This window comes from Adiantum capillus-veneris, chromosome 22 (assembly GCF_014529385.1).
Source record: "Adiantum capillus-veneris isolate H3 chromosome 22, ASM1452938v2, whole genome shotgun sequence".
Lineage (NCBI taxonomy): Eukaryota > Viridiplantae > Streptophyta > Polypodiopsida > Polypodiales > Pteridaceae > Adiantum > Adiantum capillus-veneris.
The window spans coordinates 22283334-22355422 of NC_140952.1; the positions used below are offsets into that span (position 1 = coordinate 22283334).

General features: G+C 43.0%; 1 protein-coding gene across 3 annotated transcripts; it reads right to left on the reverse strand.

Moving 5' to 3' along the window:
• Nucleotides 1-3976: 3976 nt before the first annotated feature.
• LOC147429021 (phosphoinositide phosphatase SAC8-like) lies at nucleotides 3977-54598 on the reverse strand. 3 transcript variants are annotated; one of them, XM_086494891.1, is made up of 21 exons: nucleotides 54321-54598; nucleotides 53946-54119; nucleotides 53733-53816; nucleotides 46631-46758; nucleotides 46442-46533; nucleotides 46005-46053; nucleotides 43106-43162; nucleotides 42934-42967; nucleotides 42560-42640; nucleotides 42361-42467; nucleotides 42196-42282; nucleotides 8922-8999; nucleotides 8740-8816; nucleotides 8556-8654; nucleotides 8297-8396; nucleotides 6888-6996; nucleotides 5596-5668; nucleotides 5393-5486; nucleotides 5180-5266; nucleotides 4477-4543; nucleotides 3977-4391 (listed from the first exon to the last, which is right to left on the reverse strand). In XM_086494891.1, the coding sequence occupies exons 2-21, from the start codon at nucleotides 54091-54093 to the stop codon at nucleotides 4264-4266; spliced, it is 1779 nt and encodes a 592-aa protein (XP_086351017.1). In that variant the 5' UTR covers nucleotides 54094-54119; nucleotides 54321-54598; the 3' UTR covers nucleotides 3977-4263. The 3 variants fall into 3 exon arrangements, with proteins under 3 accessions (XP_086351017.1, XP_086351018.1, XP_086351019.1); XM_086494892.1 differs by lacking the exons at nucleotides 53946-54119; nucleotides 54321-54598 and having other exon boundaries at nucleotides 53677-53816; XM_086494893.1 differs by lacking the exons at nucleotides 53733-53816; nucleotides 53946-54119; nucleotides 54321-54598 and having other exon boundaries at nucleotides 46442-46550.
• Between the last annotated feature and the right edge of the window lie 17491 nt (nucleotides 54599-72089).

A 72089-nucleotide genomic window follows, 5' to 3' on the forward strand; every position in this document is an offset into this window, starting at 1 on the left:
AATTTTGGTAGAAAATTTCATTAACTATAAGTTGGTGAAAAAGCTCAATTTGCCCTAGACTCCTAGTTCCCGCCACTACAAGGTAGCTATGACATGCTAGTGTATGGTGTATCTAAGGAAGAGCACTTACAACATCTTAAGCAGGTGTTTGATTTACTATGGAAAAAAAAATTATATGTCAAGGAATCCAAGTGTAATTTTCTCAAGGAGGAAATTCACTTTTTTGGGCATGCAATTTCAGCTGTCGGACTTTATATGGATAAATCCAAAGTGGATGCCTTTCAAAGGTGGCTTTCTCCCAAAAATCTGGAAGAGCTTCGGATTTTCTTGGGATTTTCATATTTTTATCGGTGACGCTCGTATTGATGCTCCTGTGTGACAGGACCAACTGAAAGCCAAGGGAAAAACTTTTCAATGGGAAGAAGCTCAACAACAAAGTTTCAATGCTCTTAAGGTCACATTAGCTACAACTCCTATTTTAGTTATTGCGAATTCTATGAAACCATTTGGACAAAGAAACAGATGCTAGTAATCGTGCTATTAGAGTTGTAGGAGAGAAGGCCAATTGCATTTGAAAGTAAGAACTGCAGAACATGATTATTCTGCTTACGAAAGAAAATTCTATGTAATAGTGTCGACTTTGAAAACGTGGCAGTATTATTTGTATGGGACTCAATTTGAGATTGTGTTTGACCGTGAAATTATAAAATGGTCTACCCAACAAACCGATTTGAAGGGTCGAAAAGCTAGGTAACCTGAGATTCTTCAGGAGTACAATGCTAAGCTCCAATATGGTAGACTATACAATATGGTTGCTGATGCCCTTAGCCGTACGCTTCAGATAAACTCTCTTCTCTTTATGGAGCTTCAAACTAAGTTTTTGGAATCCTTAAAGGAAAAATTAGAGCATGATGAAATATACTCCAAAGCATGGAGCCATGTGAAAATGAGGAATCCTTCTCACTCCAATGGTGGTGTGTGTCTTTTTCCTCCACACCCAGTTCCCCTTTTTTGAGTAATGAGCTGCAGAAATGAAAGAATTTTTCCATAGATGATGGTTCCTACTCGAGATTTTGTACGACGGAGGCAGACATTTGACACCAAATTCTTTTTTAATGTCATGAAAGTCCCAGTGCACGGTACCCAAGTATAAAGAGAACTTACGCACTCGTACGATGATAGTTTTACATGCCAGGTTTATATGAATATGTTCCAAGACAATGTCTCTTGCATTGCCAAAAATATCAAGTTAATAAATCGGAGCCCCTGAAAGTAGGAGGTCTCTTGCATTCGATTCCCAATGGTGAATAAGAAAGTATCTCTATTTTATTGTGGGTGTACCAACCACTATACAAGGTCATGAATTGATATGGGTGGTAGTAGATCGGTTGACTAAACTTTGCAAATTTATTGCAATCAAATCTGCAATTAAAACTAAAGAGTTAGCATTTATTTTTTGACAATCTATATAGACTGTAGGGGTTGTCTAACAATACTGTGAGTGATCAAGATCTCAAGTTTAATAGTCATTTTTGGAGGGTTGTGTTTAAACGATTGGGTATACAACTCAACATCAGTACTACAGATCATCTAGAAATGGATAGTAAGCCTAAATGTGTTAATCAAGTACTAGAGGATATGCTAAGGGCATACGCTAGCAAAAAGCAATCTAATTGGGAAGATTATCTCCCTATTCTAGAGTTTTCTTAAATAGTGCAAAGCATGTGACAACTGATTTTAGTTCTTTTATGTTTATGTAAGGTTTTCAACCTAAATCGTCAATTACTATGGGATTGGCAACTGAGAAACTTTATCAAGTCAAGGATTTTCTCCAAGATCACATGGATATGCTGAAAGTTTTTTTGTCAAAATGTTTGATAAGCACAAGATAGATACAAAGAGTATGTTGATGAGAAATGTCGGCAAGTAGCCTTCATAAAAGGGGGAGGTATTTTATGTGTATCGCCAAAACATTCGGAAATTCTGAAAACTGGTCGACACCTAAATTATTTCCAAGATATTGTGGGCCTTTTAAGATAAGCGAGTTGGAGATATGTCTTATAAACTCTTTTTACGTGCACACTCTTGTATTCATCTAGTTTTTTATGTAAATCGTTTACGTAAAGACGACAATGTCATTGACCAACAGATTTTGGTTGATTTTATTGAATCTCCAACTAGCCCCACAAACCTGAGCGCAATCTCGACTATCATGATTTACGTACTCGTCATCATGTGCATCATCAAGCATTAGTTAAGTGGAAAGATGTCTGAGGAAGGTGCCACTTAGGAAAACATTAGTATTCTTAAGAAGAAATTTCTCACTTTTGTTTTCAAAAACAAAAACACTTCTCCAAGGGGAGAGTAATGTCAGACCAAGGGCCTAGAGGCCATGGGGCAATTTGAACGAAGCTCAGGGGTTGCCTATAAAAGGGTAAGAGGCCGGGAGGAGAGACAAGTTACAGACACCTAGACCTCACACATCGCGTATTGTTCATGTTTTCTCATTTAATTTACATTTAGGTGAGCATGTAGAGTCAATGTTTTAACTTCGAATTTATTTGGACAAATCATAAAATCCGGGCAAATACTAGTATTATGAAGTCTCAATAGAGAAAGAGATGAATGTGGTATATTGATTATTACACCAAATTTGTACTCATCGAGATACAGAGTCTCATAGGATGCAAAGGTCCACATTTATGCAAGCAAATGAAAACACAAAGTTAGCTTATAGTTGTTGTTTTTTTTGGGCTACATTCCACCTTTAACCTTGTGCTTACGAAGGAGTTTTTGACCTAAACCATATCAAAAAGTGCATACTACTTCTGTCTATTTCATAATATTTACAAATAACCATCCCAAACCTCATCTTAGTTAGGTTTAGAGTGCTATGAAACTTATAATAGTAGTCTTTAACATGTTTCCATGCTACTAACGAATAGGATACGTTTATTACTAGTTATGGCTTATTTGTGAAAAATTACACCCGTTGGTTTATTGACAAATTTTGCACCTTGATTAATTTTCAACATCTTAGATACAATACATACACAAGTATGATCACACATATCGATTCCATATCATTAAGACATTCTTGAGTTTCAAGGCACCTAATACCCCATAGGGCTAACAATGGAACCTTGGGGTTGTATGTCGTTTTTGCTGGAATCAAGATCATTTTCAAACACAATTATAATTAATTCAATTTTGTCCAAATGACAAGGAAAACATGGTAATGTGTGCACTTGCATAAAAATTTCAATGAAATTATTCATTTTAGCCATGTGTTGACAAATTCCCAATTGACTGTTTTGGAAGCGAATTGTAGTTTTAGTACTTCATAATTGTGTCCAATATCATTCTAGGATGGAATGTTTTAAAGCATTTCACACTTTCTATGGGTAGCACACAGAAAAAGTGAAAATAATGAGCGTTTTGTACAAACATGAGAAAAATGTCGTATTTTCATACCACATTCTATCTATAAAATTATAGGGTCTCAACAACCACAAATTCAACTTATGGAAGCTCGGAGGAAAAATAGGTTGGTGGTCTAGAAAAGTCCATGACATCCTTAATACCGGATTGACCTGAAGAATTTGTTGTTTTTTATAAAATGCAAGTAGATCAACTTTAGAAGCCTACCATGACCAAATAGTGAAGAAGTTTGAAGGCTACTTATTTTTACCATTAGGAGTTGTATTGTAGCTTCAAGTTCAAGTAACGAGTCCCAAAAAATGGCACATTAACTAGGAGTATTGGATTTATTTCAAAAACCCTAAAAGGACACTTTCATGTCCTGTCAGACCAAACTAGTGTTAATTTGTCCCATCCAATAAAGCAAAGTAGTTTAAGCAAGCTAAGGAAAAAACTTATTTAAACCTGGAAGTGCATTTGTGAAATGCAAATTGGGACACTATTCCTACCTCTACCTTCATCTACTTGCACACGAACAATTTTTGCGCAACCCACCAAAAATAATAGCAGCATAGCCAATGGGATCTTATGTCAAGGGTCAAAGCATTTGATTAAGTGCATACAAATTCTATTGGCTAAATCCCAACAGCATCAGTTTCAAGTCCCAAGATAAAAAGAGAACATCTTGATGAGGGACATCGTGAAAATCAGGTCATACCAATCAAGCAATTATTGCACTGAACCTTCTCTCCACACAACCACTGACAGCCAATTAAGTAAAGCATTTTGTTATGCTACTGTATATTCCCAAAATCCGAATGGCAAATCATGAGAAATGACTTGTCAATTCAACTTGCAAAGATATGGCCGGCTCGTAAAGCGACGCCCATTGCTTCGAACCAAGGCCGTAATAACTATAGTCAAGGTACCCCAAATAAATGCATACAAGAGCTGGTAACCATCTTGTTGTGCTGCAAAGAAACTCGAATCCATAAATGATTGGCTTAATATATGAGCTAGTTGCATGTTCACAATACAGAGTGGCCGCAAGCTTACCATTTCTAAGTGACTTTGTAGTGAACACAAGCCCAGCAAATACAACAGCTGCTACAAGTGGGAGATACTGCATCGCATAAAATGGCATAGTTAGAATAGTAACAACTATGCATCAACCCCTGAAGGTACAATTTCCAGTGCCAAATTATTGAAAGCCTCCTTGTTCTTGCCATTAGTACAACCAATGTAATGAGGCATATTGTCCTTACTACGATGCATGATAGACTGAACAAAGGACCCAAACAGTATTTGAATCTCATCTGATTACGTTTTTCAAGTGATTCATGTTCATAGGGTAGAGGAGCTAATTGTGAGACATGCCCCGGTAGGGAAACAGATACAATTCTTATTTAGAAACAAAATTATGGAATATGCTTAGAATCTTGCTTATTTGTCCTCTTGTCATTTGCTGAAGAGTGTACCATTACTAGGGCTTGAGTGTCTCTAGATGCCTCAAAAATTGATCTGAACTACTAAGATAAAACCTGAAACATGTCCATCTTGGCATCATCTAACTCACCTTTTCATGAGGAATGCGATGCAATTTCCAAATTGCAAAAATAATCAGATATGCAAAATCCCCCCCAAACTATTACTTTTCAGCTTGGCGTCTCTAATATGGCTCCTTTACCCTATATACAATTATTCATTTCAAAAGGACTAAAAGCACCAAAGAAATCTCTATACAGTTATTATAACTTACCGTTAATATTTTCATTGAAGTTCTGTCTTCTCTGAAGGAAAACCCCCTTGATGCTGTGTAGTGTCCAGCTGCAAGGTCAAGAGCATCCTACAGACCATGCTAAAAATTAACAGATGTACAGACTACCACCTATTGGCTGTTCACATTGACCTCAGAGGACCTCAGAGGACAGCTGCAAGAAACAAGTTAGATATGGCACCAGAGACCACGCACCTGTCTCTTACCATCATGCAGGTTGTTATAATAATACCGTGCAAGACCACTGTAGCCGTCTTTCAATATACCATGAACTGTTCTTTTGCCAAACCTGTGAAGTTGATTTCTTGCCAATCAGTTTCCTTTTACAAAGAGCCTTTAGTTACATGTAGTCCTTCCGATTTCAACGTTAAAATTTTTTCTTGTGATTAATGGAGCACCTGACGAAGTCCCCTTTCAAAGCAGACGTTCCAGAGTACTGCAAGCTTACATTATCTCCATGATCAGCCCATACTGAAAATAGGAAGACCCATGCATCAATACAATCGGCAGCTGAAAACATATGCTAGAGACTAAGTTCAGAGGCCACAGTGCAGCCCAAATTACTACATTCCAACCAGTTGAGCACAAAACAAAAAAGATTGGATCAATCTGAAAGATCCAAGACAACAACCTATGCCATACAAGCATGATGCCCTCAAGAATGTATAAAAATCCATAAATCTCTTGCACTAGGGATTCAGATTTCATTTTACCCTGAGAAATCGAAAACTTCCAAAGATGCTGAGCTAAGATGTAGCACCTTCTGAACCCCATGAACTAGAAAGAACAAAAGATTGAAGCTACTGCCTTCAGAGATATTTGTAGTGGTGTTTATCTAGTGACAGTCATTATTAGGTCGTGACTCTGTATTTTGACATCCATATCCCCCTATTATATGATCCAGCAGTATTGCTGTATCAAAAACCAACCAAAAATAAATCATCGATGCCACATGATTCATTATTCCTCTCGGTTGTAGGATTTCTAAGAAATGCCCCAGATAGAAATTGACGGCCATACTCCGTCTCCTTTGACAGCTATAATCCACAGTGGGTTTCGATGTTTTCTCCACAAAACAGCTTTCAACTTTCAAGTTTTGGAAAAGCTATGTTTCCAACAATATATGTTGTGCTCTACGCATGAGGGGATGAAAATAGTCAAGGTTGCAAACAACTGTGAAAAAAGAAGAGCACATTCTCTGCCCATTGATCATGATACAGCTGCTTGTCTAAACTAGCTGTAGTGCATTCTCATCTCACGATTTAGAGATCTGGCCCTTTCACAAAGGGGTTAACCATTAGGGCTTATTATTACCCGTCATCCCCTCCCAATGATGTCATATCACCCAACTACAAGCCGAGACATCGTTCACATTTGACCTCATGCAAAAAAGATCCCAAACAAAAGAGTGCAGGGCACCCTCAGAAAGTTCACTTATGGCCACTCATACACATGAAAACCTGGCATGCCTCACATTGTACCCCCTCTTACATGTTCATCATTTCTAATAGCTATAAACACCCAAAAGTCTGTTGATGAAACTGTTCACAAACTGTAGTGTGCATTTATCTTCAGTATAAGAAATATAACGTTGGGCAAGAGTCTAAGATCAGCTCATCTGACCACGCCATATGAGAAAATTGTTAGTATACTTGTTAAGTGACACTGAACATGGGTCAAAGCAGCTTACATGTTTTGAGTTTGACATCAAGGTTTGGAAACTTGTCGATGGTATCTGACTGCTCAAAAATGTTCAACCTTTGCAGTTGAACCTCTAGAGATTTTCTGCCTAGCAAGCTCTGATTTCAGAAAACAATAAGGAAACTGGTGGTAAATGGAAGTAGGACGCAAAACGTGACTTGATGCCTTCTAAAAACAGACAAGGGCTAGAAAAATCGTCAAGGCAAACAAAAATTCCAAAATAAAACAAGCTTTTATTTACTACCACACAGCATCTAAAGCAAGCACATACTTCACAGCTAAAGATAGAATGAATCACAAATCCCTATCCAGCACGTCTCCAAGAGAAATATTACCATATTAGAAGATTTAAAAGCACAACCCATTGCAATGAGAGATTTGTAATAGCATGTACTAAAGACCAATTACTACAATCTCCTCATGTTAAAGTTATTGCGTTAACCTGCTAATATGATAAACTGGATGCACATGAGAACTTATTGACAATCAAGTTTCTAGGCATTTTTTTACCTTACATATCCTAGCTTCATAGGATCTTTGAGGAACAATCTTGTATATCTTGTATCTTCCCTCTTACCTTCTCTTTTAGTTCTACGGCTAAGAAGGGACACCATTGTATACACGTCATAGAGACTATGCTCTCAGTAACTACCACATGGTACCCAATACATCATAACTCATCATTGACCATTAGAGTACAATTGTCTTCAGAAACATTGCATGGAAGAACAAATATTAAAGGTTACCCTCCAAAAGTACATTGATCTCTATTTTATTTGCCACACTTATGGGTAGGCCGTATAGCATGTGGAGATGTCCAATGAAAGTCTTGCACCACTACAAATAAAGATTTTTACACCACTACGGATGTTTAGATGAGTTAAGAAAGATATTTTAATGTGTTTTCCCCTCTCTTTCAAGAAGGGTCGTTGTCCTCAAAAACATATATCCTTGGCAATCTACACACTAGTGCCGCATGTCCAAGATTAAAATCTTAGACAAAGCTATGCATAATAGCATGTCCATTTCTTGTGTCCTTTCAAAAAACTTGATATATCTCACAATGAGATGGTACTAGTATCTATGCACTATTTTTTCTAGATATGCATAAATGGTTTATGCATTATGTATGTGGTTTTGCATCCTTACGCAGTTACAAATGCCTTCGCCTCCTCTATGGAGCTCCTAAATGGGAAGAAACGACAACTTCGAAGCAATCCTTGCCCTATTTGTAGCCCTACAATTTGTCACAAGAATTTTTTTACTTCTCATCATGCACCTCAATCTTTAGCAAACTCTCTCTGACTTTTTGTGAAGCTGGACAAAATATATGAATTGGACCAACTCAATTATTTCAAAAGACATCACATCGAAATAAGACAAATCATGGTCACATACTTGTGTAACATTTGTTCGATCCAAACAGTCTATACAATTTGTTCTAACAACCCCAATCTGTTTCTCCACTATATCACAGCCGTCCATCATCAAGAAGTACCTGCACTATGCAAACAATGTGGTTTGAACACTTTGATTGTAGATCTTGGTGCTTCAGTTCACAAAAATGGAGACACAACAAAGACAAAATCACAAGCTGCACAACACCGATGGCCTGATATGTCTTAAGTACAAAACAAAGCCCCTAACACAAACATACCCTTGCTTGCTTAATTTATCCTTGATATCTTCGTACAAAGAGGCTAATTTTTCAAATTTTACTTGACCGCATATCTGGTGGAAATCAAATGGAACATAGCTGCAAAATACAAGAGCCGATATGACTACTACGTTGCTAGAACAATATTAGTGTGTAGATATTTGAAAAAAAGGTACTAGAGTACTGTATATTTGCATTGACTGTTGTAAGAGTTTGCATGGCATTTGCATACGCCATTCCCAAAACTGCTTCACTTCCATGCTGCGTAAAAGAAATTATTGCATCCAGGAGAACTTTGGGACAAAAGCAAAACTCATTAAGCTCAATAGTATATCCTCACAAAGGACTTGTTGAGCAAGTTCTCACCTGATTAACAAGATCAACAGCAACAACAAATCCATATCTTTCAGTAAGTTCACGAAAGTGACGCTCCACCACCCTGGGCTGCACACAGATTAAAAGTCAAATCATTGCCTCAACTAACATTAACAAAGACAACAAATAGGCAAATCGGTACTCTTTCAGTCAATCTAACAAAATTAAGCACTCACCAACAGCTTGATCATTTCCTGTTTGCTCCCTTTTAGCAAGTAGCCCCTTTTCCTCTCAACAATGTCAAAGTGCGCAATCTGGAAGCGCGCGCATGCGCGCGCGCGCGTGTGTGTGTGTACGACGTCAAATTACTGATAACCTCGCGAATGTCATCATTGGTATGGAATATGCAAAATATACTCGACAGGATGTCTAATCATGCAGGTCGACATCAAAAAGGCATTTGATACTGTTCTTTGGGATTACATTGCGGATACCATGAGACATTTGGGCTTTGGGCCTAGGCTATCCCGTGTCGGGCTTTTCTTGTATGCATACAGTACTTCTACAGGCTTGCTGGATGGTTTTCTCACAGAATCTTGGACTTTGGGACGGTTGGTAAGGCAAGGCTGCTCTCTAAGTGCTTTGCTTTATGCGATCGCTACTCATCCCTTGTTTATGTATTTGGATTCCTTGACCTCCACTGGTAGGCTACATGGCCTGACTTTACCTTCTGGTCCACAGTTTGCTGGTCAGGCTCATGCGGATGACTCTTTGTTCATGCCTCGTAATAACTATGATGATGTACAGCAGATTATGCATACTCTTCACTTGTTTGGATTGGCAGCAGGTCTCAAAGTTAACTTTTGCAAATCCAAGCTATTGCCTCTGAAAGAGTGTGACTGGCATAAGATATTGTGGCCTAGGGAGATTGTTCCTCCACATGTTCTGGTTCGCCATTTGGGTTATCCATTGGGTTGGAATGTATCGGCTATGCAGAAACTGGATTGGGTGATCCAACGTCTGCATTCCAAGTTGAATTATTGGAAATTGTCCACGTGGCCACTTCATGTGCGTCTCAGGATTGTCCAATGCATCCTTGTGGCTTATGTGCAGTTTTACTTGCCTTTGTTATCCTAGCCTCGGTTGCGCTTGCAATCCCTCATGTCCAATATTTTAGAGCATTTTTGGCGGACCTCGTCTAGCAAGAGGGGCCTTCGGCTTCTATCTATGGACAAGCTGTGTTCTCCCAAGCGGCTAGGAGGGTTGAATATTTTGGACTTGAGACGTCATCTTCTGGCTCGGAAAGCTATGTTGTTGCCAGTTTTGGTGGAGCAGCAGCAATCTTGGGCTCTCATGGTCACACATTTGTGTGCGCACATTGTCACCCCTTCTTTTGGTCGTTGGAAACCGACTTATTGGGATGTTGTTTTTGGGAAGCTTGAAGGACACATTCTTGGATGTCCATTTACTTCTTCTCTAATTGTCGATTGAAAGGTTGTCACTTCGCATTTGGCTTGGGATGGTCGACAATCCTTTGGGGCTAGCTCTCTTCGCCCGGAGAGTTTGCATTGGAGCAGGGTTTTTGCTTCGACTTTGGTTCAACGGTCTCCTCACCCAAGCATATTTTCTTTCCCAAAAAGGAATCTGTCAGGTGCATCAGGTGGTTGATGACTCGGGTTATGTCCTTTCTTTCGCTGATGCCGTCTCCCGCTTTCGGTTGGGCCTTCGCTATTCTCCTCTCTAACGGGAGATTCAAAGGATGCTTGCTGCTCATTCACCCATTCCTCCTCTGGATGTGGACTCTTGCTTTTTTGATTGGAATCTAGCTACTACTAGATTGGATTGCATCTCAGCTGCCAATGTATATGAAATCCTTCAGTCTGATGTATGGATTGTGCATCGGGGTAATCAGCTGTGGTCGCTTTCCGAGTCATCCTTGTGGTGGCAACACATTGTCTCGCATTTGGCAGAGTCATCTGCCTTTGAAGGAACATGTTTTCTTGTGGCGGTGCTTGGTGGGAGCTCTACCTATTGGCAGTGTGTTGCATGCTCGGCATATTGCGCCTTCCCGCTGCCCCAGATGCCTTGAAGCTGAGGAGACTGTGCCACACTTACTATGGTGTTGTCGTCGCTCCAGAGCCTTCATTCGGCAAGTGTCGACTGCTCTTCGACTGCATTTTCCTTCCGGCTCTTTTCACAGACGATTTTGGCTTTTTGGGGTGCTTTGGTCACCACAATCTTAGTTTGCGGTCTTCTTCACTTGGGTCGGATTTTGGACTATGTGGGCCATCTGGCATCATAGGAACTCCTTAATGTTCCAGGGCACTTTTGTTGACCCCTTTCCCTATTTAAATTATCTCTTGGTCAAGCTCTGCATTTTGCCTATGACGATGGAGACATCACTCTTGATACCTACAGGATTTACTTTGACTGTTTCTAGCCTTCGGAGCCTCATAGTGCTCCGTGTTTTGTATCCCTTTCTTTTCGTGGGTTTTCCTCGCTTTGAGGTTTCCCACTTGTAAATTAGGAAGCTGAGGAGACCGTGCCACACTTACTATGGGGTTGTCTCCACTCCAGAGCCTTCATTTGGCAAGTGTCAGTTGCTCTTCGGATGCGTTTTCCTTCCGGCACTTTTTAGAGACGCTTTTGGCTGTTTGGGGTGCTCCAGTCACCGCAATCTCAGTTTGCGGTGTTATTTACCGGGGTCAGATTTTGGATTTTGTGGGCCATCTGGCACCATAGGAACTGCTTAATGTTCCAAGGCACTTATGTTGAACCCTTTCCCTATTTCAAATTATCTCTTGGTCAGCCGTTGCATTTCGCTCATGATGCTGGAGACATCACTCTTGATGCCTACAAAATTTACTTTGATTGTTTCTAGCCTTCGGAGCCTCATAGAGCTCCGCTTTTTGTATCCCTTTCTTTCTATGGGTTTTCCTCGCTTTGTGGTTTCCCACCTGTAAATTCTATCAAATAAGATTTACAAAAAAAAAGTGTGTGAGTGTGTGTGTGGAGTGGAGAGCGTCAAATTTCTGCTCTGTCGCGAGCTTCTCCTGCGCGCTGCGGCGCTCACTGTGCCTGCACCAGCGGGGGTGTGTGAGTGTGTGTGCGTGTGTGCCTTCGCTGTCAGGCCCTGCGCGATCCCTCCAGTGGACTCTCAGCAGCCCTGCGCACGTTCTTCAGTGTTGTACTGCCCCTATTCTGCTGCGCGACTCACTGGTCTGCTCTGCACCCATTGCTGCGAGTAGCCCTCCTCCTTCGCCAGACAGTCTTCAGCGCCCCTAGCCTCCTTCAATTTCTGTGCAAGCTGATGTTCAAGCCCTGCCTCGACAGTCAGCCTCCTACGCAGATTCTGTAAAATTGTCGGGTGATGCTATCAGGTTGAAGGGCAGTGTTCAGTCGATGTACTGGTGTTGTGGTTTGGGATGTATTTTTCTGCGAAATTTGTACAAAGCTTTGTTTTCTAGACAGTTGGTTTTGTTTGGCGAAGATTTTTTATTTATGTTCGACTCTCTGTGCGTCTTCAAGCGTCGGAAAGCAATGGAACCCACGTCGGAGGCCGCTTCCGAGATCAAAGCATGCCTATATGAGGACTTTGAGGAGGCTCCATAAGCATGGAATGGCCAGGCGCCTGCTCTTGAGGTTCGCATTCCGGTGCAAGACCTCATGGACCTAGTTGTTCAGTACGCTATGAATGTAGTTATCCTCTTTTTCCCAGGGAAAATGCCTACTGTGCACGATGTCGGGCAATGGGTTGATTTTCTACTTAAAAGACAAGTTGTTCTGGTGTATATTTCGGGGCGCGTGGATTTTATGAAGTTTTGCTCGTAGATATGGAAGCTAGGAATCTTTTGCTTGAGATGTCTCTCCTCTTCTTTAATACGCAAATGATGCATGTTCTCCCGTGGGCACTCACTAAAGACTACCAGAGTCTTATTCGTCACAAATGCCCGGTGTGGGTGGAAATTGTTGATTTCCCTCGCACGTGGAGACATCTTCTGCCTTTGTTGGCCGTGCAGCTTGGTAAAGTCATTTGTCCCCCAAAATTGGATGCAAATACAAACAGGTTTTGCATTCTTTGGGACACTGACAAGATTACCCCTGAAGGAATTATGGTTGATTCAGGAGATCCATGGGTAGGCAAGCGCCCCTTTAAACTTAAATGGGGTAAATTTGCAAATTCTTGCTTTCGATGTGGCAAATTTGGCCATATGCAATCTGAATGTCCAGAGCCAGTCTTGCAACCCCCTCCTACTGCTGTTCCTTCCTCCACCTTTATCCCTGCAGGAAAACCCACAAGCGAAATCAAGCAGAGTGGAGCCTCTACTATTAAGGTTGCTTTGAATGTGGACAAAGGGAAAGGCAAGGCACAACAATTCGCTAATCCTGGGAATGGAGCTGCTGCAAAAGGCAAAAATGTCGGACCTGCTAATGTCAATTCATGGGTGGTGTCAAAAAAATCAGTGAAGATTCGTACACCACTTTCTTCTCGTAATTACGTTCCTTCTGTTAATGCCAACAAGAATGCATCGTTTAAGCAACTTCCATGTAATGACAACCGCATGCTGATTGATGCATGGGACAAAGCGATGCACTCTTACAAAGATGTACTCGTCGGTGAGACTTCCACCTCGCATGTGAACCCTGTGGACACGTTTCCTGCTTTGTCTCCGAGGCCAGGTCCTCGTATGGATGTAGTGGATGGAGATGTGTCTATGGGCACCTCCACTTGATCACCATGTTTCTTGCCTCTTGTACATAGGTTTCCGAACACAAAGTCACATTAAATGCATCTCATACAATGTGCAGGGTTTATGTAACCTGGACAAATGGCCTCTGACCTGGCACTATGTACATACATGTAGAGCAGACATAGTTGTATTGCAAGAGCATAATCAGCACGAGTTTGCTGGTCAATGTTCCTATTTTGCCGGTTATTGGATTGCGTATGCAGGTTTACATGATTTCTCGGGTTTATTGATGCTGGTTCGCCATGAGCTTCAGCCCGTTCTGCTATACAATGATCCACATGGCCGGTGGATGGTTGTACAATGTTTGTTGAATGATTGAGTTCACGAATTTGCAGGTACTTATGCATACACGGCCTCTGGGCAAAGAGCTGCTTTATGGTGAGAAATTTCATCTCACCCTTGGACTTCTAATGCATTTTTTTGTGGAGATTTCAATAATACCCCTAATTTAAATGACAGCACCACAGGAAATTTGCATATGTTGCTTGCGGAGAAACATGAATGGGATCTTCTTTTTGCCTCTGCTCAAATGATTGATATATGGCGCTGTTTGCATCCTGATGCTTCTGGTTTCACCTTCCAGCATGCCGCTATTCATCTTATAGAGCATGATTGGATCGCTGGTACTTGCTTAATGGGCAACAGTATGAAGAATTTGTATGCGCCATGAGGATAGATTATGCCCTACAGCTATCAGACCATTATCCTCTTCTGCTGTCTCTGTCTTTTGGACAGTCTCTTTGTGATCGGCCTCTTTACAGGAAACGCTTGTTGCATGTTAACAATGCCTACCTTACTCATGAAGCTTTCCGACACATGATTGCCGATATAATTCCCCCGCTGTTGGCCCATATGCATATTGATTTGGATGCTGCCTGGTATCGTTTTATCATGAGAGTACAAAGTGTTATTTGTGACTATGGTACGTAGTATATGCAGCTCATTCGGGGGAATGTCAATGATGCGAAACAAGTTAGTCAACGCCTACAACAGTTAGCTGATTCTCGGCCCTTGTCTGACTCTGAAATGATGGAGCTATGTGAAGCTAATCTATGTATTCAACAAAATGATAAGCGGAAAATTGCTAAATGGCAGACGCGTGCACGTCAACAGGCTTTTATGGATAAAGGTTGTGCTTCGAAGAAATTTTTTAAGCATCTGCATCATTCAATGGTCTCGCAATCAATTAAGCGGGTTATGCTTCCCTCGGGTGCTTGGACTTCTTCGAAGCGGGAACTTGTTGAGGTTATGGTTTCACATTATCGTCAGGTGTTTGTAGCCTCATCTCAGCCATCTTCGGCAGCTTGTCGAGCGCGTCAATTGTTGCTTTCTTATGTTCGTCCGATCATGTCTTCGCGGGAGGCACAATGCCTTGAGGATCCTTACTCTGCTTCTGAATTGCATGGTGCCCTGCTTGCATTGGGCCGTTGGAGATCTCCCGGTTGGAATGGACTTACTATGGAATTCTTCCTCTCCTTTTGGGATGCTCTTAAACAACCCCTACTTTTCATGGTAAATGCGGCATGGGAAAAATAGGATCTGCCAGTATCATGGAAAGAGGGTTTACTTAAACTGTTGCCCAAGCAAGCACTCTGCGAGCAATTCTCTCATTGGCGTCCCATAGCTTTGATGCCGGTGGTTTACAAGTTATTGGCTAAAATGTTGGTCCATCGCTTAAGGACTGCTTGTTTACAGGACTTCATCAGGCTCAGTATGGTTTTATTCCTCGTCGTCAAATAGTGGACAATTTGACAAATGTTATGATTGGCATGGAGTATGCTAAGTATACGCAGGTCATGCAAGTTAGACATTGAAAAGGCCTTTGACACTGTGCAATGGGACTTCATTGCTGCCACAATGAGGTGTCTATGGTTTGGTCCTAAATTGGCCAATGTGGTTTATTTCTTGTATGCTTGCAGCATGTCTTTGGGGATCCTGGAAGGGGAATTGACAGAATCGTGGCCGCTTGGTTGTTCGGTTAGGTAAGGTTTCCCCCTTAGCGCTTTCCTGTATGCTATTGCCACTCATCCTATGTTGATGTATCTTGATCAGTTGACCTCTGCGCAACGTCTTCGTGGTTTGCAGTTACCATCGGGTCATTCATAGATTGTTCCTCCAAATGTGATCACCAGGCATTTGGGTTATCCAATTGGATGGAACGTCACTCACACACAAAAAGTGGATTGGGTTATGTAAATGTTAAACTGCATTACTGGAAGCTTTCTACTTGGCCAAGGATGCCCGGCGGGTGATGTCCAAGGATGTACACCTTGATTGTTGCAGAATATCGTCGATGTCCACCATGGTAAGTACTCATACTGGGCGTCTCGCATGTCGAGCTAAAGTAGTATGTATCCTCTGTCGTAGTCTCTGTCGATGTTGTGAGGTACCCCTCAGTCGCGGCATCTGGATCTCCCTAGCTCCGTAGCCCGATCAATCGATCAACGTACCTCTGGTGTGGGTGATATCTAGGCTCTGCTAAGTGATCTACACCTCTGTCTGCCCAGTAGGTGGTCTAAAAAAACCTGTAATCTGCCTCTGAGACTCTTTGCTGGTCTCCACAACATGCTCTCTGAAACCGGCCTGTTCAATCCAAAAAGGGCGGTAGACTTTACTTCAAACCTTGATTTAGTTTTCATCCATTATTAGTCGTCTATTCTACCTGTACTTTCAAGACACAACAAAGGGGAGAGGGATACAGGCTGCTAGATTGCACCTGTATGAGTAGACCGACACCAGATTGGCCCCTAACTTAGGCGCCCCTTTCGGTATTTCTTTATTCTTCAAAAGAGGGAATAAACGCTGTGGTTCCCTACAAGCTGCCCCGCACAAGCTCGGCTGAATTTCAACCATTCCAGCCCGATTTCGGCAACATAACTGTACTAGGACCCTTCACAGTCAGTATTCCCACGCATTGACTGACTTTCCCGACGCATACGGGCACTTTGCAAAACCTGGCGAGAATCTGCAGCACGCTGAATTCTCTGTTTTCTGCCCCGAAAATGCGCCAGATCACCTGTACAACAGTCCCCTCGCGTCCCCGAACCTCCTGGGGGTATTAGGGACCGTTTAGGGCCAAAACCCTAAACCTGCAAAAATACACAGCAGGCTGTAATTTACTGTTTCGGGCTCCGTTTCGCGTGCCGGTCACATCCGTAGCAAGTCCTCGAGCTCCCGCACCTGTAGGGCTACTTGCCCTTTGAATCGGACGAGATTTCTGGCGTGAAACCTCTCCGAATTCACCTGTACCTGCGGGGGATTAGCCACTAGCTAATCCAATACCTGTGCAAGAGGCTCTTGCCTCGGCAATCGTGCATGAACCCACACAACTGTACATTGGTCAAATGAAAAGCCCACTGGTGGGGCATAACATACTGCCATAGGGGAGAGAGAGGGCAGTGCGTAGCGTGCAGGGCATCACTGCAGCCACACGCAAAATTGAAATGTAGCCTCTGTAGCAAAGGATTCCACTTTGGCTAACCTTAGTCCTTGTCCAACCTTAGTGCTCTCTTGCCCTCAGGCCTGGACTCCCTCTGGACAGTTCCACACTAGCTATTCAATGCAGGGCAGTTAGATTTCCCGAGGGGTGTTTCCAAAAAGTGAAAGTAAATAGATAATAAGAAAGAAATCAACAAAAAGGATAGATAGTAGTCACACGCTGGTGACATACCCCCCTCTTGAAATCTCAAACGTCCTCGTTTGTATCTATGTCGTACATGCTTATAGTCAACACTGATGCATTCAACACCTGTCGACACATGTACGACACATACATGCTCATTGTCAACCCTAGTGTATTCAACACCTTGTCGACACATGTATTGCCTGCGTGTGAACCCTGTCCCAATGACATAGTGGTAGCTTCGCACTCTGCCATTGCTTTGAGTCACTAACTTTCCAATGACAAAATGGTAGTTGCACATTTTGCCACTGTCTTATAGTACACGTTGGATCCCGTAACACTTTCGAGCATACCCAAACCGACAGTTTAAGAATGCAGTTACACATGTACTCTTTAATAGAAGCAATTACTGTATCCTTGACAAACTGACAAGAAATACTCGCTTCTATAGCACTAACCAAACTTTTGGACATTCCATAAGAGCAATTGCCAAACTGACAATCTGTACAGCTCTAACATTCATGTAACAGGTATTTCATTTGAGCTCACTTTAAATACCATGTACATCATTTGTTTCAAAAGCCATTGTCACACTGACAATCCATGTAGCTTTGAAACTCAAGGGGTCAAGGTAGGTTGCAAATTGAAGGCTTCAAGGTAAAGTGATAACACAGTTGGTGACTCTGCAAGTTCACCTTCTTCCATCCACTTAGCATCCATTGGTGGATAGTTTCTGAACTTTACCAAGTAACGCCTAGCAACCTTGCCTTTCACTTTTCTTTCCTTATGTGCCAAAATCTGTTCCGGGACCAAGATCTCGTCAAGTTCCTCGACTTCCGGCTGATCTTCAGCTGGCATATCCTCTGGCACATCACCCACATAGGGTCTGAGAAGACTCACATGAAACGCATTGTGAATCTTCCAACTGTAAGGCAATTTCAGCCTATATGCAACATCACTGATTATGTCGCACACTTGAAAAGGCCCATAGTAACGCATGTTGAGCTTTGGAAACAGTCTTTCCTTGCCCTTCATCTTCTTTAACCTTGCCTTTTCAAAGCGCAAAAGCACCCAATCACCAAGTGAATATACCACTTCACGACGGTGACGATCAGCTGCTTTCTTTTGCTTTGCCTGAGTCTTTTCTAAGGCCACTTTGACCTTCTTGTACATTTCATCCATGTCCTGAACATACTTATCTGCTTCAAATATCTTGTCCTTTGTATGCAGTATGGGAGGAACTTTCTTGCCACCTTCAACTATCTCAAAGGGTGCCTTGCCAGTTGATGAATGCACTGTATTATTGTATGCATATTCCACCAGTGGCAAATACTGCTCCCACTTTCCTTTATGCTCTGACACATAGCACTTCAGTAGATCTAGGACAGTAGAATTTGCCTCTTCTGACTGCCCATCTGTTTGAGGATGAAATGACGAAGAGAATTTGAGCGTTGTGCCCATATTCTCAAACAAGCCTCTCCAGAACAAACTTGTCATGCGTGGATCACGATCGCTAACAATCGACTGTGGCATGCCATGATACTTGAAAATATTCGTGCCATCTGATCTGGCTTTATCTTCTTCCTGACAGGAATAAAATGAGCCTGCTTGCTGAATCTGCAAATAATGGTCCAAATACCATCGTTTCCTGTCTGCGTTCTCGGAAGATCAAAGATAAAATCCATAGCAATACTTTCCCATGGTTTATCTGGAATAGGTAGTGGTTGCAATAACCCTGGTGCCTTTTGCCTGTCAAACTTGACCTTCTGGCAAATTAGGCATTCTCGCACAAAGGCATCCACATCTCTTCTCAATGTAGGCCAATAGAAGAATGTCTCAACCGCTTTAACTGTAGCATCGATACCACGATGCCCTGCATACGGTGGGACATGACTCTCTTCCATAACTTTGCGTCGCAATGGCTTTGTGACACACAATCTGCCATGCATCATCATGAACCCATCTTTGAGAAGATAGTGTTCATGACGTTGTCCATGCATTAGCTGTTCGAAGACCCTTGCAAAATCTTCATCATTTTCATATTGTTCCCTCATATCATCAAGTTCATGATAATAAGGAATTGACACAGCTGGAATTTGTGGCTTCCTTGACAAGGCATCAGCCACAACGTTCTTCTTGCCTTCCACATGCACAATCTGAAAATGGAACATGGACAAAATATTTGCCCATCGCATATGCTTCTCAGATAACTTTGTCTGTGTCAAGAAGTATCGCAAGGTCTGATGGTCCGTTTGGACAACGAAATCTGCACCTAGCAGGTAGTGTTTCCAACTTAAGAGCGCATGAATCACAGCTAGTAACTCTTTCTCATAGACCTGCATGGTCATCTGTGGCCCTTGCAAAATTCTGCTCTCATAGGCTACTACCCTGCCATCTTGCATTAGCACTGCACCAATGCTACTACCACAGACGTCACACTGGACTACAAATGACTTCCTAAGATCTGGCAACACAATGACTGGATCTGAAGTCATCTTTTCCTTTAAGAGATTAAAAGCTGAAATCTCTTTCTGTGTCCATCTAAAGGTGACTGCCTTCTTTTGAAGAGCATGTAAAGGTGAAGCAATCTCAGCGAAATTTCGGATAAACCTTCTATAATAGGAGCATAGTCCCAAGAAACTTCGGACATCGTGCACCGTCTTCAAATCTGGCCATGACTTGATCGCTTCAACTTTTGCAGGATCCATTGTGACACCATCCTTTGAGAGAATGTGTCCCAGAAAGTGGATCTCTTCCAGAAAAAATTCACTTTTCTTTGCATTGATGAGCAACCTATGACTGCGTAGCTCTTTGAACACAATGGCCAAGTGATGCCTATGCTCCTCTTCATTCTTTGAGTAGACTATCATGTCATCAAAGAATGTACCAACAAACTGCTGGTGTGGACGGAAAATTATGTCCATCATCCTATCGAACGTAGCAGGAGCATTTGTGAGACCAAAGGGCATCACTAAAAATTCGTAAAGGCCAAACGTTGTTCTAAAAGCAGTCTTGTGCACATCCTCTGACTTAATGCGGATCTGATGGTACCCACTCTTTAGATCTATCCTGCCAAACAAAGCTGCTCCTTCTAATTTGTCCATAATATCATCAATTCTAGGTATAGGGAACCTATTCTTGATGGTATTCTTGTTCAGTGCACGGTAGTCGATGCACATACGCCATGAGCCATCCTTTTTCTGCACCAACAATACTGGAGAACAGAATGGAGATGAACTGGGCTGAATCAGCCCCTTTTCTAACAGCTCCTGTACTTGGCCCATTATCTCTTTCTGCTGAGCCGCACTAACCCTGTACGGAGGCTTATTTGGTGGGCTACTGCCTGGCACCAAATCTATCGCATGGTCCTCGGGTCTCTCTGGTGGTAATTGAGACGGTAATGAATCGGAAAAACAGTCACTATACTGTTGTAAAAACATTGACCTTTCTTTATCTAGCATAGATAAATTTGATTCATCACAATCTGACACTTCACGTGCAAAAACCAAGTACGCAGAAAGATGCTTTTTCATTACAGAAGTAATAGCAGAAGCTGATACAATGGGAATAGACTCCCCTTTAAGCTTTACATCCAGAATGTGAGTCTTTCCCCTGCTCTGTACAGTGATCTTTTTGTTGTAGGCATCCATGATTCCCTGTACACAAAACAACCAAGGAATACCTAACAACACATCACATCCGTCCAGTGGCATGATGTAAAATTCTTCAGCATCTACATAGGACTGGATATGTAGACGCAACTTTCCAATGATGGGTGTCACAGCCTCTGTATGGCCAGGACATGCCAAACCTGCCTCTGTTGTATACCCCATCTCTTCAGGTCTGATTCCCAACTTTGAAGCCAATTCTGGGGAAATGAAATTGGCTTCGGCACCTGGATCAAAGAAGATAAGAACTGTTTGATCCCTGACCTTTCCCCATGCTTTGCAAAGCTCACTTGCATCTGAATTTGGCTTATCGCCCACCATATCTGGCACTAGACCAGCCATGGGCTTCTTTCCTTTCCTGTCCTCCTTGTCTTCAGGATCAGCTGGCCTTTTCTTTGTAGGACAGTTGTAAGCAATGTGGCCAGGCTGCTCACAGATAAAGCATTTGTTCTCTGACCTCAGGACCTTCTTTTGCTCTTCCGACTTGCGAGGAAAACGTCTTTTCCATTTCTTCGCTGGTCCCTTTTCTGCTTCAGCTGTAGCTTTATCTTTCCCTACATTGGCTGGCTCCTGAGCCACTTTAGGAACCTCCTTGGGAACATACTTCTTCGCTGAATTTTTCTTGGCTGATCCTTCCTTGACGCCAGTATTGAATTCACAGTCTTCTCCCTTGAGCAAACCATTGCCAATGTTTGCTACCTCGATGAGCTGCGTCAAAGTAGTGACTTTGGTCTTCATGCAGTATTTTCTCAATCCTTTGGGTAGGCCACAACAGTATTTTTCAATCTGTTCTGTCAATGCCACAAACCTATAGGAAGTTACAGGAAGTAGAGCTTTCCAAAACTTCCGATTGTAGTCATCCAGATTCTTGCAAGTAGCAGCATTGAGCTGGTGCCATTCTGTCATGACATCTGCTTCGAAGTCATCAGATAACCACGCTGCTGCAAAAATCTGCTTGAAGTAAAATCCATGTGGACGGAGCTTGCCCTTGAAGCAATAAAGTTGTCCACCATTGTCCCGCATTCCCTGTCAAGAAAGTGGCTGCCTTGCGGACCTTTGAAGCCTTTGTAAAGTTTCCCCCTGCATAGGCCTTGTCAAACTGCTGGAGGAATGAGAGAGCCTTCTTCCTATCATCAAACCCTGTAAAGGTCGTGAATGTCACACCTTTGCCACCTTCTTTGTACGGAGTTGGCCTCTCCAGCAGCGTCAAATTGTCATATGGAAGTGACTGAAACATGGGAACACTGTTAGGGTTCATTTGTGTTCCCTGACCGCAATTAAGTTGACCTGGAAATGCCATATTTGGCTGCTGATTTGTAATTCCAGCCATACCAAAATTTGCCTGTGGCATTCCAAATTGGCCCTGAGTGCTCTGAAACCCTGGTAGCATGCCCGTGACACCATACATGGGGTTAGGCATCATCGTTTGAGCACCCCCGAACACTGTTCCTGGCGTGTAAAACTGATTTCCAGGTGCATGACCAGCCATGCTCTGGAATACCGATCCACCTCCAAAATAGCCAGGGTGTACTGAAGGTGGTGGGAAGATCTGTTGCATAGCCTGTAGGTTGCTTCCCTGCCCATTAGAACCAGCTATAGGCTGTTGAAAAGTGGCTGGCTGAACTGATACAGCTTGAAAGACTGGCATCTCAGCCACCTATTCTTGCACCTTAGGCACAGGTTGTGGAGACTGCATGTTCTCCGTCAAGTGTACAGGTGTTTCCATTGACTGTGCAGTATGAATCACCTGTGCTTGAGCCTTAACAGGCTTTTGAATATGATCCAGTGACCCAACTTACTGAGACGGAACAGGAGGTTGCAGAAAGGCTAAAAACCTCAGATTCTGCATTACTTGTGTGAACATAGCCACAGCAGTAGCCAACTGGGTCCTGAATATATCATCCGTCTGTGGTGGTCTTGAGGACTCACCCACTTCATGTGTCTGTTGACCCTGTGAAGAGGAAACCTCTTCAGTCACATCATCTAGTCTGTCAGCCATAATTACAATTCCCTGTGTCTGGTCTATGATCCCCTGTGTCTTCAAGGTCAAACTGACCAAGGCTCACTTCTATGGGAAAAAGTGATTTAATCCCGTCGACGGAACCATGAAACCGATCTGTTCAATCCAAAAAGGGCGGTAGACTTTACTTCAAACCTTGATTTAGTTTTCACCCATTATTAGTCGTCTATTCTACCTGTACTTTCAAGACACAACAAAGGGGAGAGGGATACAGGCTGCTAGATTGCACCTGTATGAGTAGACCGACACCAGATTGGCCCCTAACTTAGGCGCCCCTTTCGGTATTTCTTTATTCTTCAAAAGAGGGAATAAACGCTGTGGTTCCCTACAAGCTGCCCCGCACAAGCTCGGCTGAATTTCAACCATTCCAGCCCGATTTCGACAACATAACTGTACTAGGACCCTTCACAGTCAGTATTCCCACGCATTGACTGACTTTCCCGACGCATACGGGCACTTTGCAAAACCTGGCGAGAATCTGCAGCACGCTGAATTCTCTGTTTTCTGCCCCGAAAATGCGCCAGATCACCTGTACAACGGTCCCCTTGCGTCCCCGAACCTCCTGGGGGTATTAGGGACCGTTTAGGGCCAAAACCCTAAACCTGAAAAAATACACAGCAGGCTGTAATTTACTGTTTCGGGCTCCGTTTCGCGTGCCGGTCGCATCCGTAGCAAGTCCTCGAGCTCCCGCACCTGTAGGGCTACTTGCCCTTTGAATCGGACGAGATTTCTGGTGTGAAACCTCTCCGAATTCACCTGTACCTGCGGGGGATTAGCCGCTAGCTAATCCAGTACCTGTGCAAGAGGCTCTTGCCTCGGCAATCGCGCATGAACCCACACAACTGTACATTGGTCAAATGAAAAGCCCACTAGTGGGGCATAACATACTGCCGTAGCGTGCAGGGCATCACTCCTGGCACCGCACTGTACATAGGAGGGAAAGCAAGCACTCCATAGCTCTTAACCTGTGTGACAGAAGCTGAAAATGAGTCTCTCCTAGCTTAAAAATCAGCGCCACTTCTTGTTGAATGAGGAAAGTGCACCAGAAGGTGCCACTTGCACATTTATAAGCATTTTCCCGTTTCGGGGTTGTCGCCTAAAAATCAAGGTGCCACTTGGCACATTTATAAGCATTTTCCCGTTTCGGGGTTGCCGCCTAAAAATCTCCCAACCGGTAGCCTAGTTGACTTCACGGCAGAGTAAGGAAATGTTCCCCTTGTCATTCCGGAGGTAATGACGCAAACACATTTTCAAGTCCCAAAATAGCAGTTCCCTAAATTTTAGGAGATACTGCCATTGTATCTTTCTAGGTCATCTGACCCTCTTTGTACACTGCAGCCACACGCAAAATTGAAATGTAGCCTCTGTAGCAAAGGATTCCACTTTGGCTAACCTTAGTCCTTGTCCAACCTTAGTGCTCTCTTGCCCTTAGGCCTGGACTCCCTCTGGACAGTTCCACACTAGCTATGCAATGCAGGGCAGTTAGATTTCCCGAGGGGTGTTTCCAAAAAGTGAAAGTAAATAGATAATAAGAAAGAAATCAACAAAAAGGATAGATAGTAGTCACACGCTGGTGACACTCTCTCTATGTCTACGTAGCTCGAGTAGAATAACCCAAGACATCTCTGATACTGATTTCTCATGACCCTGCATAGTGATCCAAAACACTGTCTGAAGAGACAACGAAATCACCCCCGTATCTCGTAGTACACCGAACAGTGACGTAAGTAATGCAGCTCTGTCTCAGGCTCCAAATGGCATAGCCAGCATATCCTAGCCTCTGCAGGTATCCCCCTAAATCTGCCAGTTTCGACCTCAAGCTGATGTGAAGAGGTGCATAGCTGACCAATAGCGCACCGTATCTCCAAGATAAATGTGTATCCATGTAACTAGATTCGTAGAATTTTAGGTCCTCTTAGGTTGGCCGAAATAAACGCTTTGGTAAATCCTTTTATTTTGCTTCTCATTAGGTACGATTTATATATCTTTGTTCTTTTTTAAGCATTAGGTCATGCATAGACCATGGATAATGGTCCAAGAATAGAGGTTTTTCTCTTCTATTTCACTCCACACATTAGAACAAACATTGTAATTAGTAAGAAGATCCATTCTCAACAACGAATGGTGTTCATGTTTGGTGCTCAAAGAGTAGAAGAAATTCTAGCATCACCAAACCCTGTCATCCTACCTCTTGTTGACCATCACATATCCTTTGACGTGCATGTTTTCATCTTGTTTTAGCGCACACAAACCCGTCCTTCGTCAGTTGGAGAAAATGCTCTCTATAGAAAGCCATCTGAAACCGGCCCGTAGGACGGTAGACTTTGGCTTTCACCCGAAACTTTACTTTAGACTTTAGGACACAGAGAAACTTTGCAAATAAAAACCTGTAACGAGAATTGACACTTCAAACACACACGGCTTGAAAGCTAGAGCGCTATCAAGCAGACGCCGACACCTGTTGGCTCCAAAGACTGGCGTATTTCTTTATTCTTAGTGCAAAGAAACGATCTGATCACTTTCACCTAACTCCCACGAAGCTGTTTGGACCTGTCCATGGCTGTAATTGCAGGTTTTTGACCCAATTTTACCAACATAACGATGCAAAATCCCTGTAGGTCAAAAGTACACGCCTAGGACGCTTTTCCCCGCATTCTGGAAGCTTAACAGTGAGGTGCATGTCAATTTCAGCGTGCTGTAATTTTCTGTTTTGCCACTATTAGGTGCCTACCCCTGTACACACATCCCAAGGCCTTTCCGAGGCTCCCATGGCGAATCCCTGCAGTTTAGGTGCGAAACCCTTAACTTGCAAAAAACCACAGCAGCTGTAATCCTCTGTTTTTCGACCGTTTCGAGCGGAACGAACACGTCTACGCGTGTCTCAGATGCTTCCGCACGCAATGGGATAGTTCCCCTTCGAGTTGGACAAGTTTTCACGCGAGAAAACTCTACGATTTTGCAATCCTTCGTGATGGAATTGTGCGTACCTGTGGAGGATTAGCAATTAGCTAATCCAATCCTTGTTCAGAAGGCTCTTAAGAGCCTTGCCAAACGCGCATAAACCCTCAGAACTATACATGGTCAATTGAGTAGCACATCTAGTGGGGCATTACCATATGTGCCAAAGCGGAGAGAGAGATACGCGAGAGCAAGTCATCGCGTTGCATGAGACAAGGGAGAAGGCAAGCTTCCATTAAAGTTGTGATCACCTGCACCCACTACTCACCCACACACTGTAAAGCACAATGTGGAAGATATCAGACTCCTCTCTCAATTTGGACGGCCTCTCTTGCTGATGCTTCTGGCAAATGCATCTGGAGCCGCTATGTGTCCAGTTTGCCTCTTTAGAGTTAATTCCCAGTACCCACTAACTTACAAGTGTAGCGAGGGGGTCTAGATGACTTTGAACGGAGCCTAGACACCTTTTTACTGCTCGAATTCTAGAACCGACTGGCCCGACCATCTCGTGGCGACCTGCCCTTCCCAACCGTGGGTGAAACTCTCAACGGTTGGCCGTTTCACGTTGGCCACGCAATGTCCGGCCATTTGTGACTTCAAAAAGAGGGTCCCAAAAATTAAATAAAAATCATCAGAAAGAAACCAACAACTAAGGTTAGCAGTTGCCACGTCCTCGTGACATACCCCCCTCTTGAAATCGCAAACGTCCTTGATTGCATGCCATAGATACATGCCATTGATGATCATGTGTTGTCACTCGAGCGACTTGGGTTCATGTCCCGGCAATGGAACCATGAAACCGGCCCGTAGGACGGTGGACTTTGGCTTTCACCCGAAACTTTACTTTAGACTTTAGGACACAAAGAAACTTTGCAAATAAAAACATGTAATGGGAATTGACACTTCAAACACACACGGCTTGGAAGCTAGAGCGCTAGCAAGCAGACGCCGACACATATTGGCCCCAAAAATAGGCACCCCTTTCGGTATTTCTTTATACTTAGTGCAAAGAAACGATCCAATCACTTTCACCTAACTCCCACCAAGCTGTCCGGACTAGTCCATGGCTGTAATTTCAGGTTTTTGACCCAATTTCGCCAACATAACGATGCAAAATCCTTGTAGGTCAAAAGTAAACGCCTAGACCCCTGCATTCTCGAAGCTTTACAGTGAGGTGCACCTCAATTCCAGCGTGCTGTAATTTTCTGTTTTGCCACTGTTAGGTCCCTACAGCCATCCCAAGGCCTTTCCGAAGCTCCCCTGGCGAATCCCTGCAATTTAGGTGAAAGCCCCTAAACTTGCAGAAAAACATTGCAGCTGTAATTCTCTGTTTTGGACCGTCTCAAGCGAAGCGAACACGTCTACGCGTTTCTCAGATGCTTCCGCACACAATGGAACAGCTCCCCTTCGAATCGGACGAGTTTCACGCGAGAAAACTCTTCTATTTCGCAATCCTTCGAGATGGAACTGTGTGTACCTTTGGGGGATTAGCAATTAGCTAATCCGGTTCCTATTCAAATGGCTATTGCCTTGGCAAACACGCATAAACCCTCGGAACTATACATGGTCAATTGAATAGCCCATCTAGTGGGACATTACATATGTGCCAAAGTAGAGAGAGAGATACGCGAGAGCAAGTCATCCCGTTGCATGAGACAAGGGAGAAGGCAAGCTTCCATTAAAGCTGTGATCATCTGCACCCACTACTCACCCACACACTGTAAAGCACAACGTAGAAGAAATCAGACTCCTCTCTCAATTTGGGCGCCCTCTCTTGCTTATCCTTCTAGCAAATGCATCTGGAGCCGCCACGAATCCAGTTTGCCTCTGACCTTGAACTGAGCCTACACACCCTTTTACTGCTCGGATTCCAGTGCCGATTGGCCCGACCATCTCGTGGCGACCTGCCCTTCCCAACCGCGGGTGAAACTCTCGGCCGTCGGCCATTTCACACTGGCCACCCAATGTCTGGCCATTTGTGACTTCAAAAAGAGGGTCCCAAAAATTAAATAAAAATCATCGGAAAGAAACCAACAACTAAGGTCAGCAATTGCCACGTCCTCGTGACATACCCCCCTCTTGAAATCGTAAACGTCCTCGATTGCATGGCATATATACGTGCCATTGATAATCTTGTGTTGTCACCCGAGTAACCCGGGTTCATGTCCCGGCAATCGAACCATGAAACCGGCCCGTAGGGTGGTAGACTTTGGCTTTCACATGAATCTTTACTTTATACTTTAGGACACAGAGAAACTTTGCTTTCACCTGAAACTTTACTTTAGACTGTAGTACACAGAGAAACTTTGCAAATAAAAAACTATAACGGGAATTGACACTTCAAACACACATGGCTTGGAAGCTAGAGTGCTACCAAGTAGACGCCGACACCTATTGGCCCCAAAGACGGGCGCCCCTTTCGGTATTTCTTTTTTCTTAGTGCAAAGAAACGATCCGATCACTTTCACCTAACTCCCACCAAGCTGTCCGGACCTGTCCATGGCTTTAATTGCAAGTATTTGACCCAATTTCGCCAACATAACTACGCAAAATCCATGTAGATCAAAAGTACACGCCTAGGACGCTTTTCCCCGCATTCTAGAAGCTGTACAGTGAGGTGCACGTCAATTTCAGCTTGCTGTAATTTTCTGTTTTGCCATTGTTAAGTGCCTACAGCCCTATACACGTATCCCAAGGCCTTTCCGAGGCTCCCCTGGCGAATCCCTGCAGTTAAGCTGCGAAACCCTAAACTTGCAAAAAAACATAGTAGCTGTAATTCTCTGTTTTGGACCATTTCGAGCGGAGCGAACACGTCTACGCGTGTCTCAGATACTTCCGCAAGCAATGGGACAGTGCCCCTTCGAATCGGACGAGTTTTTACGCGAGAAAACTCTTCGATTTTGCAATCCTTCGCGATGCAACTGTGCGTACCTCTGGGGGATTAGCAATTAGCTAATCCGGTTCCTGTTCATAAGGCTCTTGCATTGGCAAACTCGCATAAACCCTCAAAACTGTACATGGTTAACTGAGTAGCCCATCTAGTGGGGTATTACCATATGTGCCAAAGAAGAGAGATAGATACGCGAGAGCAAGTTATCGCATTGCATGAGACAAGGGAGCAAGCAAGCTTCCATTAAAGCTGTGACCACCTGCACCCACTACTCACCCACACACTGTAAAGCACAATGTGGAAGAAATCAGATTATTCTCTCAGGTTGGGCGCCCCCTCTTGCTGATGCTTCTAGCAAATGCATCTCGAGCCGCCATGTGTCCAGTTTGCCTCTTTAGAGTTAATTCCTAGTACCCACTGACTTACAAGTGTAGCGAGGAGGCCTAAATGACTTAGAACTGAGCCTAGACACCCTTTTACTTCTCACATTCCGATGCCGACTGGCCCGACCATCTCGTGGCGACCTGCCCTTCCCAACCGCGGGTGAAACTCTCGGCCGTCGGCCATTTCACGCTGACCACGCAATGTCCGGCCATTTGTGACTTCAAAAAGAGGGTCCCAAAAATTAAATAAAATCATCGGAAAGAAACCAACAACTAAGGTTAGCAATTGCCACGTCCTCGTAACTGAAGGGGATCGGAGAGCGCACCACAGACGGAGAGTGAGAGAGAGAAGGAGCCACACGACACACAGATATGGGTGGGGAGACTCAAAGAGTGAACAACCCCCTATACACTTATGCTATGTATAAGGTATACAAGTCAGTGGGCGCCCAGACTCTCGGCGGTCGGGCAAGGCACAGGTGCCTATACCCCAACAACCTCCCACTTAAAGGCGACTGTGCCTTTAAGCAAGGGAACCTAGTCTAAAGACTACAAAAGGCGAGAGAAAATCGCTCTCAACCGATGCCCACTGGCTGGCTGTGATCGTGTGCATCCGGCTGTCCTGCTCCCGTGTAAGTCCATACACCACCAGACGTACCGCACACGTACTGCAAGTATGTACGCAATACCTGCATATCTCCCTCGTGCACTATGCCATCATCAGTCAACAAACGACTCACAACCCCAACTGCAAATGCTCCCACTGCAGCTACGATATCCGGTCTCAAGATCAGCATCTCATACATGAGACCACCGAGTGCCGATGCAATGCTAGCCGGCCCTCCTAGCTCTACGGAGCATGCATCAACATATATATCCCTAGCAATAGGCATCTCTGACTGACAAGGCGTGTCAGCCACATGCATCTCCTGACTGTCCGCAAAAGACGCATCAACCTGTCGTGCAACCTCAGAGCAAACCAGCTGCTCTAGGTGTCTGTTGGAAGACATATCCTGCACAACTATATCCCCATGCTCACTGTCTAGCATAGTAAGGAATGACTGCATAATCGCTGACATCTCAGTCTCCTCTGCAATCATCCACTGCAAACATGACCACTCAATCTGCTGTGACTTACTAGAGCTCTCATGCTCTAACTCCTTATGCATAGACTCTTGCACAACTTCCTCCTGTCGTGACTCACTAGAGCAAGACCGCTCTACCTGTCTATCCTGCATAGAAGTATCTTGCACAACTGACTCTCTGCTTTGCTCAGTCACTAGCAAAGCATGCATGTCTGACTCCGTCACCTCTCTGTGTGGCTACTCAAGTCGTGCCCCAACTGTGTGCACAACGAGCTCACTACTCTGCACTCCATGCAAAGCACCCCTGCAACCCATGAGCAAAAGAGACCGTCCGGGTCTCTCGCTCTTTGCATGGCTGTAACAAGATTGAGACTCGACCATCTCGCACCAGTACTACGTGCAATGGGTACAATGTGCGACGTGACATGGAAAGTAGCATCTGAATCTAGTAACCAATGTGAAGACAATGTGCAATCCGATATGCAATCCGTAGACATAAGATCGTCTGAAGACAAGCTAGATGTAAATGTGACATCGCCGTCACAAGCATACTCAGTAACCGTCGTACTGATCTCACTAGCATCTGTCATACCCAAATCTGCATCACGCATCTGTTGCCTCCGTTGTCTCAAACGCCTGAAACATCGACGCCTAATGTGCCCTCTATGTCCACAATGCCAACATGTCAAGTCTCTATGCCGTCGAGACTTGCGTGTGGGACCAATCTCTCCCATGGACATAGAAGTGGGACTAGACTCCCTTGTAGACATGGATGCCGCGTACATAGCATGTAAACTCTGCCATAAAGCATGAGTTGTAGTCTCCCTCGAGACCTGTCAGTAAACAGACTCAACCAGATGCAAATGAATCGTAGACATGGCTAACTCATCAAGATCCTGCCAATCATCATCACGCATAGACTTGGGCTTCGTCGATAAACCACGCAAGGGTTTATCCTGCCCCAAATCCGCCAATGCAACAAGCATATGCTCCTTCCAAACAACAAAATCTGCACCATCAAACTGTGTCAGACCATAACGCTAGAAGTCAAATGAAAAATCAGCCATAATGCTCGCAAAAGAGCAACCAACAATGAGTTGCGAATGTCAACCAAATCAACCCTAAACTGGCTCGTATCGCATCAACAAAAGTCTGTAAATATGGCTCAAAACCTGATGCAAAATTGCACCAATAACTGTGCAAAACCTTGCACAAAATCAGAAGTCAATATGAATCGAATCCAGCTACCTAGCTCGTAGCCACACAAGCATACATCACAATATTCACTCCTGTGAGTGTACCAAGATAATTGTACGCCTGTCAAACTGTGAGCTAATCACCAAGCCCACATTGTGCGGTATCGATGCATACACACGCACAAATCTCCCATCTGCAGAGAACACAGCACGCAAATGCTGAGTGCAACCCGCAATCTCTACCTAGATCGCATAAATGATGCGCATAAAACTCTTGGGAAAATTTTGCCAGAGTTTCGACGCACAATGGCTATCAACACAAAATAACCATTGTCCTGCAAGCTCAATACAATAAGCAATCAATGTGCATCAAACTACACTCAACATACATGCATAAGCTCTGCAAACCTGTGTCCAACAAATGCTCACAAAGAGTACCACAAGTGACCATACATGTCATCCACAACCAACCTCTGCACTTGCTCACAAGATCTATTGCTTACCACATAAGCATACATAGAGCATTACCCGCTCAAAGACCATGTATGCAAGCCACAACACTGCAGAAGCACCACTCAACTGCAACTGGCAACACCTGTGGGAGTACTAGACTCAACTTGTACCTGGGAGTCAAACCCGATCTTGTAACACCTCATATGTGCCTGCTACCTGCAGTGTGCCCGGGTAAGCTGTCTGCAGCAAAAAAAACAACAGAGCCCAAAACTGTCCTGAAAAACAGTCTCTGTGTTTTTAATTTCAGACCCACCTGCACTCCGAATCAAAAAACAATTCTTTCTACAAAGTCGTAGAGCTTGAAGCCAACTCCGTTTTGAACCAAAAAGTTTTGGAATCGGAGCTTTGTAGCTCAAGTTATGAGCAAAACAGTAGACTGCTGTCAAACTGCCAAAAACTGAACGACTTTCTTCTGTGCTTCTTTGAGCTCATAGAAAGGCTCAAACTCACTTCCCACCTCGATGCGTGAGCTGAATGCGTCAATCTCACAATGCTTCCATGTCTATGGAAGCTCCAAGCTCCAACCTGTCGCCAATGTAGCCGTTGCAAAGCTTGCCGAGAAGAGAGAAGATGCTGTACACAGTGGGCTGATCTGTAGAGGAACTGTGGACTGATCTGTGAGCACTAGGAAGCTCCTGAGAGCTCTCCTGCAAGCCTCTGTATGGCTGTCCACAAGCCTCCTCTATTTCTTTGTTCAGATCTGTGACCTCTCCGCCATAGCCGACGAGTTCATCGCGAAGCCGTCCATCTACGCTCTCACACCTGTCGCTCTAATACCAATTGAAGGGGATCGGAGAGCGCACCATAGACGGAGAGTGAGAGAGAGAAGGAGACACATGACACACAGATATGGGTGGGGAGACTCAAAGAGTGAGCAGCCCCCTATACACTTATGCTATGTATAAGGTATACAAGTCAGTGGGCGCCCAGACTCTGGGCAGTCGGGCAAGGCACAAGCGCCTATACCCCAACAGTAACAGTAATTAGAAGTTGCCAAGTCCTCGTGACATACCACCCTCTTGAAATCACAAACATCCTTGATTGCATGCCATATATACATACCATTGATAATCTTGTGTTGTCACCCGAGCGACCCGGGTTAAGGTCCCGACAATGGAACCATGAAACCGGCCCGTAAGACAGTAGACTTTGGCTTTCACCCGAAACTTTACTTTAGACTTTAGTACACAGAGAAACTTTGCAAATAAAAACCTGTAACGGGAATTGACAATTCAAACACACAAGGCTTGGAAGCTAGAGCGCTACCAAGCAGACGCCGACACCTGTTGGCCCCAAAGACTAGCGCCCCTTTCTGTATTTCTTTATTCTTAGTGCAATTAAATGATCAAATCAACTCCCACCAAGCTGTCCGGACCTGTCCATGGCTGTAATTGCAGGTTTTTGACCCAATTTCGCCAACATAACGACGCAAAATCCCTGTCGATCAAAAGTACACCCCTAAGACGCTTTTCTACGCATTCTGGAGGCTTTACAATGAGGTGCATGCACGTAATTTCTGCGTGCTGTAATTTTCTGTTTTACCATTGTTGGGTGCCTACACCCCTGTACATGCATCCCAAGGCCTTTTCGAGGCTCGCCTAGCGAATCCCTGCAATTTAGGTACGAAACCTTAAACTTCCAGAAAAACACAGCAGCTGTAATTCTCTTTTTTTGGACCGTTTCGAGCGGAGCGAGCACGTCTACGCGTGTCTCAGATGCTTCCGCACACAATGGGGCAGTGCCCCTTCGAATCGGACGAGTTTGCACGCGATAAAACTCTCCGATTTCACAATCCTTCGAGATGCAACTGTGTGTACCCTTGGGGGATTAGCAATTAGCTAATCCGATTCCTGTTCAGAAGGCTCTTGCCTTGGCAAACGCGCATAAACCCTCAGAATTGTACATGGTCAACTGAGTAACCCATCTAGTGGGGCATCATCATATGTGCCAAAGGGGAGAGAGAGATACGTGAGAGCAAGTCTTCACGTTGCATGAGACAAGGGAGAAAGCAAGCTTCCATTAAAGCTGTGATCACCTGCACCCACTACTCTCACACACTGTAAAGCACAATGTGGAAGAAATCGGACTCCTCTCTCAATTTGGGCACCCCCTCTTGCTTATCCTTCTGAACAAATGCATCTGGAGCTGCCATGTGTCCAGTTTGCCTCTTTAGAGTTAATTCCTAGTACCCACTGACCTACAAGTGTAGTGAGGGGGCCTAAATGACTTTAAACTGAGCCTAGACACCCTTTTACTGCTCGGATTCCAGTGCCGACGACTGGCCCGACCATCTCGTGGCGAACTGCCCTTTCCAACCGCGAGTGAAACTCTCGGCCGTCGGTTGTTTCACGCTGGCCACGCAATGTCCGGCCATTTGTGACTTCAAAAAGAGGGTCCCAAAAATTAAATAAAAATCATCCGAAAGAAACCAACAACTAAGGTTAGCAGTTGCCACGTCCACGTCACATAGCCCCCTCTTGAAATCGCAAACGTCCTCCATTGCATGCCATTTATGCGTGCCATTGATGATCTTGTGTTGTCACCCAAGCGACCCGGGTTCATGTCCCGGCAATGGAACCATGAAAGCAGTCCGTAGGGCGGTAGACTTTGGCTTTCATCCGAAACTTTACTTTAGACTTTAGGACACAGAGAAACTTTGCAAATAAAATTCTGTAACGAGAATTGACAATTCAAACACACACAGCTTAGAAGCTAAAGCTTCCATTAACGTTGAGATCACCTGCACCCACTAATCACCCACACACTGTAAAGCACAATGTGGAAGAAATCAGACTCCTCTCAACATGGCCGCCCCCTCTTGCTGATGCTTCTGGTAAATGCATCTGGAGCCGCCATGTGTCCAGTTTGCCTCTTTGGAGTTAATTCCTAGTACCCACCGACTTTTAAGTGTAGCGAGGGGACCTAAATGACTTTGAACTGAGCCTAGACACCCTTTTACTGCTCAGATTCCAATGGCAATTGGCCCGACCATCTCATGGCGACCTGCCCTTCCCAACCGCGGGTGAAACTCTTGAACGTCAACCATTTCACACTAGCCACGCAATGTCCGGCCATTTGTGACTTCAAAGGTCCTAGAAATTAAATAAAAATCATCGAAAAGAAACCAACAACTAAGATTAGCAGTTGCCACGTCCTCGTGACACCATCTTCGTGCCCAACTCTTGTGTCGGCTGAGAAAGGTCCTGATGGATGAGCCTGGTGATCTCTGTGCGCATAATAGACAGAGAGGTGCATCCAAAGAGGTACTGAAAAGAAGCAATCATCCATACAGAGACCGTATAGACCATGATGTCATCATGTGCGAAATCCTCCGTCCATTTGATCATTCCATGCTTGATACCTTGAAGATCTCTCACTTTGCGAGTGGCCAACTTTTCAAGCCCGCTGCACATATCCTTAATAGTAAAAAAAGAGGACATACATGGGAATGAACCGTAAATGGCATCTTTCTAGCATTTAGTTGCTCATATAGTTGCCTACAATGTGTGTACATATTCATAAGTCCAAGTTACCAAAACTCTCAATCCGCTTACCCTTCAAGTTTCTCCAAAATCTTTCACATCTACATGTCTTCTCTTGGACTTGAAAAAATTGATGCTTCACTTTCCATGTTCTTCTCTTCTTTTGAATCCATGCCTTGTCTGTATGCAATAGTTATCTTTGTCCTTAGTTACATCTAGCTTTATCAAGGACTTTCGAGCATCGTGACACTCTTTATTAAACCACCTTGTGCGTGATCTACCTTTGTTGATACCATGGACATGCTTTATGGCAAAGCATTCTTTGGCATAAGAACAAATAACTTTCCTAAAAGCTTCCTATTTAGTTTTCAATGGTGCATCATATTGAAGCTTTGTTATCCATAACTTTTGCTCAACCATTTCAATATACATTGGTGTCCGTTTGAAATCCATACAAAGACACAACTTCTCCTCACTTTGGCTGAAATTTTTATGCTTAGTTGTTTCTCTAAAAATAAGGTCAATACATAAGGTCATATGGTCTGATTCCAGGTCCATTGGCCAAGCGTAAAACTCTTCATGCCATACATGATGGCTTTGGAGAGTAGCATATAGTCAATCACACTATCCCATTGTGTTTTCCATATGTAAATCCATCGGTTCCGCTCCGTAAGGATACACCATTAGCAATGAACATACCCGTACTATTGCACCATGGTGATCCAGCTCTTTCTCATCCATTGAAATATGATCATACAAGTGAACTTCCCCCAACTCCCTTGAAATGTATTGAGTATCAAATTGTTGTGTATTATGTTGCAAAATTTTTGTACGGACATTCATATCCCTAACGACAATAACATCACCTCTGTCTTTAAAATAAGCAATGTCGTCCTCTAAATCAACAAATGGTTGATCTTTATCCATGTGAGCATAGAAGGGGAAATCGTGATGAGAAATGTAACAATTGGCTACAAAAATAGATACTCTTTTTGGTATCGTAATTTTCAGCCATACAAAATGTTTGTGCTTGTCATCTTTCACAAATTGATACAAAATCTTTCAACCCTTTCTTAATCATGCATGCACCCTCTTTGCCCTCTTCGTTGCTTGAGATTCTTTGACCACATCAATGAATGTACATTGTAATCCTCCAACCCATTAATCCTTTGTGCATCATGCTCCCAAGTTTCGACAAGAAGTACAACATCGGCTTTGCTAATTAGTTTATCTATGCAAACCCCCGGATTCTATGGATATCCGTTGCAATTCCAAAAGCATACTTTCAATTGTAAGTCGGCCTCATAGGTCAGCTGTTCCTATTTGCTCAAGGGACTTGCCTCCTTTGACATGTTTTCTTCGGTAAACAAATTCTCCTTGTGTCCTCTTGAGATATACCTAGATGAATCCAGGATAAGCCCAGATTCATCCTTAAAGAAAAGTGCAAGGTATAGAACCATGGTAGTCACCCACAAGACAATATAACCATCAGCTCCATCATGCACAGTATTGACTAAATACCACGACATCCCCACTAATTTCGTCAGTGTCCAATAGTGGGTGTAGAACTAGGTACTAACATATGCTCCCAACACAACACACACCACACGCACACACACATGAGCATACATCAACACAAAGTTCAACGTATTGAGTTTCTGTCATGACTCCGGGGATCAAGGGCAGCCTCAACCATAATGAAGCCTAGCACTAAAAGAAGCATTAAATAAAAAAAAATAGCACAAAAATGAGGTAGTTGATAGGGCATACGCACCACAAAAGATGAAAAGAATTAGCACAATATCAACTTGAGATGCTTATTCTCAACAACAAGAACGCTTAGCATGTCATTCTTCATTGCAAGTGCCTGTAAGCCTTCAACTTGCTTGTTTACGGTCTCTTGCAACGTACCAAGTATGCCATAATCACGGTTTCCGATATTGTTGGTGGAGTGGTTGTGTTGCTATCTCCATTCTTAGAAGATTTTATATCATTTTTTACGATGGTTATGGACCTTGTTGAAGAAGAAGAACCCTTGCGAGTACCGGAAGACTTGGTTTACAAAAGAAGAGATGAGAGTCAACTTCCCCGAACCTGTTCACTTCAGGAATGCTCCTGCAGAAAAGCCTTCCATTGTATAGAGAGAGAGAGAGAGAGAGAGAGAGAGAGAGAGAGAGAGATGTCCTATCAAGGCCAACTTGACCTATACAACAAATCACATATATCAAATCTACATTCCACTTGTCATGTGAAAATCCAAAAACCAAAAAAATTTCCCAACTTCAGTGGCTTTTATGATTTATAAAAGCTCCCTTACGAAGGTAACACTAATCCATGTGAGAGAGAGAGAGAGAGAGAGAGAGAGATGAAATGAAATGTTATATTAACGTCTTCAAAAGGCCAAAGTGACCTATGAGACTAGAGAGTTACAATGTGGTGAATCTGATACAAAGTCAAAGTAACAAAATAACAACATGACAAAATAAAAATACGATGGAATCCTAAGCTGCTCGATGTGAACTAAGCCAAGTAAGCAGCTGCTGAGATAGCTAAATAGCTAAATCACAGGAGATCCAGCATCGGTCGCTAGCAGATCTCATCAATCTCCTCCATGGTCAGTAGTCTGACCGGGCGTCGTGCATGCCTGGCCAAAGTGATCCAAATCCTCTGATACAGCGCCCGTCGATGTTGTGGTGTCCTCCGCAATCGTGGGCGTCTGGATCTTCCCAGCTCAACCGCTCGGTCGATCAGTGTGCCTCTGGTGCGAGACGAATGTGAGCTCTGCTGTGGTAGTAGCTCCTCTAGCTGTCCAGTGTCTACTCTAAAGAAATCTGTGATCCGTCTATGAGACTGGCTAGCCTCTCCTCTCATCAAGCTCTTTCTGTGTCTGCACAGCTCAAGCAAAAACAAACCCACGCATCTCTGATCCTCGTACCCCATGACTTTGGAGAGTGGTTCAAAACCCTCTCTGAACAAGCAATGGAAGCAGCCTCGTATCTCGTAGTAAACGGGGCAGCGGCATGTGTAGTGCAACTCTGTCTCAGCCTCCATGTCACACAAGGGCCCCTGGCCTCTGCTGGTACTCCGTTGTATCTCCCAGTCTCAATCTACAGCTAGTGTGAAGATGTGCGTATCTGGCCAATAGCACATCGTATCCCATGAGACAGCCTGGCTGCGCGTATCCTCTCCCTCTTTGTCCATCTACTGAGCTGTTGTCAATAATGGATGCGTACAACCGTGCCAATGTGTGTCTAATCATGATAGTGCGATAATTCCCATGCTCCATAGGGTCTCCTGACTTGAAGATAGGTACAATAGTAGATAGGCTCCAAGTATCAGGCAAGCCTTCACACATGGCATAGTTAAACATAACTGCTAGAAGCTCTGCTAGATCTCTGGCATGCATGAAATGCTCAGCCACTAAGCCATCATGATCATATACTCTCCGAGTCCTCATCCTACCAATGGCCTTCTTCACCATCTCAATGGTGAAAAAAGCACATGCGTGTGGACATGGATCGGGAGGGTCAGGAAGGAACGGCTGTCTAGGAACTATGTACAAAGATGAAGCGTACTAGCCCCACGCCTCTGTAGAGGTAATGGTAGGGGTGGGGGAGAGTGCTCATGAAAGAGCCGCCATGCCTTACGTGAGTCCTAACTCAAGAATAGCTGGTATAGATTTTGCTCTAGTCAAGCCAAAAATGCCCTCTTCTTCCGACGCCTAAGTCAATCTGTGAGTGTCTGTGAGTGTCTGTGAGTGATGTCCCCCAAAAGCACCTCCCTCTGAAGTCTAGCTCTAGTCTCGCGGAATTCCGCATCATACCAACTGTTCTGTGGCATGCTCCTAGAACGGCATCTCTACTCAGGCTGAGTATGTGGGTATACCTCTGCTACTGCATCATGTAATGTCTGTGTCAGTATAGTAGTAAGCTCCAGTGCACAGCTGACTGTATATCCCATCTACATATACAAAGCCCGTCTCCTGCGTGAAGGTGTAGCAAGTAGGTGTTGTTGCCCGTGGACTATGTGCTACTTTAAACTGAAAAGAGATGGTCATTGATAGAAGGGCATGATCCACTGCCACCCCAACAAGTCTGGGTCCAACCGTGAGATCCTGGATACTAGAGATGACGCTCGGCTGTGCCATGACATAATCCACTGTGCTGGCTCCATGTCTGTGTGAAAAGCACGTAAAACCTCCCGTAGCGGGAAATCTCTATAGGCCATTCAAGATGGCCAGTCCATGTGTAGTTCCCATGTCTATCAAGTGTTGTCCATACTCAGTATATTCCACATTCTGTGATAGTCTGAACAGGCCCATCTCTACAACATCCAGCTCTCTCAGCATCTCCTCTGAAGTATCATAAAATATTGTCTGGTGATGGGCAGTCCTAGCATTGAAGTCCCCTAGAATGATAATGTCACCATCTCTAGAGAACTCCCATATGTCATCATCCAAAATAGAAAAGGGGGACTGTCCTCTGGGTGATGAGTAGACTAACGTACTCTGGGGAAGGTACCAAATAGCAATGTAAAGATATCTGTCGGTCTCTGCTCTCAATCTCACCCACATGTACCTAGCCTGCTCATCCCTGCGGGCTATATGTATCAATGGATGCAACTCCTCTCTGAATAACACTGCCACTCCCCTTGAGCCCCGCCCTTTGTGCTCTAATCGTGTTCCTGTCTGCAGGCTGTCTCCCATCTGTATCCACTGATGTGAGGCATAGATTGCCCACGGCCCTAATGTGTCTCAAAGTAGAAGATTATGTCTCTTCCAGTAAAACTATCCTCAAAAGCACCAACATCAAGGTGCATGGATCCATTACAATTCCAAGTGGCAACTTTAAGTGTAGTCCCATAGGTCTCGCACCGTCATGTGGAGCGTCGCTCCAGTATTACCACTCTTCCATCTCGGTAAAAGGCAATCTTGCCTTTTTCCCTTGCCGCTCTAATCTCCGGCATTACCTCCTGCATATGAGCGATCTGCAAGAGGGTAAGTTCATCCCCGAGAAAGATGCCCGTCTTCTTAAGAGTTGGCCTTTTCTTCAAAAAGTCCTCTGCTTCCATGGAGGGAAAACGAAAGATGAGTGCCCTTTCTTTCGAGGTTTCCCCATTGCTTCCATTTTTCTTGTTGCCCACTCTCCAAGCTCTTGTGTGCATCGGCTCATGAACCCCCATCAAAGCCATGAGTTCTTTTACCTCTTCGTCCACATTATCTTTGTCTTTAAGGCCGCAAATTCTCACATGTAAAGCGCGGACACGTCTTCTTTGCTCCTCCTCTAGTGTCAGATTAATAATAGTGGGTGTGGACGTGGACGTTATTTCCTTGCCTTTTCCTTTCTTGGCAACCTCAATCCATTTCTCAGCTTCATTTGCCTTTTGTTGAGTCTTTGTAATAACATCCACCCAAGAAGTTCTCATTTCTTTGTGCTGCTCTTCTCCCTCTTTGATGACCCGTACTTGCTCCTTGATCGTATTGAGCTCTTCTATTACTGAGGGTTCCAATTCTCCCTCTTCGAGTGTGTTTTTTGATCGTGCTTCAGCGAGATCTTTCTTGAGTGACTCAATCTCTTCATCCTGAGCCGTCACACGATCTTCCAGTGCATTTATCTTGCTTTCTTGAATCAACACGCGTCCTTCGAGCATTTTTATTGTGCCCAATAGGTTGCGGTTCATCTTGCTAATGGTTTCTGTCATTTCTTCTTTGCACTTTTGAATGGCATCCTCTAAGGGGTCGATCTTATCATTCTGCTTGCTCATGCTTAATCGCAACCCACAAAACGAGAGCCACACTATGCGCACATATGTTTCCACATTATGCATACATTTTCTCCCGCATCAAGCATACATTTTGAGTATCCCTCCAATTTCTGTAAAAAATCTGCAATATGAATTTTTTTTGAATTTTCTGAATTTCTTTGATTTTTGCCTGCAATCAAACTTTGAAAATTCTGAAAATTTTCCTGCAGTTTGATTTCTGAATTCTGAAAAATTCTGAAAATTTTCTGTTGCAGGATGTCTATGTCGAACCTGTACATGCCGCGCGGGGGGGGGGGGGGGGGGGGGGGGGGGGGGCTGGGCACACGACAAGGATGGGGCTGAGGCGCGCACCAGGCTGGGGGCTAGGCACGCGACAGGGCTGGGGGCTGGGGCTGTTCGCGACAGGAGCTGGGGGCTGAGGCGCACAATGGGAGCTGCGTGCGACGGCGGGGGGAGAGAGAAATGAAATGAAATGTTATATTAATGTCTTCAAAAGGCCAAAATGACCTATAAGACCAAGAGGTTACAATGTGGTGAATCTGATACAAAGTCAGAGTAACAAAATGAAATGACAAAATGATAAAATAAAAGTACTATGGGATCCTAAACTGATAGGTGTGAACTAAGCAGCTAGCTGGGATAGCTAAATCACAAGTCACAAGAAATCCAGCATTGGTCACTAGCGGGTCTCATCGATCTCCTCCATGGATAGTAGTCTGACCGGGTTTCGTGCATGTTGGGCCAAAGTGATCTGAATCCTCTGATGTAGCCTCCGTCGATGCTGTATAGTCCTCCGCAGTCGTGGGCGTCTGGATCTCCCCAGCTCAGTCGCTCGATCAATCAATGTGCCTTTGGTGTGAGGCGACAAGATCTGTTGTGGTAGTAGCTCCTCTAGGTGTCCAGTGTCTGCTCTAAAGAAGTCTGTGATGTGTCTCTGAGACTGGCTAGCCTAGAGAGAGAGAGAGAGAGAGAGAGAGAGAGAGAGAGAGCATACCGTCTCATCCAAGTTGGCAAGCTTGATTTTTGGCTTATAAGTAAGGTCCACAACCTGCTCCCATATGATAGGTATTGAGCCCCTAACCTGCACAATTGTAAAACTCAGTTGCACAATTCTCTCTCTTTCAAACATCAAAACCAAGAGTGTGAATATATAGAATACTTGGACATAAGATGCCACACATCCATTCACTTGTAAAATTTGCTCTGTTTCAACAAAGTTGGCCACATCCCCATTGGAATTTGCTCCTCTTCTCCACATTCTTGTTCCTAGCATAAGTAACAAAACTTAATGACAACCATGAAGTTTACTGATGGACAGAAAACAACACAAAGAATTTTGCTGAATCTTAACTACTGACCTATGCGGCGAACGCAACGGCGAGCAATGAGAGAGACTTTCAGAAGTGTTTTCTTCAACTCCAATTCATATGTCTGAAAGCCTAACTGTAGGTCAAGGAACCCTTGGCTATAACTGGATAAGAGATGAAATGAGCACCCATATTTGTCGATGCATATAAACTCACAAAAGAGCTTATAGACAGGCTCCATGAGTGACTCTGCACTAGCACAACCAAATAGCTTACAAAAACAGCACACTACAATGGCAGCAACTCATCAATACCCGACTTGTTTACACTAGAAATATGCCCTTTGAGGCTTTCTGAAGCTCTGTAGTAAGCATATTAGAAGAACTCAGCATCACATGCAACCCTTCCTTGAACTTGATGGATACTTCCTTGAATCACTGGAAGTGCAAAGGAGTCGAACTGTATGCCCAAAATGTCTTGCTCAGTAATCTAGACACTTTTGTCATTAAAGAACCAGCAAGATTTGAAAAAGGTAGCCACTTTTTCTATGACAATAAACATTACTAAGAGTGAACAAGGACAGTGAAAGTGATGCACCTGCATTTTGTAAAGATTGTCCCAGAGTTGCTTATTCCAAACAAACCTCGAATCCACCTATAATTAGAAGGAAGCAATGAAGCACTAACTGTCAACTCATTTGGGAACACATGCGCACCAACCCTCACACCGCACACAACCACATACCCCCCCCCCCCCCCCCCCCCCCCCCCCCCCCCCCCAAAAAAAAAAAAAACCGGCCATAGGCACCCCCCTATGCACACACCTTAAACTCACATACGCACGCACTTGCAATAGCAAACACTAGAAAAAACACTACATAGGCCCACATGCATCACACCTCACTCACACACACACACACACATCTTTTTTTGTAAATCTGTTTTGATTAATTTACAAGTGGGAAACCTCATAGTGAGGAAAACCCACCAAAAAGATCAAATACAAAGGGAGGAACATAGAAGTGTTCTGTGATGTGAAAGCGCTAAAAGCAAACATAGAAGAGTTACAAGATTTCCAAGGATATGTCCCCAATATCAAAGGCAAATGTAATGATTTCCTCATCAAAATCTTGAATGGGGGAAAAGGATCCGCCTCATGCCGATGAAACATGCGAAAATTGCGGTGGCGCCACAAAGACCATATTGACCAAAATCTGACCCATGTGAAGAAGATCGCAAATCCATTGAAGGGAAGTCGGAAGAATGCCAAAAACCCAGAATCGTTTGTGAAAAACTGCTAAGGGAAATCAAAGGTGCATACAAGCAGAGACGCGGTCAAGGAAAGCCCTGGTGAAGAGACAATCCCAAAGCAGATGCCTGACAGTCTCATCATCAACGGAGCAACTGACACAACGAGAGGAGCTGATGTGACGCGTTGACGCGTCGCAAGGAGGGTGCCAACCGGAAGAACTCCCTGCAAACAACACCAAAGAAACAGACGCTCCTTAAGAGGCAAGTGGGACTCCCAGATTGCAGTAAGAGCCTTTCTCGACCTTTGATCTGATTTGTGTAAAGACCAAAGCGCATTACAGTGATCAGCAAGCCAAGAGTCCTGCGTAAGAGAAGTATAGATATTGCAGGCGGAAATCGCATCAAAAAGAATGTCCCATAGATTCCAATCCTGCATACAGCATCCACTGGCCATCAACGGAATAGGGAGGAAACAGCTAGCAAATGCTCAAGCACGCTCCAAATCTGACGATAATGCAAGCCCAACCCAAAGCGTACTGCTACCTAAGAAAAAGTAAGCAATTCCCAGATGAATCCACCACGTCATCCACCGTGCGTATGCCTTGGCCAGATGGGAAGTAAGCTTGGCGAGGCGACCGGAGCAAGAGAGAACACCCTACTCCAGTGAATGCTTTCTAGACACAACGAATTCCCATCTGTTTGTTGCCTGCCATGCCAAGAGAGATGATCCGTAACAACTTTCCAAGCAGAGAGCAAACTAGAGGTGATCAAGCAACCAGGAATATGACCAACAATCTTGCCAAACACAATCTCCCAAAGGGAAGTCTGCCAATGACCAAAGGCGGGACTGGTAAACATGCTGACATAGATCAGCAATCGTAACTGTCCATGGCTAAGACTGCTGTGCAAGAGTAGGCAATAACATAGCCTTCCTTGCCAATGCGTGGCGGCGAAGGTCCAAAAATATTCAAACCCCCAAGACGCTTCAGAGTGCAAAGTTTCTCCATTGCTAACAAACGGAGGCCTTTCTTATGAATACTAGTGCGTAACAAGTGAGATACAATATCCGACATAAGCAACGAGAAGCGAGAACGAGGCCAATGCAACAACAGCAAGTAAAACTGAACATATGCCATCCTGATACTTTGGACAATACAAAGTCGAACATGTAACGGCCATGTAGAAAGTTTCCAATAGTGCAATTTGACATTCAATCGTTGCATAACCCAATTAGCTTGCTGGGTATTGGTTGCCTGCCAGCCAATAGGATATCCTAAGTGTCTGACCACCACGTGCGGATCAATAATTTTGCCCGGCCACAAAAGATGATGCCAATCACAAACACCAAGAGACAAGAGTTTGGATTTCCGAAAGTTAACCATATATCCAATGCCTGCATAATCTCTCGCACATCATCCTGGTTATTGCGGGGCATGAACAAAGAATCATCAATATAGGCCCGTCCTATAAAGTCATTGTCATTGGGTAATTTCAACTCGTGAAGACGACCAAGCGAAGTCAAGTGATCCACATGCAATAACAAGGGGTGATTGGCAATGGCATACAACAAGGCGCTAAGTAGGCAACCCTGTCTAACAGAGCATCCAAGAGGCCAAGGTTCAGTCAATTCACCATCAAGAAGGCATGAAGATGCACTACAAGCATACAAGAAGTATATAACATGGGCCAACTTTGGACCAAATCCAAAGGCCCGCATTGTAGCGGCAATGGAATCCCACAACACCGTATCAAAAGCCTTTTCAATGTCTACTTGCATTATGAGAACATCCTGCTGTGTATAGTTGGCATATTCCATTCCAATCAATACATTAACCAGATATATCCAAAATTTGGCGACGAACAATGAAGCCATACTTCACGGAAACACACACACACACACAGTGCACACACACACACACACACACACACACATTCCCAAACACATGCACACCCCACAAAGAAGCGGCCAGCCCACACGCACACAACTTGCATCCGCAAGGGACACATGCAACCACGGACTCAGACTTGCAAACACCTACTTTCACACGCACCCTCCCCCCTTCCCCCAAAAAAACAAACTCACACATGCAAACCAACGAATAAACCAGAAAAGAGAAGGTGAGCAAGAAAAACCAGACCCTTCTACCATTTTCTCAAGCCAAATCGCTTGTTATAATGAAGTCCTTCAAGCATTAAGATTAAAAGTCATAAATTACTTCTATAACATGAACTAACAACTTTAATACCTGCTTCCAAAGTGACTGATTCCTCTGCAATGAGAGACTTGCTTGAACGCTACAAAAGGGGGACCACCAAGATCAAATACAAATCAAAATCTGCATAGATTCATTAGCAAAACTGCAACTGAATATATATTTCAAAGTCAAAAATATCAACTCTTTTCATTTTGTATCTTTAATCAATAGTATTGTTTTCAACAGCGCGCTTTGTTTATTTGATAAAACAACTCCAGTATTAAAGAGCACCTTCTGAACAAATGAAGCTGCAGATAGAGGAACCAAAAAATCTAAAAACTACAATTTACACAGGACTCCCTTGCTCTTGTATGAAAGTAAATGAAGGCCAAAAACAAACGAAAAAGAAGCCATTTCTATTAGCTAATCTTCCTCAAATATCAGGGGCACAAGGGCATTTCAAAACCATCAAGAACAGTTAGATCTACCTGTGAGTCAGGTCAGCATCATACGACATGTATAAACCAGGTGTTGCCTCCAAAAGCTGAAGAAGACTTCGCAGATGAGCTTCATTACTCCGCTGTTACGTAACAATGTCTACGTTAAGACCTACACAGGTTCAGTGCCTCGATGCAACAGTTGTATATGCTGGCATGTACTCTGAAGCATCAAATTACCTGTATTTCAGTCAAATGCCCTGACTCAGATCCGCACCGCAGGAATTTCATTGAGCAGATTCTGTATACAGTGCTTCCACAGTAACTGCCAACATACTCTCGAGATGTGACAACTAGAGCATAGGCTTCTGTATACAAGTTCGGTGAAAGGGAAAAAAATTATCAGTATAGAATTTAGGGAAAATACCCAAATACCCCTAACATTTCTGCAAATTCCCAAAACACCCCTCAAATTTTAAAACTTCATACCCTTCATATTTTGCAATAATCTCCCAAAAATGCCCTTAGTTTATTTTTAAAATTATGAAATACCCCTTGTTAATCTTGCAAACATCTCCGAAAACATTTTTCTATGCAACTCTTCATAGGAAGATTAGTTCTCTCATTAGAAGATCATAAAACTAGAATTCTAGATGGTATTGTGACACAAGTGAGCTGACGTGGCATGTCTATAGTGGACCTAAAGGGGCCGGACAATACCCTATAGTTCTCAGGGTCTTTGACAATGAGATAGTGGTTTCCCTCCTCATCGCAAAGCCTATCATCATCATTAGTTACCATGATTACTGTTAATCCTCTCCCTAGCCGTTCTTTAATACATATGCATTGACGTCCTTGAACATCAGCATACATCAAGGCTCCATGGTCATTGGATCCCTTAAGAAAATTTGCAGTGTATTTTGGCATGTTTAAGGGTTTTTGGGAGGTGCTACCCCCATGGTCCCTTGCTGCTGGAAACCTCCAAGTTGTCCAATAATATGATCCTTTGGAAGAGGTGTCTATATCACTGCCCTCTTCTATGATAGGTGCTAAGGGATCTATCCTCGCTTGGTTTACACTCTCTTCTATCGACACTAAGCTAACCTGATCTCCAGCCACTCTCTGTTCTCTTTGAATACACCTTCCGGCGGTTTTGTTGTGGTTTGCCAAGAGAAATTCAACGGTATTGTCTACAACAAAAGTCTAACTCTATTCAGAGACTTATGGGACATGCCAGGCAAGGTTTTGGAATGCATGCAGCTCATAAATGTATCCTACACAAAAGCCAGTGTCCACCTCAGCAGGGTAAGAGTCCTCTAGCGAAGAGAACAAACCAAGGAAACCGGATGAAAGTTCATCAAAGGATTCCAAAGAAGCAAGGGAATCAGATGATAGTGCATTAGAGGGTTCCAACAATACAAGGGAACCATATGAAAGTTCAACAAAGGATTCCGGAGAGGTAAGGGAATCAGATGATAGTGCATCCGGGGGTTCCAATGACAAAAGGGAATCAGCTGATGGTTCATCACAGAATTTCGACGATTCAGATTGAGGTGCCAGCGGACAGGCAAGGTCAGCAAGGCACAAGAAAAGAATAGAAAGGTAAGCTAGGTCCACCGGATAATTGGTCAAGAGTACTTTTTGTCCCTCGATGCAAGGTGGATAGAGGAGGAGAACATTGCAAGTTCTCTTCAGAGAGAGCTGTACCTTGAAGACTTTGGAAAATTAGCGTGTCTATGCCAAAAGTTACCGATGAGCAGGTTGAATCTGGAGCGGTGCAGACTGAACAAGAGGGGAGCCACTCCATTCCTTTGTCACAGATTGCCCAGATTGAATAAAGTCACTAATTTCTCTTTGAGATTTTGACAGGGTGACAATATTTTGCGGATTGACTTTATGAACATATGTACATTGGTTTTGGAAATTTTCTTGATTGAATTGAAGACTTGTGCTCTTTCATGTGTATATTGTTAGAGACATGTAGAGAAGATGAAATGTTTGCAACATTTTGTCTGATGAATGATTTGAAATTAGTGCATCCAGACATCTGTTAAAAATCGGTGAGATCTGGATGTGAAGGCTAAGTGAATGAGAACTGAATGAGATTCTAGTGCATCAAGATGTCTATCTGGATGAGATGAATGGATAGTGGTGTGAGTGCATCAAGAGTTCCGGAAGGATGAGATGGTTGCATAATGATCTAGGTGTATCAAGAGTTCTGGACGGAATGAGATGGCTAGATTGAATGATTGAAACACGATCTTCAGTGTGAACTAAGTGTCTGATATTGTGAATTGCATGCTATGTGGATGTACTGTCTTGTGGGGATGGTCATGGGCATGGTTTCCTTGATTGAAATGTGAAAAGAAAGGATAGTAACAAGATTTAGTATATCAAGACATCCGTGAAAAGATCGGTGCGGTCTAGATGTGATTGCTAAATGATTACAATGATTGGGATTTGTATCTGAAGACCCTCGACAGAAATATGATAGATAAGTGACTAATGTCTTTGTAATATGTATATGTGCTAGATTGATGGAGTCCGGTGCATGGGTACATAGAATCAGTGTCTACTGAAGAAAGTTTTGGCAATTTTGCAAGCGTAATCGAGGGCAACTACAATTCTTTCAAGAGGGGGGAATGCCACAAAGTGCCGGGTGGACAAGAGGAATTGAAACCTGAAGAACTGAACCCTAAAAGTGTGGCCGAGGGGCGTAAATAGAAGGGGTTATGGTTTTTAATGAAAACCTAAGCCTACCCAACTTATGGAGCACCGGTCGAGGGGCCTAACCCTAAAAAGTCAAAAGCTTTTGGGTGTGAATACTTTTGAACCTGATGCTTTTGGGGCTTTGCTGCACCCCTTGTAAGTTTAAAAGAGCCCTTTAGACCACTCTTCTGCAGAGCATCTAGACACAGAGTCTTAGAGAGAGTTGGACCCTCGAGAGTTGTACTTTGTGAGCATAATAATAAAGAAATACCGAAAGGGGCGCCCGTCTTTGGGGCCAGTGCGTCTTGGCTCGGAACTCCACCATGTCGTGTCGACTCCTCTCTCTCTCTCTCTCTCTCTCTCTCTCTCTCTCTCTCTCTCTCTCTCTCTCTCTCTCTCTCTCTAGCGAAGTTCATTGAATTTGCAGTTTCTATTCGTGTGTTGCTATCGATTTCTCGCTTTGAGTATCCAAGCCTGTAACAAGATGGCCAAGGGTGAATGCAATCACTTCGGTATATCACCACGAACTGGAATCACTTCGGGATTTGTACCCGAACAACCAGACTTCTCCTCCATCTGGAGCAAGTTACAAAACGGAGAGAATGAATATCCCTATTCAATTCGAAATGGTTACCTCTACCATCACCATGCAATTTGCGCGACCGTGCCATTGAGGAAGAAAATCATTGATGAAGCAGATGCTTCGCCTTATGCAGGTCACCGGAGTATTCTCCCTACAACTCTAGCATTGGAAAGCAGAAATCGATCAGTATGTCAAGGAATGCTTGGTTTGCCAAAGAGTTAAGTATGATCGGCGTAAGACACCTGGGTTACTCCAACCTTTGTATGTGCTTGGGAGAGTATTGTCATGGATTTTATTATTGATCTCCCTAAGACTCATACTCGAAATGATGCGAGCTGGACCACTGTGGACAGATTAAGCAAGCAAGCTCATTTTATTCCAATAAGGAAAACGATCAAAGCGGATTATATGGCTAGGGTTTTTCTAACACAGATTTTTAAGCATCATGAGATGTCCAAGTCTATTGTGAGTGATCAAGATCCTTGCATGACAGGAAATTTTTGGCGTGCCTTGTTTGACAACCTTGGCACAAAGTTGACATTCTTCTGCATGAATCAAAGAAAGATATTGGAGACGAAACTCGAATGTTTTTTACAAAGGAATTGGATTGTGAAGTCCACCCTAGATACATTGTTTTGTAATCAGCATTTGACTATCAAACTTTCCACCGGCTATGCTTCCTAACTGTATCTTTTTGGCCTAGGGTTGAGCGTGTGAATTTGTGTGCGCGCGCGCGAGATGGGCTAAGTGAGATAGCCAATTCCACAACATTGGATATGTTGCAATCCTTTGTGTCGGACAGATAGTCTAACTCGGAGAAGTATTTGCTCCTTGTCGAGTACGCGTATAACAATAACGTACATTCGTCTACAAGGAAGGCACCCTTTGAGATTCCTTATGGTAAGCCTTTGCTTCCACCGATCATTTTAACTAGGGATAAGATATTTGCAGTAGATGAGTTTGTCCAGAATATGGACACTGCCTAGGGGCAAGTTAAGAGAGCAATTTTATGCTCTCAGGAAAAGCATAAGAAAGTTGCGTATAAGCACAGAAGGAATTTGGGCTGAACAGTCGGTCAATTGGTCTTACACAAGTTTGAGAAGGCAAGACTAAAGAAACAAGTGACTCAATTGTTATTATGGGCCGTTTAAGATAATTGACCAAGTGAACGATGTGACATTTCAATTAGAGCTACCGCCTAATTGGAGGATCCATAATGCTTTTCATGTTAGTTTACTCTGGCCATATGTGGGACTGTCTCCAAGTCAGCCTCTTGTTGAGGAACCTCTTGAGGTTGAGGAAACGGAAGAAATACTCCAACTAGAGCATATCATTCATCATCAAGAGCGGCCATTAAAGTCCGGAAAGATTAATGGAAGTATTTGGTAAAGTTCAAGAACTATTCTACTTTGGACACTCACTGGATGACCGAGCAGGAATCAACATCTTACCCAGAGATTCTTACGTACAAGCACGACACTTGACTACAATTGTTTAGAAGCCAGAGAGATGTTGCTAAATGGACTATTTTCTTACTTTTTTGAGTATCTTGAAATTAGGATTTTTAAATGTGTACACTTGAACTGTAAAAAATTGGAACTGTAGATCTACTAGGACTGATAAAAGCCATCAAGAACGGATGATTTTGATGTGTCATATGATAGGTGACATTAAGCATCGTGAAGGAGTTATTCCATAAGTTTGGTGGGAGAGGCTAGGAAATGGGTATTCCCGATGCGTCACATGATGGGTGATAGGAGCATCGCATAGGAAATATTTCATTGGTCTAGGAGCAATTCCTAACTGATAAAGGAGTATGGGTAAAGATGCAGGCACAAGAATAAAGATAGGTTCTAAGAAGCTTTTTGATTTTATTTTTTTTTAAAGCAAGATATTTTTAAGTGCTTTCCCGCAAGGAAATCGCATTGCATATGTGCATGAGGTTACATCCAGGAACGCCTGGGAAGTGTTGTGTAGCATCAGTTGTCAGCTCACAGTGCTTTTGTTAGCGTTTTTAAACAGGTTCACATTTTTCTATTAAGTGACTAACCGCCCACTTAATAATTAGGCAGTCACTTAATAAAAAGAAGGCTAATAAAAAGAGGCATCCCCTATTGAGTTGAAAACAACGTACTATCCCTCTCTCCTCTCTCTAAAACTACCGCTAGTCGGTTTCTCTCCTCCCTATTCCAACGCCCTCTTGCTCTGCTATTGTTGCCAGGAATTTGTCGACTATTCCTGCCGGCTCCAGAAGCCTATAAAAGCAATCAAGTGCTCCCTCTCCTGCTCAGTCCTGCCAGTGCTAGCATGAGGAAACTCTGCCGCCAGGAATCTGCAAGTGATCACGTGAAGTCGACATGTGGAGGTCGATTTTCCGTACTTGGAGCAACAGGTGAAGCTTGTGAATATGCTCTACGAGTTGTTGCTTTCGTGTTTGTGCTTTTTGTAGGTAAAGCATCGCGGAGAAGCGAGGAGGTTTCGGCCTACGCTCGGGGATCCCAAAAACGGAAACCGGAGCGGTCTGCGGAGCTCTCCGCTCCAAGTACAGACAGGAAAGGAATTGAAAGCTTGTCTCTCAGACTTTCCCTAACGAGAAGGAAACGACCATCGAGTCTAAGATCTAGAACGGAGAGGTTTTCTCCGGTGCTTGTGCTTGTAAAAAGAATCTCCTTGAAAAAAGATTCTCTCTAAGGAGGGGGATCAGTCCATCTTCTAGTCCCCAATACCAAGTCGATCCTCTTCCTCGTCTCTTTTGGGCAATATTCTATCTATTTTCAGCTTATTGATTATTTTTATGCGCTCCCGATTGTGACAACAGTATATAATGTGCGTTTATTTTTAGGTCTATGTCAGGTATATAGTTCGCATATAGAAATTTTACACGCATCGCCGCACGAATGGCTGATGTTTTGAAAGGGGTAAGACTCAGCGTCAGCGCATTGTCTTGCCCGAGGAGGCCGTTGAGGCTTTTGAATTTCTCAAGGTTGCCGTGACTGAAGCTCCTTGTCTCATCCTTGCCTCTTCAGATGACCCCTTCAAGACATAGACGAATGCGAGAAGCATCGCCATAGAAGCTGTGTTGCAGCAGCACAGTGGTCCAGTGGCATTTCTTAGTAGAAAGTAAAACAGTACAGAGGAGAACGCTGTGTACGATAAAAAACTTCTCTCTGTCTACCATTCTCTAAAGCAATGGAATAATTTTTGGTATGGTAGAGATTTTTATTGTTCGCATTGATCATCAAGCCCTCAAGTGGCTCTAATCTATGCTTAGTGCACATTGGAGCGACCGCCAACAAGGTGGGCTCAATTTTTGGTGGTTTGATTGAATATGTTCCCGATAAAGCTAACCCCGTTGCATATGCGTGTTACGTCACAAAAGACAAATCTTGGCTCTTGAGCCAGTTCCATAGTCTCTATTCAAAGAATATCTTTTGACAGCATGAAAAATCAGTATGCAGATTCAGAGTTTGGGCAATGATTGCAAGCTCTTGCTACCCAAGGGCCCCAACAACTCTCTCATTCGTGAGGGTCTCTTTGTATTTTTGTCACCGTCTTTGTGTGTTACCTTCTCTTAGAAAAGCCATATTGCACGATGCACATGATCCACTCACAAGTGGGCATAGAGACATGAAAACCACTTTAGAAAAAATTGAAAGATTCTTTTATTAGCCTAGAATGCGAAAAGATGTGTTTAAGTATGTCACACGGTGTTCCTCTCTCTTTTCAAGTTCACTTGTTGCAGTTTTTGTTTGTGTGTTGCGATTGATTTCTCAATTGCTTGTTACATATTGTGGTCTATTGACTCTTGCGATAAAATGGTTCATTATTTGTAGACGCAAATGCCTCTATTTGTGACCTCATTGGAGAAATTTTTTTTCTAACATAATTAAAGATAAATCTCTATTGTCAAAAAAGATAAACTATGCCAAAAATGGAGCAAATGGTATAAGGGTATTTCTGGGAATTTCGACAAATTTTCATGGTGATTTCATACCTAGAACCCAGGATGACAATGCTCCACAACAAAACCCTATAAATCAGGTAACTGACCAGAGAGAAGCCTGAGGACTCCAAGAAAACCGAATACGACCTGCCTTCGGCATGACTGGCATGAATCACCCCCAGGCAGATCACCTGCCTCATCAGTTGTTAGCCAAATTATGCAAAGTAGATGGCCATTATTATACCAATACATCAATGCAAGCTTAAACGGAAGTAAGTTGCAACCCAACAACCGCAATACAGAAGAATTGCATTACGCACTGATAAATTGCAATTGTCCCGTCTTTCTACTGATCATCAAATGGTCTGTGTGGTCTCCTTCCAAGGACTCAAGGATGTACTGATTCTGAAATTCCCATAAACGAAGTCGGCTGTGAAGTTTTTTTTGAAACAGATAACGATGATCCATGATTTGTGACAAACCCACCAGCTAATCTGTTGTAGAATCCACACAAATACTAGGGTTATAAATTTGAGAAAAGAGCCAAAGACATTACGATCACTCATTAGAGCAGTGTTGTTGCACTTGTTGTGACACGAACAAACCCCACATCCCAGAAGAATGGATTTGAATATAGCCAGTGCACAGCAATGTTAATTTGCATGGAGCTTGAACAGAGTACAAGGAAGCTTCACCTTTTGAAGTCGTGTTTATAAGCTTTCTTAACAGATTGCCCCCTCAAACTCTTCACATTCGCTAATTTCGACAGATTTCGGTCATTAGCTCTCTTGTGCAGGAGCATAATCTTCTCTCTTCCCCTTCTCTGTTTATTTCAAGTACGTGAAGGGTGGTCGGATCCAGTGTATTTATATATGTATACGTAGAGACACACATGTTTTTAGCAGAATAAGCTCGATTAGTGCACATTGCATATGCCTGTATATGCAATGTACATCTCGAGCCCCTATTGTGGTTTGGGAAAATGGAAATCATCAAGTTAGGATGGTTTCACTGTTAAATTCTTAATTAAAACTTCAATGGGGCTCTTACCAAAATTCATTTTTGTCAACATTACCCTGTCGTACATCATAGCCGCCCTCGACGATGAGTTATCTTAGTCTACTACTTGGTGCTTGAGAAACATAGTCTGTCCCAAGCGTGCTTCTACACAATTAATTAGCCTACACATCTTTCAACAGTAGATGGCTAGTCTACTCGATGTTTGAGCAACATATTTCAGCACAAGCGTGTCTTCTTGCATGAAAATCTCAACGTTTAGAACTTTAATGAGAACATAAGGAAAAGAAAGATAAGTTATTACTTCAATAAAATCACTTATACATCAATGTCTTGTTTGGTGCCCAACTTGTATGAATATTTCAATTTAATTACATTGATCATTGGATCAATGTAATTAAATTGATCATTGGATCTTGTTTGGTGCGCAACTTGTATGAATATTTCAATTTTAACTACATTGATCATGGATCATCTAGCTTCAATTCATTACTTAGCAAAAAGAGAAGTTCTTGAGCCAATGTATATATGTACAGAGCTCCTTACCTTTTGTACTAGCTTATCCATAGATCTAAGGAGCCTTGATAAATGGGAATGTCCTCAAGCTCAACAAATTCATGTAAATAATAATGAGTGTCTCCGTGAGAGGAGATAATAGGTTTACTTTTGAGAGCATAGCTTTCAGCCAATTAGGTGGTAACTTGAGTGTACAAGCCAATTATTTATCCTTGTCCTGAATAGAAAAACTTTCTTCGTGGCGAGTTAGCTAACTTTGCATGATATTGGTGAAGTATGCATTTCTCACCCGTGTAGTCCTTGCTTGTGCTTTACCTTATAAAAGATTTATTGGCATAAGAACCATTTGGTGAGTGCAACTTAAAATATCTGTAATGCATTAGCCAGAGATTTTGTCCTTATTGTCATGTAGTATGGTGTATTTTTATCATCAAAATGATTTATGAAAGATCATACACATACTCTTTTCAAAGAGTCGTGATGTGAGAACAAAGGGAGGGCATGACTTCCCTATCCTCAACTCTCAAGGCTCTACACATGGTGGGATTTATATATTAAAGCTCCACCTAGCCAATTCCAGATATAGTTGAGCCCTACCCCTTGTACATAAGACCCCTTGCCATGTGTGCATCCTTGGGGATAGTTTCTCCCTATCCTCCTAGGATATGCTCATAGCCTCTAGGTAGGGATTCGCGGGATAGCATTTTATTATATCATGGCCCATGCTTATCCATCGTAGGTAGCACTCTGAGATCCATGTCCTAAAATTGCTCCCCCTTAAAGAAGAGTTTTTGTTCTATAAAAAAAGAGTCATAAATCTCACTTGGAGAACACAAATGTTTTCACCCTTTGTAGGCTTTTCTTTTGGGTTCAATGTAAACAAAACTTTTGTTGGTGACATCTTAAGTTGTAGACATCATACTCATACACCTTGAAGAGTTTTGTGAGTTAATAAACTTAATTATTTTACATAGATTATCACATATGTGTCATATCATGCTACCCCTTTTAGTAGTAATCGTGAAAAGAATCAGGTTAATGGAATTTAAATAAACAACCAAGTATGCAAGTTGTTCAAACTTGGATGAAACAAATATGATGTGGCTCATCAAATGGCCAAACTCCATGAGTCTAGTATGCATAATCAATCTTGTATTCCCTTAATCATCTAAGCTCGATAATCTTGAGCCTAATATTCTTCCAAAAATACTGCTCCTAAAATCATGTCAGTCATGACATTTGTTATGTGTAGCATGATATCTTTTCAACTACTTACACTCTATATAATCCATAGAGAATGTGTCCCTCTAGATGAGAGGTTCTTGTGTGAATTAGAGTCTACCTTGCTAAAGCGCTCAACCTAAACAAGTACCTTACTTGTTAATCTCTATAATCCCAGCTTTTGAAATGGCCATCATAGTGTTTGTAGATGTGGATCTAAAAAGAGGACCAACAATTTGGACCATTTGACACAATAAAAGTTTTGGCACCATGTGTTTAGTCCTTGGGAGCTCTCATACTCTCCACATGTAGAGTATGTCCCTATTAAACCAAGTTAACACTGAAAAGTGAAATTGTGTGTAGAGTGACATAAACACTGTCTCTACAACAAGAAGGATCCTTCATTCTTCTTGACTTTAAATTTATAAGTATGCGGCTCCTCATGCCTACCTTGGCCTAAAGAGGATGCTACTTTGTCGTATACGAACTTTCTAATATCTTCATGAACCTACACTATACTATATTCTCTTGCACAATACTACGGTTACAAACCCTATAGAGAAGCGCTACCCATGTAGCTTATTAGGTCTTTCATTCAACCCAGGTATTTCCAAAGTATTGTCAAACTGTGCTTATGCTCAATACTTTCTAGCCTCATACCCAACTAGGTTTACAGTGGCTTATTGCCCTTTTTGACTAACCCAAGTAACAAAGTATTGCCAAGACTTTTTATGTTGAGTACTTTGTAGCCTAATACCTCACCGGGTATAGCTACAACCAAAAGTAGAATGTTCCTATCAAATTTCCTTTGTGTATTTGCTTTCTTAATCCAACCATAGAATTGGATTGCTAGCTCTTAACTTAGACCGTCAATCTAAACCTAAAATTAGATTATTATCTCTTAGCTTAGATCCACTTTGTGGATCACAATGGATCACAACTTGTATGACGAGAAGTAATGGCTAATAGCCAAGCCAAAACGTAGCTAAACGATCAATCCATGCTTGAAATTCTTTAGATATCCATCCACAGTAGGAAGGGAATGGTGTCTAAGAGGGCCTCTTTATTTTTCATGTGATTAAAAATGGGATTAGGAATGGGCAAATGGGTAGATGCCATGTAGATTGAAATGGTGGGTATGGCATGGCCTAAAAATGAGTTGTCAAACTTGTAGGCTTAGAGGTGGTGGGAAATAGATATTTAGTGATATAGTGAAAAAATCTCTTATAAAATTAAAAAATGAACCATTTTCTAAATATCTAGGGTAAAAACATAATCACCTTCCTTAAAACTGGTGTGCCTTGCAGTGCTTGTTAGCATGCTTAGTGTAAAGTTCTTGTGAGTGTTTAATGGAATAATGCACACTTGCATAGTATCATGAAAATTAGTAGTAAAATCATCAGCGACAGGCACAACATTAGAAAGACGTGAAGTAGAAGTAGGCAGAGAATGACCATACACAATTTCAAATGGAGATTTACATGTGGCAGTGTGAGTGATGTTGTTGTATGCAAATTGTAAAATATGCAGGTAATCATCCCATTTCTTGGATTGAGAAGAAACATAAGATTTTAACAAGTCAATGATAGTGCAATTAGTGACTTCGGTTTGACCATTAGATTCAGGATGGAATGCATAAGTAAAATCAAGTGTTGTTCCAAGATTTTCGAAAACAGTAGTCCAAAAAGCACTACAAAATTTTGAATCTCGATCAAATATTATGACTTTAGGCAAACCATGATGTGGAAAGACAACTTTAAGAAATAGAAGTGCAGCTTGATGTGCTATGAGTGTTTTCTTACAAGGAATGAAGTATGCTTGTTTAGAAAAACGGTCAATTACAGTCCAAATCATATCACGCTTGTGACAATGAGTGGAAATCCAGTAACAAAATCCATTGAAATATGTTTCCAAGGTTTTTCAGAAATAGGGAGAGGGTGTAAAAGTCCCAATTTCTAATTTTTTGCTACTTTGATCTTTTGAAAAATCAAACAAGTTGAAACAACATACCATTTAACATCGGTTGTCAGATTAGGCCAATAGAAATCACGACATAAGTTTTGAAAAGTAGCAACAGATCCTCTATGTCCAACATAGGGTGGTTTGTGCAACTCTTCAATGATTAATGTACGAAAAGGTTTAGTTACACACAATTTTTGTTTGAAATAAAGAAAGTTTTCTCGAATAATGTATTCCAAAAATGTGTGCACATAATTCTCAATCATATGCAACCATGTCGTTTTGAGGCATTGAATCAAATGAAGTACCTGTAATGGTTGATAGATTATTAAGAGAGAGTCTTCAACTCAAAGCATCAACTACAACATTTTCCTTACCAAGTTGGTATTGATGTTGGGTTGAAAACTTTGAATGAAGGCAACCCACTTAATATGTCTATCATCTATTAAGGGTTGAGACAGTAAATACTTGATACTTTGTTGATAATTTTTTATTTTAAATCAGCACCCATTAAATGGTGTTTCCAAATTTTCAAAGCATGTACAACAACAGTCAACTCTTTGTCATATGTACTAAATTTTGCTTCAGACGGTTTAAACTTACGGCTTTCAAATGCAAGTGGATGGTTATCTTGCATAAGGACTGCACCGATACCTTTTCCACTAGCATTAGTGACTATGACAACGAATGGTCTATCAAAAGTAGACAATTGCAGTACTAGTGCATTTATCAAAGCATTCTTGAGTGCATTAAAGGAACTTTCTTGCAAATCAGACCATATATAAGGAGAATTTTTCGTTAACAAGAGAGTGAGGTAATGAGATTTGTAAGCAAAGTTACGTACAAACTTCCTGTAATAACTGCATAGACCAATAAAAGAACGAAGTTCATGAATTTTCTTTGGTTTAGGCCATGACTGAATGGCTTCAATTTTCTTGGGGTCTACATGTATTCCCTTGCCCGATACAATGTGTCGCAAATATTCAATTTCAGATTGAAAAAATGAACTCTTTTTAGGATGCAAATACAAGTGGTTGTGTGCAAGCGGTTCAAATACACGTGTTAAGTGTTATATTATATATATATTTTTTTGGTTTTTTGGTTTTTTTGATTTTTTTGTTTTTTTGTTTTAATAATAAAGGGTTGTGAGTGTATATGTATAAGATGATATGCAGGATATTGCTAAGAAATAAAAACAAAGGGATACGAAAAAACATAAAAGCTTGACGGTCGGTGGTGGCATCCAATCCAGAAATATGGCACACTAGGTTCGGTTGAGAGCGATGAACAATTTAACGGTTGGTCTGCAGATCAATTGAATTTTCACCGACATGCAATCTCCCTTGTCCCTGATGGAATAAAAATTTAAAAGTATGGTCGGCCTTCGGATATGATATAGCTTGCTCCACCACGCTTGTGTCTTTGGGGTTTTTTTGGCATCCACGTCGAACACAAGCGTCAAAAGACTTGTATTTGGGAAGCCTGCTTCAAAAGTCTTAATGGACGACCGAAAATAGTTTTTTTTTTTAATGTAAGTGGGGAGCTCGAAGAATTCAAAGGTGATGAAAGTGAACAGTTAGTTGAGCAGCCCATTGGATTGAAGACGATTCTATTGGTGGCTGTATATATATATATATTTATTTTCTTTGTTCATCTATCGAGTAAGGAGTTGAGAGGGGGTATGAATTACCCCTTACATGGGTGGGCTTTAATGGTTCAACGGGTGGCCAAGGACTTTGGGGAAATGACCGGTAAAGTAAGAGTTAAAAAGTGTGAAACTGCATGAGATTAGGAGCCTACCAGCAAGCATAGATAGAAGGCAATGTGAGAGAGGGAGAAAAGTACTTGCGCACCTTGTATGGACCATTTCGGCCACTGTTGTAGGAGGCTTTTGTGCTCAATAGTCCAGGGAAACCTCATCCCGAGGCATCTGCGACAATTTTGGTGAAAGTTCGGTTCTTTCTTTCCTCTGCACAGGGGGTCTTTTCCACACAAATTCCCAACATGCTCTTCTTCACTAAAATCCTCTTTGAGTTGAAGTGACTTGAGTTCTCATATGAGGGTGTGTTGGCTCTTGTTTTGAGTACAAGAAATTAAATTTTGTCCATATCTTCTCTCTTTTCTTCTTAAGCTTACCTCCTTTACTGACCACAACCCGCTTCTCCCAAACAACGCTCTCAAAACTTACCGAGGTCTTCTTGGTCTCTTCGACCCCTACTCCTTTTCCTTTAGCAAGCCATAATCCGCCTTCTCGAGCTCCATCAAAATTTTCTTCTTTTCTCACTTCCTCGACGTATCTTCATAGATCTATCAAATTTAGCAATTATCTTGAATTTAATGGTGCACATACCGGAGTTGCGACTGTCAATCAATGAAATTTATGAATAATATTGCCGATTAAGCTTTAATTTTCAAGTCCGATACTGTCGATTCAAAACATCCTTCATAAAGTTTTGAAAATCAATTGCCGATTATTCTCGAACCAAAAGCTCAGATAACACTGTTGAGAATCGGGGGACACACACACACACACACACACACAAAAAAAAAAGAATAGATTGACAAGAAAAGAGTGTAAGAGGGATTATAAGAGATGTGGACATAATCATGGAATACACAAAGTAACACAACATAGCATATGAAAGAGGGAATGGAAAATATAGGGCATCTACACAAGAAAAGCCTAAAGATCGGAGCCCAAAACTCCACGACACCTCTTGTGGAGTTTGGTAATTTGATATTGGATATTATTTGTTGGTGCCAAAATTGGAGGCCCCTCTTTTACACTCTATTCCCACTTTAGTTATGAGTGGAACACATTACTTATTGCATGACCCTTTTACGATGAGTTCTCACTGTCTTATTTACAAAGCAGACATAGTGTCTTATTGATAAAAAGTCTAAAATACTGTGCAAGAATAAAATGACCGAGAGGATTATTATTTGTCGGCGCCTCCTTCTCAACTCCCAGAATTCCAATCTACAAATCATCATGCACTCAATGTTAGTAAAATCAAATAGACAACACATATTTAACCATTAAGCCAGCTATCTCAATTGCAGTTAACCACATGCAAGAGGAGGGTGCCCAATCTCGTAACACAAATTGTAACTCAATTTATTTTTAAATATAAGATGCCTCATGTCCAAAGTTTGTACTTTTAATTATTTCTACAAACTTGTAACGTCGGTAGTTAGGGCTATGAGCTTCCACCTTGTAATTAAACATTTTATATATGTGATTTCCATTCCCTTTCTACCCCAATTTTGAGTCAGTTTGACATTTTAAAACCTTGGCTAAGGTATAAAAGCCAAAACCTCATAAGTTTTGGATAATGAATCATACGTTCTATTTGTGAGCATTGTGTAGTCTCCCTCTTTCTTCTCTTCTCATATCTTCCTTGTGAATCGTCTGTTTGGAGTGTTGTCTACAATGATTCCATGAGTTTGATGTCACCAACCTTCTTCCTAGTCAGTTCATACCTCAAGATTCATGAATCCAAACAACCTTTCAAGTGTAGGAGAGGCATCAGGGCAACATTGCTAAACTTCTAAGTGCATTCTCACTACAAGAGGTTGTGTGCACTTGTGACGTTTTTAGCGACGAAAACACATTGGGCTTTTATACTCCCCTGCGTCGCTAAGATCATCGCTAAGGGAACGTCGCTATGAACGTCGCCTATAACCGTCGCTATATGTGTTGCTATACTCGTCACTATACTCATCGCTATATAGCGACGCTTATAGCGATGATTACAGGCTACCTATAGCGACGTTGCAGAGCCTTATATAGCGACGCCGAGAGTAAAATTTTTTGGGTGGTAGGGCATTCAAACCATCAACCATATTGAATGTTTCAATAATAGAGTAAACCTAAATGAATCCAAGATAAACCCAAATTCACCTTGAAAGAACGTGCAAGGTATAGACCCAAAGTAGTCACCCACAAGACAATATAACCATTAACTCCATCATCCATAGTATTGTTTGTACAATAAAGATACAAATTGACAAAAGTAAATTGATGAAATTAAATCAATGACAATTGCACACATCATAGGCAAAATTACTTGATTGTTAAGCTTTACAAATGTAATAGTTACAACATCATTGTCATTATTGAGAAAATATACATGGTTTTCCAATAGTTACAAAAAGACGTATACACGTCATCTCATTATATATCCTATGACAAAAGGAAACTAATGCTATCTAGCTACGGCTAGACTGAAGTCATCTAATCAGACGTCTCATCGCGTCCAAGCGGCCTATCTATCGAATTCTGCAGAAAAAAACAATAAGACAGCTTTCTGTAAGTATAAACATATATTTTACAAAACAATACAACAAATAGAAAAGAGTAAACCCTAATACTAACCATGCCACCGAAAGAACTCAGAATGTCCATCAGGGCGTTTAAGCCCTTTCTGCCTGCGTACTCGCGCTCGTATGGTGTGGGGTCACGTCCTATCATCGACCACTGTTCAAAACATACAAAGAATCCATTATGTTAGAAATTTAGGAGTACAAATAGACGTAACTACCAAACCTAAAGAGCAATGCAAAAAAACTTACAAAATCGGCCTCAAATGATGCCCACCCGCCGCTCCCCAAGTAGTGCGAGCTCCCTGCCTCTACTCGCGCTTTGGCTGCCTCCTTTTGTTGCTTCCACTTGTCAGGATTCTCGCGCGCTCCTTGCTTTGCATTCTTCCAATCTTCTTTGGCCAGCCAATCTGGTCTGTTCCACCCATGATTTATTTCTTTTTGCACTTCAAAACGCTTGTGCTTGCAGTATTCGCGCATTTGAACCTTCATCATGTCTTCATTGAAGCGCTCATCACGTGTTGACATGGGAAACTCGTCATGCAGCATGCTGATGACTCTGTCTTTTAATTCACTTGGCACTTAACTCCAGGTGTTTAGTATGTAGTGTCTAAACACTTGAGAGCAAAGACTGCACATGCGCGAGATCACCTTCTTGCCTTCATCATCCAAGATGATGCCACCGCTGATGTCGATGGAGTACGGCAAAGCCCTCTCGCCTGTGACGCATGAACCTGGGTGTCTCGGCAGGGGTCTCCAGCGGCATATCGATGGTGGGGACACGGATGTTAGGTGTCTCCACTGGAGTCTAGGCCCCGAAGCGAGGAGTGTCGACTGGGGTAACTCCCGGAGGAGTAGGTAGTGGAGTGTAGCCAGGAACGGCCGATAGCCACGCAAAACCTGGCATAGATGGCGATGCCGTGGCTGGTGTGGAGGCGGGCAAAGAATGGGAAGGTAAAGAGCCTCGTCAAACACGAGGCGGTGTCAAGGCATCAACGACGGCATCCCCACAAAAACCACCACCGCCACCACTAGAGCGTCGGTGCCTAGACGAGTGTGAAGGTCATCTCGTCGACACCAAAGCTTCGAAGAGTGATGAATTCTTTGAAATAGAGGGAGACGCTGAATGAGTAGAACGACGTGATGGTGCTCTAGAGCGATGACGATCCTCGTACCACTGCTGCTACTGGGGTGACAAAGAAGAAAGAAACTCATCATCATCCATACCTGCATTAAACACACGAACATTTAATCTTAATATTGGATGGAGAATAAAACATGGACAACTAGAGAGAGAGAGATAGAGATAGATAGATAGAGAGAGAGGACTCATAAAGGGGGAGGGATTCCTGTGTAGAAAGATTCCTGTGAATTTGTCTCCTGTGTGCATTCTACGTATGTTGTAAAAGCACTGCGTTCCGAGTGCGATGGAGACTGAGGCTGCAATTGCGAAGGAGGTGATCCGTCTCTGCTCATAGAGGCTGCTTGCCCCTCCACTAGATCTAGTTGATTGGATGAAAGAGACGCTAAAAAGCAGTAGTAGTGCTTCTTAGCGTCTCTTTCATCCGATCAATTAGATCTAGTGGAGGGACGAGCAACATCTATGAGCAGAGACGGATCACCTCCTTCGTGATTGCAGCCTCAATCTCCATCATAGTCGGAGCGTAGTGCTCATGAGGATATCAGACTTTCAGGACACACCGAGGAGTGTCTCTTCTTGTGAGAACATACCTGAAGCATACTACCTGGAGTGGGCGCAATGACGATTAAACACAGTTTAAATTTCTCAAGTATAGCCATGTGAATACAATATATATTATAAAATGGAGCAAAATTGTTCAAATATAATGTTTATCGCTTTAAGAGGTCTCTCTCTCATCCTCGCGTAGCTCAGCATAAATCCCTATATCTATATAGACCTCTCTGTTTAGGCAGATGTCCTCCGTTTTATTTTGTAGATCCTCTGCATGCACCCCATAAAGAGTAGTAGCTTGATGCTCGTCTGGCACCACCTCAGAGGCTTCTGACTGAGCATCTTCTCCAATCTCCTCCATTGATGCCACTGTGATTGGCACATGGTAGCCCTCATACATTCGTGCACTACGAGGGGCTACCTCTATGACGTACCACCAGTTTGATGCAGACTTTGTAAGATGAAATATCACCTGCAAGAGCCACATAACTTACATAAGAGCTTTCAAGCACATAACTTCTAAAATTGGATGTTAACTATTTACATGCTTACTTGTTCACAATGCTCGGGTAGTACGAAAGTGTCTCTTAGGTCGGTCCATTTTTTAGTTGAATCCACCTCAAGGAAACCAGACTCTCCTCTGCGCACAGTAGCGTTGCGACCCTCCATGTTTATCTTGAACCATTGCACGTCAAACAAGTCGACAAAAAATCCTCTATAATCAATCCTCAAAATCTCTTGTAATGTGCCGAAGTAAGTGAGTTCCACCACCACAGGATCTGCATCAGAGGACCGTCGTTGACTAGACTGTTCAAATTTTGCATGATTCCACAATCTTGAGTAAAATGTTTTTTGTTGATCCGTTCCACCCTAAAATGTCGACCTTTACACCATGCTGCTGTGTATGGCTTATACTACAACCAACAAAGATTATGAGTGGCCATTCAAACATCTAGAAAGTCACTAGTCGTACATTGCAAACTTACCTTGGTCGTGCAACCCCAAGAGTACTTCCACTCCTCCTCAGTCACTTCTTCACCGCACTGTTGTGCGCTTTTCAATTGGTTGTGCAACCATCTTAAGCTCATGAATGTTGGTAGGCTCTCTAGACCCGCCGGATAATGCATCGGTGGTCGTCTTCTCCGTCTCCACTCGATCTGTGCCCTTTGTCGCTCTTGCTTTGCGTCCTCGTATTGTGAAATCCACTTTTGCATCACTAGATTGTGAAGCATGCAAATTCGATTGATTTTAACCTCTAGATCTTCCGTCAGCTTCTTCTCAACACCGAGATTGCACATGACAATCCCAAATATGCGCTCATCATCTATGGTTTGCCATAGCATGTCCTGAACTTTATCAAATCCGTCTAGCCACTCTCCAATGTAAACTAGGGACTCTGATACCAGCCAACCTTCTGCCATGCTACCCTCCGGATGTGCCTTCTGACGCACATATCCCTTGAGTGTTTTCATGAAATGTTCTAAAAAGAACATCCATCTGGAATGTACTGTGGCAGCTATTTCCACCTCATCAACTATGTGAATAAGAAGATGTACTTGAATGCTTAGCATGGTAGTAGGAAAGTGTTTCTCAAACATGCACACAATCTCCGCAGCGTTTAGTTTGGCGAATGGTATGGAGTCTACATTGATCTCCTTTTGTGAGATCCATTGCACCAACTTCGCAAGTTTGTAGGTTGTGTTACGGACGTCAGGAGACAAACATCCTTCAATGGCCACCGGTAAAATAAATTGCAAAACACGTCTAGCAATGATATTAAAGTCCACACACAAATTTGTCACACAATTCCCACTATGATATATTCCACTTCAAACATACCTGACACATTTTATGCCAATCGTGTAACTTCAAACCAGTAAGCTTTACTTCTTTAGTGAAACACATTCGGAGCGAGTGCATTATGCCAGTGAGGGTCCGCACAAATCAAATGGTCTCTTTTACTTTGCGTTCTTGGGCTCTTGTCAAAATCCATGGCGCTTTAGGGAGTTTTATCGATCCATTAGATGCTATCTACAGCCAATATTGCTCCATACAATCCATATTTCTAAGATCAACCCTGGCTCCCAAAGTATCTTTCTTGCCGGTCAGATGGTCCCATAGCAGATTACCCACGTTCTTGAATATGTGCATTGGATTGAGCAAGTGATTGATCATGAGTCTAGGCCAATATGGTAACTCGTACCATAGAGAGAGTCTCTTCATCCCTGGGGGCAAACCGTCATCACACATCTCCTTCTGCTCTAACCATGCTTGTGCAGACATCCTCGGTGGTTCTCTTCCCAAAAAGCCGTCGCATAACACATGATTCTCTGGAAGATACGCTTGATGACCTTCGTAGATTTGCTTCTTCAATGAGGGCGCCCGACGTGCATTATGTCTAGGTCCACATGTGACACATGCTCTATATCCGCTTGTTTGAAGCCCTGCATGTATACATATATATATGACAATAGATAAGCTTGAGAAAAACCAAGATTTATAGTGTTTGAGTTTGAGTGTAAATCACCTGAGCATTCTGTTACTCCGGGATAGTCATGCATGGTCCACATTAGAATGCCTCTGATCAAAGCATTCCATCGACGTGTGTCGGCTCATATCCACCACTTCTATGCCAATCCACAATTGTTGTAGCTCTTCCAATAGTGGACAAAGATACACATCCATATTCTTCACTTTATACCGCCCCAGCACAATCAAGCTTAGCCACAGGTGCCCCTTCTTGGTAGTCAACCACGTGGGAATGTTGTAGTTGACGATGACAACGGGCCATACTGTAAGATGTTGATCTCTGACCAAATGGATTTTATGCCATCCATAGCCAGGCCTAGGCGCAAATTTTGAGCTTCCCTAGCAAAATCCGGCCATGTTTCATCTATATGTTTCCAGGCTGCGCAATCTGCAGGAATCCGTAGCACACCATCCAAAGATTTATTCTCCTCATGACATGATGCTAGGGTGGCCATGGACTTACATTCGAAGAAATGCTTGATGTGAGGAAGCAGAGAAAAATGTCGCAAAGCCTTTTGTGGAATTTTTGTTCCGTGGAGATCTACTTGATATCTCTCGGAATCACATTTCGAACACTTCTTGTTGGAATTAGGGTTGCAGAGAAACACACACAGCTTGGAGAAGACGAAGGAAGCTCAAGGCACACAATAGAGAGTGTGTTACTTAGTGTGCAATGGAAAGATAGATAGCCCTAGAGTGATGGGCGTATATACAATGCACGGGGGAAAAAACCTCCTAAAGAGGGAAAAAATGCCCCGGCGGTCCTAGTGTGTTCACACACATCACTACCACATGTATATGGTAACAAATCCCCCCTGGAGTGATGCGGTGAACGAGAGCTGGCACATGAGTAAAGGAAAGTGCCATGCCCTGAGGACAGGATCAGTCCACAAAGGGGAGTAAGCCCAAAGCTTTGCGGAAAGCTTCAAGCTTCTCACGAGACAATGCCTTTGTGAAAAGATCTGCAAGGTTGTCCTGTGTTGTCACATAGGCCAAGCTGATCTCTCCTGCTGAGAGCCTCTCCCTGACATAGTGGTAATGCACCTCAATGTGCTTTGTGCGAGCATGAAAAACTGGGTTCCTCGCAACTGCCAATGCGCTCTGACTGTCAGTGTAGATAGTGTTGGCAGTGTCCTGTCCAACACCCAAGTCAGCCATAAGGCGTCTGAGCCATACACACTCAACCGTAGCTGTGAAGACTGCCCTGTACTCAGCCTCACAACTCGAAGTGGCCACAGTAGGTTGCTTCTTGCTCAACCATGATATACATGAACTGCCAAGCATGAAACAAAAACCACTTGTGGACACTCACGTGTCAAAACAACCAGCCCAATCTGAGTCCGAAAAAGCATGTAAGTCTGGCGGCAATGATCCCCCCTTGGGATAAAACAAGCCAAGATGTAAAGTGCCACTAAGGTAGCGGAAAATCCTCTTGACAGCCTGCCAATGCTTAGACCCTGGGCTATGCATAAATCTGCTGACCTGCGAGACTGCAAACTGAATATCTGGCCTCGTGTTGCATACATAAATGAGGCAGCCAACAGCAGTTTGGTAAAGAGTGAAATCAGCAGGATCGCCAGCATCATGTAGACTCAACTTCAAACCTGTTTCCATGGGAGTGGCGATAGGTTTGCAATCCTCAAGTCCAAACTTACATAGCAATGTCTCTATGTAACTTTTCTGACACAAGGCAATACCACCATCACACTGCTTAAACTGTATACCCAAGTAATGATGCAACAGCCCCAAATCTTTCATCTTGAAAGTAGCATTCAAATCAGCCTTAAATTCAGCAATATGTCTCTCATTTGGTCCAGTGATCAGCAAATCATCAACATAAAGAACCACAATGAGAAATACATCATCCTCACGCTTTACATACAATGTGCTTTCTGTTGGACTGTTACGAAAGACTCGTTTAACCAAATGAGTGTCAGCTTTCTCATACCAAGCACGAGGAGATTGCTTCAACCCATACAAAGCCTTCTTACATTTGCACACTTTGTCCTCTTGTCCTTTTATGACAAAACCGCGAGGCTGCGTTACATAAACTTCCTCAAATATGTCACCATTCAAGAAAGCAGTAACAATGTCTGATTGATGTACATCCCAACCAAAATGAGCTGCCAATGCACGCACAGTAGTCATACGACAAGTGGGAGCAAAAGTCTCTTCATAATCTATGCCTTTTTGTTGTGCATAACCCTTTGCAACAAGTCGAGCCTTATGGCGATCGATCTCACCATCCGGCTTGCGTTTCAACTTGTAAACCCACTTCGTACCAATGGCCTTTTTGCCAGGAGGCAAATCACATAAAGTCCATGTGTCATTCTCTATAAGTGCATCATATTCTGATTTCATGGCAGCAATCCAATTTTCTGAATTCTGTGCTTCATCAAAAGACAGAGGCTCCTCAACATCATGTAAACTAGACACAGCCAAAGCATAACAATATGATGCATAAGATGCATGGCGAGAGCCTGAACGAGCATGACTAGATAAAGGTGCATCCAATTTACTGTCACGCAATGTGTGCACCAGCCATTTTGGCATACCTCTAGCCTGCTCATTTTCAACCCTTTCCTCATCAAGTACATCATGTACATCTGCATCAGTAATAGGCTGTTCTAAAACATTTTCAGAAACCCCCATAGGCTGTACATTTGCCTCATTGGAACTTACATTCGTATTTCCACCACTGAAAAGAGGCAACAAAGTGTCATAAATGTCCTGTGAGCTTACATTACTATCTCTAGTACATGACAGCAAGGGCTGAACAGAATCTTCCACAAACACTACATCCCGTGAAACAAGAATACGTTTTGTTTGCGGATGATACAACCTGTAACCTTTGCTTTCAGCACTATAACCAACAAAAATACATTTGACAGCCTTATCATCCAATTTTCTGCGCTGCACTTGTGGCACCAAAGCATATGCCAAACAGCCAAAAACACGCATGTGCTCAATAGAAGGCTTTCTATCATGCCATGCTTCATATGGAGTAATAGACTGCAAAGCTTTCGTAGGACACCTGTTAAGTACATAAGTGGCACACATGATGGCCTCAAGCCAAAAAGAATGCGGCAAAGCTTGACTTTTGACCATACATCGTGCCATTTCCGTTAGTGACCTGTTTTTCCTCTCAGCAACACCATTTTGCTGAGGTGTATAAGGCACTGTACATTGGTGTTTTATCCCACGACTAGCCAGAAATGCATTAAATTCATGAGACATATACTCCCCCCCTCGATCGGAACGGAGGGTGCCCATAGTACATTTTGAGACATTTTCAGCCATAGCCAAAAATTGTTTGAAGCACATAAAAACTTCGGACTTCGCTTTAAGCGGAAATACCCATGCATGCCTGGAGTAATCATCAATGAAAGTCACGAAGTACACGTAATTGCCCAAGGACAGAGTTTGCATGGGCCCACAAACATCACTATGCACAAGCTGCAACCTGCATGTGGCCCTAACTGAACCATCCTTTGGAAACTTAGAACGCTGCATTTTACCCAGAATACAGCCTTCACAAACATGTTTGACAGGTGCTTCAAGAGGCGGCAAAGAAGCAACCATATCAGATTTCTGCAAACGCAGCAAACTGGCAAAATTCAGATGACCAAAACGTGCATGCCAAAGTTTTGCATCTGAAATAGCCCTTGAATCTACAACAGCATTTGCAAAATTTTGTCCACACTTGTCATACAAAGTGAGCTTATACAGCCCACGGCACAAAAGCCCAGATGCAACAATTTCATCACCAAAACCGAGATCATGAACTGTACATCTGTCATCCACAAATTTGACTACAAGTCCAAGTCTAGCAAGTGCGGATACAGACAAGAGATTCTTCTTGATCCCAGGTACATAAAGTGCATCAACAAGTGTGAAGGAACTGCCATTAGCAGCAGTGAGCACTATCTTTCCAACTCCCTGAACTGGATAAGAGGCGTTGTTGGCACAAGTGACTGAATTCCCATGAGGGACAGACTCGAGAGAGGTAAACAATTCACGATGTGAGGTAATGTGCTTTGTAGCACCACTGTCGAAATACCACACATGTGAATCTGCAGCAACTGACAAACATGCATCATGGACAGCAGGATTGTAAGTGCACTCTGCGCTAAAAGCCCATTCTGCATCAACATCAGCATCACAATCTCCTTTCACAGAAGACTCAACAATGGCTGCATTTGTAGTGGAACCAGCATTTGCAGTGGAATCACCCTCTTTCTTCTTAGCCTCTTTGGCCTTCAACTAAGGACACGACTTGATCAAGTGATCATTGGCTTTACAATAATGGAAACGCATCTTCTTTTTGCCCTTATCACCAGAATTGCCAGACGAAGTGCTGCCACCAGAAGCATTAGGAACAGAATTTTTGCCACTCGCAGCAGAACCATAAGAAGTGGCTGCATTACTGTTACCACCCTTTCTTTGAGAAGCAATAAAAGCCTGTTCAACTGCACGCTGCCTAGTCCTGTTTTTTCTAGAAAGTGACTCTTGCAACAGCAATGTGCATAATGCATCAAACTTGACAACTTCAGGATTTGCTTGGGTCATCAGTCTCCAAGTACTAGCAAAAGTCTGGTAGGAATCTGGTAAGGCATGAAGAACAGTCTGCACAAGGGAACTGTCCGAAATGACTTCACCTGCAGAAATGAGTTGCTCATTGATATCCTTGACACTAGCAAGGAAAGTGTCCATATCATCTTCCTCATGCATAATCTTCGACTCTAGCTCTTTACGCAGCAAAGCAATTTTAGCCTCATTGCGGCTTGCATAAAGACCTGCTAGAATATCCCAAGCCTGTTTTGCAGATTTTGCTGAACGGATGTGAGGAATAATGGTGCGCTTCACAGACAACGCAATCAATGCATGAGCCTGCGCATCCTTATGGGCAAAACAACTCTAACAGCTGCAATCCTTGCAGCAAGACCTGCAACATCCTCAACATCGCCTACATCTTCAGAACCAGGACGTACATCAATGCCCTGCACAATGTTCCAGACACCTTTTGACACAAGAACATGTTGCATCATATAAGCCCACATAGGGTAGTTGTCCCCATCCAACCTGTCCTCAGCAGCAAACATCTTGAACACATCTGTGTTGTTGTTGTCAGCCATGGTAAATGCTACACCTGATGTGAAAACTGCCCGAAAATAGGAGAAATGGAGCGGGAACAACTTGTGCTATA

Coding starts and splice junctions, on each gene's coding strand:
- LOC147429021 (XM_086494891.1), bottom strand. CDS start 54,093: ATGGATCATCGTTATCTGTTTCAAAAAAAACTTCACAGCCGACTTCGT. Junction 8,397..8,555: donor GATAAATTAAGCAAGCAAGG/GTATGTTTGTGT, acceptor TGCATAGTGCAG/GTACTTCTTGATGATGGACG. Junction 4,392..4,476: donor TACAAAGTCACTTAGAAATG/GTAAGCTTGCGG, acceptor GTTTCTTTGCAG/CACAACAAGATGGTTACCAG.